The sequence below is a fragment of the Condylostylus longicornis genome, unplaced genomic scaffold (genome assembly GCF_029603195.1).
Source record: "Condylostylus longicornis isolate FDR11 unplaced genomic scaffold, ASM2960319v2 ptg000057l, whole genome shotgun sequence".
Taxonomy (NCBI): Eukaryota; Metazoa; Arthropoda; class Insecta; order Diptera; family Dolichopodidae; genus Condylostylus; species Condylostylus longicornis.
This window is the reverse complement of record NW_026578026.1, coordinates 5,578-77,666: the sequence shown is the minus strand read 5'-3', so window position 1 is coordinate 77,666 and position 72,089 is coordinate 5,578. Positions and strand designations below refer to the sequence as shown.

General features: G+C 29.1%; 1 protein-coding gene across 1 annotated transcript; it reads right to left on the bottom strand.

The window, feature by feature from the left end:
• Positions 1-29,099: 29,099 nt before the first annotated feature.
• On the bottom strand, positions 29,100-71,192 carry LOC129612136 (uncharacterized; the record flags this gene model as incomplete). Its single annotated transcript, XM_055525651.1, is given in 17 exon segments — positions 29,100-29,649; positions 30,906-31,664; positions 31,776-31,950; positions 32,012-32,097; positions 32,172-32,462; positions 32,520-33,954; positions 43,444-43,543; positions 43,755-44,233; positions 44,462-47,617; positions 55,200-55,262; positions 55,504-55,635; positions 55,799-58,630; positions 58,729-62,827; positions 63,163-63,335; positions 63,432-67,161; positions 68,827-68,962; positions 71,185-71,192. Coding segments are annotated over 17 exon segments (18,031 nt in total), but the record flags the coding sequence as incomplete, so codon positions are not given.
• Between the last annotated feature and the right edge of the window lie 897 nt (positions 71,193-72,089).

Sequence of the window (72,089 nt, the reverse complement as noted above, 5' to 3'; positions counted from 1 at the left end):
GCACAAACTAACTGTATATATACAGAGTGATTAACCAATAAGTTAGGAGCAGTATACAACCGGATAGAGGGTCTAAAATGAGTAAAACTTTTGTTCAGAAAATAGTGTTAAATCGGGACGGTTTACAGACCGAGCGTCAGGGATTTTAAGAAATTTTGGCGAAATTTTAACATACTTAAGTTTTTTTGCTCATAACTTCTGTTCCAAAAAGAAGTTTGATAGAAGTTTCAAACAACTAGTTTTTGAACGAACTTTAAGAGAGCTTCAAATAAAGAATTGGGTTTTACATGTTTTTTCGGAAATAGAAGCATTCGAACTATAGAAAAATTCTAATTTTACTCATTTTTTATTTTTTTATTTTTTTTGTCCCGATAATTTTTTACTTGAATTGAAGAGATCTTTTGTGATACAACAGAAAACCATTTCTATATTCCGTTTTTGAATGTGTAAATTCAAAAAATTACGACTATTTTTCATTTTTGAAACTTTTGGAACGGAAGTTATAAGCAAAAAAACTTAAGTATGTTAAAATTTCGTCAAATTTTCTTAAAATTCTCGTAGCTCGGAAACGGTTCCGATTTAATAGTATGTTAGGAAAAAAATTTTCACTCATTTTCCATCCTCTACCCTGTGGTATGGCTCCTAACTTGTTGGTGACACATCCTGTATATATAAGAATCAAGGCAAGTAAATACGTAAAAATAACGACATTTCCATTAATTTTAATTAAATAAAAATCTTATCTACGGAGATGGAAAATTTCTTTTGTAAAGGAATATATGTATATTTATATACAATATGTATACCTTCATATACGAGTATGTACCTAAAATTTTCATTTAAAAAGGGTCCCTGTATATATGTGTATGTGAATATCTTGTAACCTGACAACATTAAATATTTCTCATATAATAAATCAAAAAATATTGAATTAAGGCTCAATATGCTAAATTTTATATATTCAAATTTTAATCCTCGTTTATGTGATTTGAAAGCAATTGAAACTTGGTAAAGGTATATTTAACAATGTGCGATATAAGAAAATACCATATGATTCTATGGTATGATATGTATAATTGCATAGATACAAAATGCGTTTGTACGTATAGCCACTTTTCATATATTAAAAGCATAATACTCTAAAATTATTTATGAAAATCATATTAAGTATATCGCATAGTATATGGACACATATATTATAATGAATGATTTTTTGGGATTTTAGAAGTGAAGAAAAACGAAAAAATAAATAAATTAAACATGGTTTTTTATTCGAATGTGCGCTAGTATTTCTAATGCGGGAATTTCTTCGAGGCAATTACCTACAATGAGCAATCGAATAACCTTTACGAAAAAAAAATTGAGCCGAATTCCTTGGATGATCGGATATGTCTAGATGAGGTTGAGGGATCTAGTTGCATATTGTATATTAAAGCATACAACACGTCATGGCTTTAAAAATTGTTTTGTTCGCTTATAAAGTAGGATTTTTAGTTCAAGTAAATTTCCATAGATTTGAAAAATTACTGAACTGAGAGCACTTCCTAAGTAAGTCTGAGATAATAATTATTTCCTTAATATCATAATATTTTGCATCTGTTCGGGTAAGGGAAATTTTACATATTTAGATCAATTAATCGATCATTTTGTTTTATTAACTGATAATTTTTTACTGTTATTTCTTTGCTATTACAGAACCCATTTTTTTCTATAATATTTTTAAATTAATCCGAAACCAAAAATTTCTTATACTTTGCTAAGCTGTTGATCATTTGAAGAGGCAATATTTATAATTGGCGAGTGGTTGAACAAACAAAAAAAGAGGAGGGAGGGCGCAATACGAACTTCTAAAAGCAACTAAAACAGATTTGGCAACAGATGCGTACAAACATATTTTTATATTTTTATTGAGAATACGAATGATAAAAAAATATTTTAAAGAAAAGTGAATGGAATTTAATTTTTTTGTTTTACAAGAAACAAAAAAAAAAAACAAAAAGAAACAAAATTTCCTGTTCAGATTTGGAACCGAACAACGAATGAGATTTGGAATAATTTTTTTGTACAATATAATTTTGTGTACTTATTTGCTTGCAGTTTTTAAAATCAATTCTCAAATTATTAAATTTTTTTTTGAATCCAGATCATGATTGTGTTTGTTTGAAGAGCATTCGCAACGTTCATACTCGTATATTAGTAAATATGTTATGCGCTTCCTTTTGTCTCTTTCATAATATTTATTAATAATAGAATATTTATTAATAATATTATATTATTATATCATCGTTTTTTATTTTTTATTCTTTAATTAAAAAATATTATAAAATGGTTAACTTAATATATATTATATATGTATGTGTGTGCTTACATATTACTAATATTACCAATAGCAATTGCACAAAACGTATAATATTGGGAAGGTATTGATGATATCAAATTTTTTGCATGCGAAATTTTCAGCATAAGTTCATTAGAAATATTATACATAAATAATACATAAAAGTAGTGCAGTGATATATACCAGTGCAGTGACATACAGTGGTGCATTGACATATACCGACATATAGATCTTGATGGGTAAGGGAATCTAACGGTGAATTTCGTGATATTAAAATATATAATTATTTTTCTTAAATCACACAATTAACCCTTAAAATCGAACATTATGTTAACCCCTCTTTATATTAATTTTTGCTTTATTTCAAATCGTTCATCTCAAATATATGCAATCCTGGAAATAGTTACGTATATGAATGAAAATAATTTTAATAGTGTGGTAGGTATACATAGAGTGTATTTTAAGCAGTATTTTTACTTGTTGAAGGGAAAAGTGTTACAATACAAACTATTGGTTTGGCTCAACTCAAAAGAAATATATTATTCTAATATGTAATTTTACTATTTTCGATTTCATACTTTTGTATTTGAAAATATCTTCAAGAACCGTTGACCCATGTGCCTTGATAAATTACAAATTGGTAAGAAAAAGGGTGTATGGGTCGTTTAAGAAATGGTTTTTGTAAAAACAAATCTTAATAACTTCTAAATTAGAAGAGATATTTGTTTGATATTTTGAAGTAAAAAAGGCTAAATATAAAATATGTAAGTCAATTATAAAATTTACAGCAAATCCTATCGCGCAGCTTTTTTTTTAAAACTGATCTGAACTTAAAATTGCATTTTCTTGATTTTGGGTTTTGGCGTATGGCTCCTTTCAGACTCAGCCATAATTGTCATTGTGGTAACAATAAATTTTTTTTCTTGCAATATGTGCTTCATTTATTTTTGATTTGAAACACGTCATAAAAAAAAAATAACTAAACAAATATTTTAGATGTTACTTTCACACGTTATTTTTTAGATGTTACTTTGACATGGTAACTGTAAATCTTATATCTTAAAATATGTACTACATTCGATTTGTAATTCAAACACTTTTACTACATTCGTTTTTTATTTCAAAACTGAACTTTGTTGAAATCATTTTTTAGGTTGAACGAAAAAAAATAGAGTTAACCGTGTCAACTCTGTGATAGCAGTACGAATTTGTTACCCTATGTCCGAATAAATTCGCGATAGCTGATTATGAGACAAACTATAACCTTAAGTTTCCGTTACGATATTAATTTATGCAAAATTTCAGTACTGCGTTTCAATTATTATTTAAGATATGGCCAAACTACTATTGAAGTTGTATGGCTGCTACCAGAAAGAGCCAAGCAATTTTAATAACTTTTATCAAACAAATTGGCCTTACTAATATACTCGTTCATGTGAAATTTCAATATCACAGTTTTTAGAGTTTCTAAGATATAGCCAAATAAATTTTGAAGTTGTATAGCAGCTACCCGAACCAGTACCCCGATCATGTTCAATTCAAACAAACCCTTAAACGAGCATTATGTTAACCCCTCTTTAAATGAATTTTTGCTTTATTTTAAAAACTGCATAAACTGTTCATCCTAAATATCTGCAATCCCAGAAATAGTTTCGTATATGAATGAAAATAATTTTAATAGTGTGATAGGTATACATCGAGTGTTTTGCAAAACAGTATTTTTCCTTGTTGAAGGGAAAAGTGCTACAATACAAACCATTGGTTTGAACCAACTTTATTTAATTATCTTTCATTCAAAAAAAAATTGGTTCAACAAACTTCATAACTTTTTTCAAAATTTATTTTAAATTCATTTGTCTCGAAATCACTAAAACAAACTTAAGTCGTTTGTGCTTGAAGCCACTGAATTCTTCACTGAATCAATTATTCAGTGAAATATCACAATTAATTTAGCATTGCATATATATAGGAGGTATTTTAAATTAATGTTTTAATTTTTTTTATAATGCAATTTAAATAAAGCTATTTTATAGTAGGAATATGAATTGAGGACATTAGATGTAATGCCTTAATTAGAACTTAAAAATTATATGATTATGTGGCGGAATGAGTTCATAAGAGAATGATTATATGAAAAAATGTTTGATGGAATTATAATATACCGTTTATAAGCGAAACAAATTTCTCCTATATATTATAAAAAATTTGATTCTAAAACAACTGACCTGTTCCTTTCTATATGCGAATAATCTATATATAACCAATTGAGCTATAAAGCGAGACATTTGAAGTGAAATTATCCAGGCGTTTTGATTTCTTTCAATTGCAGTCATTAGATAATTACTAATATCCCTATTTCTTATATTCTAGCCTAAAGTTATATTATATGAGATTCTAAATTTTCAAATTGTATAAAAATTAAATGATTTTCATTTTCATTCTAAAATTAAAATTAGTACCAAATTCTTACCTATTATAAATTTTGTTGTTAAATAAGTTATTTTACAAAACCATGGATGCAGGGGGGTCTATAAATAATACGATCTATAAATAAAAATCATTTATTTTCGCGCTGTTTTGGCAAAGTCGTTTTGCGGTTTTTTAAGGGTATTTTTTTTTGTTAATTTTCATATGTATACATAATTATGTGTATTTTATGGTTTATTGCTACCTATACTATTGTAGATACGAAGATATTCAACACATACATACTCACCAAATATAATACATACATTAATAAATTATTTGCAACAAAAAAGGGTGTTGTGAAGTTGAGAAATTTTTGGGTGACGGGCGATGAAAAATTTGTACAATTATACTAAATGGAGTATAGAATATAACAGATTTGAAAATATATCTATCATATATAATAATATATTGAAATAGCTACCATATATACATATATATGTAGTAATAATGACATTAAAATATCAAAAGTTAAAAAGGGGAATCAATGAGTCTGTTATAATAAAATGTTTTATATGTTTATGATGCTAATAACAAAGAAAAACCCATATCTACTATATGTGAAATTCCGATATATATGAGTACTTCGAGTGTATTTAAAATATAACAATGAATTATTGTATAATTATTGCCTTATATAGCGGTTTTAAGATACTAAATATAATAATTATAATATTAAGATATTTTAAATATTGTCAACCAGTCGAGCTTATTTTAAATGTTTGCTAAAAGTAATAACAACCGCGAAGTCACCGAAGTCCTACAGTAGCGGCACTCCGATGTTAAATTTAAAATTTATCCACTGGAATTTTTGTCAAAAATTATGCTTCATTTTATAATGAATATTGATCGAGACTTACTGTTATCTAAAGGGATTCAGCAACAAGTAATAAGTTAGGAGCAATATGCCATCGATTATTTGAATATAGTGTCAAATCGGATTTGTTTCCGACCTACAAGGATTATAACAAAATTTAGCAATCCAAAGTTTCTAACGTTTTTGTTCCAAAAACGATAGAATTTAACTAACGGTTTTTATATGGGCTATTAAAGAACCTAAATTAAAGAATAGCTCTTTATTTTGTATAACAAGTTTTTTGTTCATTTTGGTACAAGCATTTGATCTTTGTTAAAATTCTAATTTTTCTCATTTTTAATTTTTTTATTTTTTTTTTTGTTCCGACAATTTTTCATAAAATTTTTGAAACTTTCATAATACTGTTTACAGAATTTTGTTCAACTACTCAAGCTCTAAGTCACTAAACTAAGCCACTAAACAATAAAAAATCTTTTTTATTGTTTAGTATAAATCTCTGGACATATAGCAAAAAGCACTGTAGTTTCAAAATTTTAAAGGCTTTAATAAAAAGTATAAACTAAAACAATAACCATTATTTTTCGTCTTGCATACACATAATAATTTTGAAATTTTTATTAAAAATTAAGCCGCCGTCTACCCTGTAAATGCAGAGCTACTATGTAAACGTAACTTATATTCGGCAATATTAAACTTTTATATTATGCTGATATGCAATCAAGCTATATTGCTCCATATTATAAAAGAACTTTCATATATATTGTATATTGTGGAAGTTTTCCATTTACATTGCTCCATAAGTGATCCCAAAACATTAGAAGTTATATACTGCAACTGGTATATACATATGTATATATGCTGTATATGTTCAATTTTTTTTTCAAAAATTCGACTTAAGAAATTTGAAAATCGAAACCTTTGAAAATCGTCTATATAGCAATTCATTATATACAATTATACAAGAATAGAGCAAAAAAATTATTATTCTAATTAGACAGGTTACATTATGTCAAAAAGTATCAAAAATATTAAAATTTGAGGGTATAAATTAACCGTAAACCCCCCTCTCCCATCATATATTTTTTAAAATATCATTAACATATGAATGAAGATTCATAATACGAGTAAATAAAATTAAATAACCCTTCGATATGCGGATTGGATTTAATTCATTATCTTACTCAATCACAAACAAAATAAATAATTGTAAAAAATCATAGTATAATTATAATGTTGAATATAACTGATGATTGAAGAATTTATATATATTGATATATAAGAAATCCAATCAAATTGTATTTCCCATAAAACCCATTGGAACAGAATCGTAAAAAAGGGAGATGAACTACCTTAAAATTTTTTGTAGAAGGAGTAAAATTAATTATATTTATATAACGAGAAAAAAAATAGAGTTGACCTTGTCAACTGTGTGATACCCGTACGAATTTGTTATCCTATGTGCGAATAACTAATGTGCCATAACTAACTATGGGGCAGAGTATGACTTTAAGTTGCCGTATTACCATATTAATTTATGCAAAATTTCAGTACTATGTGTTTTTCAAAATACTGGTTGTCCCAAACTACTATTGAAGTTGTATGGCAGCTACCAGAAAGAGCCAAGAAATTTTAGCGAATTTTATCAAGCACATCGGCCCTACTAATATATTCACTTGTGTGAAATCTCAATATCACAGCTTTTATAGTTTCTGAGACAGGCAAATAAATTTTGAAGTTGTATGGTAGCTACCCGAACCGGTATCCCGATCATGTCCAATTTAAATAGGGTTCTGGCACTTACTACAATAAATCATTTGTGAAAATTTGGTGTTATAACATCATTTGTGTTATTTGGTGTTTTGGTAACATAAGTTATCGTTCGGACGGACGGACGGACAGACAAAGCTAAATCAACTCAGAATTTGACGCTGATCAGAAACATACACTTGAGTCTATATCTAACACCGTTATTTCTTAGCGTTACAAACGGTAAGGCAAATTTAGTATACCCTTCGAACATACGTTCTTACGGGTATAATGAATAAGATAATGACATTCATGCGAAAATTTTGAATAATTAATGGGCTATATGACAAAAAAAAGTATTATGCCATCTCTAACTTGATAATGTTTTTTCTGAAATTACAATTACAACATACGTTAAATATTAAATATTACACAATTCACCTATTTAAGGGTTGTTATAAATACTGAATTGTGTATATAGCATTCCAACACCATATTCAAATATTATTTTGGAAGTAGATAACGCTTTTGCTCAACAATTTATATATTTGACCTCTATATGTTTACAATTTTTGAATGATCAGAAAAAAAACTAAGGTTTAAATTATGCCTCAGAAATACAATCAGTTGTTTATGAGATGTAATTTTCTGAATTGTGTATAGCATCGCGATTTATTTGGCAAAACATTTTGTTCCAAAAATTTGAACTAAATGTTTTTACTGTGTAAAATTAGGATTTATTGTGCGACATCATTCAATAAGAAATAAAATGTTATAAATTGCAATATTTTTTAATAATCGAGTAGATATTACAAATTACAGATTGAGGCGTTGATAAATGGGCTGATCTAAATGTCTATAGCACCACACTCATTTAGAAGACGTGTTGGGGTCTCCTCCTACCCACAATACCAATTAGAGAATTTAATGATTTATAGAATTGATGTGGTGGTTATTGTACTAGTCCATTAACAAAAGGGTCCAAAGCCCAGTCACGCCACTATAAAAATTATATTCAATATTATATAGCTTTATACACATTACATATAAAACAAAAATTAAAAATTAATATTATCTAATTGCCATATTTCAATAATATCCAATATTAAAAATACCAGCAAAATAAAATAGTAAATAACAATAACCTTAAATATTTAATATAAAAACTACAGTAGGCTCGTCCCCTTCCTAGTAAACTCAATGACATAAGAAACTGGTTCGTGGTTATCTACAATATCGTGTTCCAGCTCTTCCCCGGAGCTAAGCAGGAATAAAAAAAAAATCTGATGTGGTCAGCACATAACCTACCGCAATGTGTATTGTCTAGTGAAGTGAAGGTTTTACAGAATACTACAAAAATGGCGGTTAAATACTTATTTCCAATTTTTAGGGCATTAGTAAGATTTTAGTTAACATACCTAGAAAAATAAAAATTTGGTTCTTAGTAGAGTTTTAAAAATGTATATTTCACCTGTAGTAAACCTCATGTTGCTGACACCTGATTTCTTCCAAAAATTAAAAGATTCCGCGTACAGTCGAATGAAGCTTCAAGTAAATCTTCATGAAATTTCAAGTAAATCTGTTGAATATTTTCTTTATAATGATCAAAAATGTAAAACATGCCCACTAAAAAGTGTAGTTCCCGAGGCCTGATATATCCCAAAAGTTGATCAATCCATGCTATAGTTGAAATAAACTTACATATAAAATTTCATCAAAATCGGTTCAGCCTAACTTGAGATACATGCGTGCACACGCAGGCAGAAAGACCGACAGGTTGCTAAAAATAGTTTATTTACACTTCCCTACCATGGAGAAGTGCGTTCCCACCAAACACTCGATATGCAAAATTTGTTGCCATCACATAACCTACATTATTGTATACACAATTCGGTCGATAAAAAATAGAATTGATGTTGAAAATTGACTCACAAGTATATTATGAAGAACGTACACGCGCACATTTCAAGATAATTCAAATCATAATGTTCAAATTTGTACCGACGATAACCCTCTTACACCAAAGAAAATTGTAATTAATGAAAATAAAAGAATTTTAATGAATCTATATTGTATAAGAAGTAAAATTAAATTGTTTCATTCATGAATCAAAAAAAAAATCTGTCAATTGAAGCGAATATTTTATAATATGGTACCACATATTTAACCCTTTTGTTTTTACCGATCGAATTGTGTATACGATAATGTAGGTTATGTGATGGCAACAAATTTTGCATATCGAGTGTTTGGTGGGAACGCACTTCTCCGTGGTAGGGAAGCGTAAATAAACAATTTTTAGCAACCTGTCCGTCTGTCGGTCTGTGTGTGCACGCGTGTGTCTTAATTTCGGCTGAACCGATTTTGATGAAATTTTATATGTGAATTTACTTCGACTGTGGCACGGATTGATCAACTTTTGGGGTATATCAGGCCTTGGGAACTTGGGACTTTTTTCCCGACCTGTTTTACAGTTTTGATAATTTTGAAGAAACTATTCAATAGATTTACTTGAAATTTAATGTATAAGTTTCATTCTGAACTTCCTAACTTTTGGAAAAAATCAGGCAACTGGAAGTTTACTACGGTCCAAATATACATTTTTGCGTATATAAAGAGAAATAATCAACAAATTTCATTGAAATTTAACATTCAAAATTTTGGTTGTCAAAACAATGAACATGTAAATTTTTTGGAATGATTAGGGCTTGGAAACTGATCTGAGGTTCGATTTTACACTTTTCACCACATCTGCGGAACGAATTGATGGAATCTCTTGAAATTTAATATTTGAGTTTTAGTTGGAACCGAAACTAACTGGCCAGCATTTCATAGAATTCGGATGGCATAAAGTGAAACTCTAGTAAGAACCAAATTTACATTTTTCTGGGTATTTTACCTAAAAGATTACCAAAGCCTTAAAAATTGAAAAGAAGTATTTAACAGTATTTAACATTAATGAAGTATTAATTTTTTTTATAATATTATAGCACTTTCACTTAACTAGACAATGCAAATTGTGGTCGGTTATGTACTGTCCACATCAGATTTTTTTTCTTGAAATATGAAACACCTTCGGCATTTTTGTAATTATAATTTTTTTCCTTTTAAAAATCCTATGCATAATATATAATATAATAACTTATTGCTGTAATATTGTATGTATACAATATTATGCATATATTAAATTGGTATTATAAAATTAAGTATCGTATTCTGTAAAATAGTGTTCTGTATCGTAACAATATTCTGTATCGTCAAGAATGGGGATGAAAAATGAGAGACTTACTTTTCATTATGGGGTCACACAACAGCTATAGACCGTCCCGATCACAAAATATATGACTTGAATTATATGTCTTGCGATATTACTATTTGACAAAGACAGGAGCAGGGACTGAGACCGAGACAGAAGCAAAGAGAGAGACACAGACAAAGACAGAGACAGAGACACAAACAGAGACAGAGATAGTATATGTAATAATTTTATAACTGACATTTAAGTGAAATTTTTGCAAGGAAACTATTTGAAACAAAATTAAATTTGTATTTTCGTAAGCATTTTGTTTGAATCCTATGATTTTGTGTTTATATTCGTAATTTGAGCAATATATATATATATATATATATATATATATATTCAAATTTATATATAGATAAATATATATATAAATTTGTGTATATATATATATATTTGTGTATGTTATATAGATATTTTGTATTGGATATATAAAATGTCAAGAGTCATTATATATGAATAGATGAAAAAACATTTTGCCGTTGGTGAATGGCGCGATTGTTTGTTAATTTATTTTGAAATTTAATTCTTATTATTTAGGCATTTATGATGAGAATTTTATTATTTAAATATAAGATATACTTGTTATATGAAGTACAAGGAGTAACACAGCTTACTAGAAAATACATATATCTCCATAAAACAAATTACAATAAAAACAACGGCAGTCTGATGTGATCAGCTCATAATTGACCTCGAAATGTATGAGTGTTTCAAAATATATGGTTAACCGAAAATATCGTACTAGATTATAAAAATAGCCTTTAAACACATTTTGGGGTCATTATATAGGAATAAACTTATAAAAAAATTTAAATTTGATTCTTAATAGTATTTCGACTTTTTATGATCCGATTTCAAATTCAAATTAAATGTGGCCTTCTTCTTTACCTTGATCAAACCATATAGGTAAAGCTAAATTCCGGAGACCTAATATTCTCAAAGAAATGTTTTTAGTTCATTGTTTTATACCTATCAAAGTTCAAAATATTGCAGTTTAAAAATTGCAGTGTGGCTGATGCGGAACTTGATTTTTTTTAAAATATCCAGCTGGTTTGTCGTATAGTATAGAATTTATATATGAATAAAAATTCCAGTTGCAAAACTGTGGATATGACCCTCACAATTTAATCAAGCTTGCTACCTTATGAATAATGGTCGTAATGAATTTTCCTATCAAAACAGAATCATGTTGCAAAATATGCAATACTAAACTAAGTATGGGTAACTACCGCGATATTAAAACTAATGGTGGTAATGAACTTTGCATATCAAAACAAAGTCATGAACCAAAATAAGAAAACATCTAACATACAATATACATATATAAATGAACCACATACAAAGTATGGTATGTAGTCCATTTATATTAATGAAATTAAATGTTATCACAATACCTCCCTTATTGTTTTTAATGTAGTCAATTAAAAAAGGGTGTAATACTAATAATTTCTTTTCTTTCTCTTTTCCGCTTAAATAATTTTCTTGATTAACAATATCTGGGGAATAGTGTGTGTGTGGTGTGGTGTATATAATATAGTTGATTTTTTATTAACATCAATTTATTTGCATATAATATTTTTTGAATTAAATAACCCAATTTATATAATATGTATTATAAAATTTGATGTAATATTCTTTGTGCTCTCATACACAGGATGTTTCGCATAATGCGGTAAATAATTTTTCGGGATGATTCTTCGATCAATTTCCAGGAAAAAATTGTATGGGTGGACGGGGGTGCTGACATACTCATTTTTGAACTACAGCCTGTTGAAAAAAAACTACCGAACTTTTCCTGCACATAAATAAATGCTTATAATTTCGGAACCTTACACAGGATATTAAGTGTGAATTTATCTAGAGCGGAATCAAATGCGTGAATGCTATGAAATTAAAAAAATAAGAGAAAATTACGTAAACATTATTAAAAAGTTGCCTTTTTTTATGTTGTCCTTCGATTACACCAAAGACATAAACAAAATATATAAAATGGAATATCTTCAGCACATGAGATAAAAAGCCTCTTAGAAGTAATGGGTCCATCCAACAATACAAAAAATCCTAGAGGTTTGGTTATACACAAAGATTTTTCCAAGGATAGCTAAATGCGTTAAATGTGCTGGTAATCATATGACAGCAGAATATAATGTGAAAGATATATTTCAGGCCAGGTGTGCAAACTGCAATGAGGAACACCCTACTAGTTATCCAGGTTGTTTAGTGGTTAAGGAATTACAAAATGGAGAATGGTGTTACATACTCACAATTGGCTTCCAAAATTGCAAAGATTTATATTGATAAACTACCTAAGAAAGACATGAAAAATAAAGAAATTGACAATAATACAATGCAAATAATACAATTCCTAAAGAAATTTACGGTAGCATAATGCAAATGATGTAAGACGTGCTATAAATAATTGACGAGATCTCAATAAGGCCAACTAATATAGAGAATAGATATATTAACGTATATCTAACAACCCCGAAGCGATTTCCGTAAAACGTCAGTAAATAAAATACGAATTGGTAAGTGGGACGCTAACAGCATTCCAAGCAGAAAAATAAGTTTGAGGTTTTTCTTGAGATAAAATTATCGACGTATGTCTGTTATCAGAAACACTGTTATCAGAAAAGGATCTGAATGTAGTTGGTTATAGATGCTATAGGACAACTCACCCTGGTAAGTATTCAAGAGGAAGAAGTGCGATTTTAAATAGGGAAATCAATAGGATCCAAAATAAAGGCGGAGAAGGTTCCACTTGTTATCATTCAATGAAGATTTTGATATGGATGAAATCACTATAGCTTTATTTAATGAAAAAGAAATTCGCCAATTGACAAAGTCGCTTCAACTGAATAAGGCGCCAGGTTTCGATTTCATTATTGCTGAAGTATTAAGAGAAGTGCCGAAAAAGACTATGATGTTTTTGAAAAAATTGATAAATGCGGCAGTTAACCTGAGATATGTTGCTAGTGCTTGGAAGTTATTATGATAGCAAAACCGAGGAAACCCTTGAATGAGGTAAAGTCGTATACACCGATTTCTCTGCCAATAATGATGTCAAAACTTTTTTAAAAATTGTTGTTAACAAAGTTGATGCCGATAATAGAAAATGAAAAATTGATTCCAAACCATCAGTTTGGTTTTAGAACAAAGCATACAGCAATTTGAAAAAGAAAGTTTGAACCTTAATTAAAAAAAATATGTTGGAACTATTGTATTTAAATTTGCAGCTTGGTTCATTAAATATTTATGTACAACGAAATAAAATTTCATCTTTCCAAGTCTAGATTTTTCGGAAAATTCAATTTTTTTTAAGTTGGTGCTTTTTGCCATTGCTCTATATAAAATAAGATTGTTAATACTTTTTGACCTCTTTGCAAATGGAGCACATTAGAAGTGAAATTTAATTTCAGCAAAATTATATTGGAATCCTGTAACAGTGGAGAAAATTATTTAAAAAATCTGAAGGAAAACTACGCATTTCATCATTTGGGGAAGAATAAGCTAAAAAAATGAATACAAGAAATATAATTATCCAAAGCGGTGAATTTTAGATATGCAGCTGAGTTTTAAAACGGTTAACATAATGAATCAGATAAAAAAAATATAAGAAGAAATTTTTATCATACATAAATTTTGAATGCACTTAGAGGAAATAAAAATTTAATCTTTAAATTTTAAGTCTTACTCCATTTTCATAAAAAGATAAGAAAAAACGATTTACTTAGAAAATTAATACCTTTACAATTCATGTAGTTGCTTGAGTTGTATTTATCTGACAGGCTTGTCCGAATCAAACAGGATGAGGAATATTCTACGCTTAGGGAAATTAAAAAAGAGCTTTAAAAAATTCGTTCAACTGCAATTGGGGAGAGTGAGCGGAATATATTCACAAAATAAACGAAGTTTTGTTGATAGAAGATCTTATCAAAATAAAATTAACTCTTCACATTCATGATTTGTGTAATTCTTCTACAGTGCTGGCAAATTCATCTAATGAACACTAGAACCAAAATTTACTGGATATAAACAAAAAGAATACTTCTAAGTTTGGTACAGCAACGTCTTTCCATCGTGCACAGAATTTATATAATAGACTAGATTACTAGAACATAATTAAAAACTGTTGGATGCCATATCACCTAAAGAAAGAGTTGTTTAGTAAAAGTAAACAGTAGTTAGAGTAAAGAGTTGTTTAGTAAAGAGTTGCAGAGTTACTGTTCAATGTTTTTATTATAATGAGGTCAAAGCAATATTGGTTTAGTTTATTTCGGTTTTGTTTATTTCTTTTTTATTTTACTACTTTCTTTTATCTTCATATTGTCATTGTTGATGTTAAAAAACAAGAAAAAGGGTAGAATTTTGTATAAATTTTTATAAAGTTTGACATGCATACAAATTTTACGTTATCTTTGTTACATTTACAAAATCTAATTTTATTTTATACCTACCTGCTATATTCCTAAATTTTTAAATTTTAAATTTTATATTTCTAACAATTTTTTATTGCTTTTTTTATTTTAATAAAAAGCAATTTTTTCTTTTATTATTTCTTATTTTTCTTTTTTCTTTTTGTTTTTATTACATTTATTGTACTTCTATATATTAAAAATTATGAAACAGTCTTGGATGAGAATTTATATATATAATTTCCCTTTGAGGGCTGGTGCACCTCAATGTTGTGTTCTGCGTCTTACGTTATACGAGCTTTATATAATCGATTTGCTAGATCTAGAGGGTGTAACTTTGGTTACATTTCCCGACGATACAGCAATATTGACAGTGGAATCTAATGTTGAGGAATCGACAAAAAAATTACAGGAAAACTTTAACAACAAAAGTAAATTGACAAATACGTGAAAAATAGGGCTAAATGGACGTCAATCTGTACATGTAAATTTCGAAAACAAAAATTTAGTAAAGCCACTACAATTGAATTTGAATGGTGCTAAAATATCAATTCAAAACACAGTGAAATATCTAGACAGACTTTGAATGTCAAGGTCAGATGGAAAGAATAACATGTACAGAAGAAAGGAATAAAATTATAAAACAAATGTAGAGGAAACTATTTGCTCCTAGGTCGTAGGTCTGGATTGTCAACATACAATAAGTTCTTGATACAAAAGAGCAAAGAGATAGAGCAAAACTAATGGTTAGTCGGTTTGACTAGTTTCAGAAGTTTATGACCATTCAGGTGCGTTTTAGGTTGAGTTTAAGTCCCTCACTATTGATAGGTCTGATGACAGTTTGGGACCACGTATCTTTGCCTTTCGATGACTTTTAACACCATAATAACAAAATAAAAACAAAATGTCACCATATGTCACAACCAAGGTCAACCGACCATATTACGAGGGACTTTGTTCTGCAAAGTTTGTATTTGTTTGACATGTGTTCACTTGACAAAAACCCGATAGCTGATGTGAGCAGCACATAACCGACCGCAATGTGTGTTGTCTATTTAATGAAAGTATTACAGAATATTACAAAAATGCCTGTTAAATACTTCTTTCCAATTTTTAGGGCACTAGTAAGCTTTTAATTAACATACCTAGAAAAATGTAAATTTGGCTCTTAGTGGAGTTTCACCTTGTGTTACCAGAATTCATTCATTATAAAATTTCATTAAGATCGGTTCAGCCGAACTTGAGATACACGCGTGCACCCATAGATAGGAAGACCGACGGACCGACAGGTTGCTAAAAATAGTTTATTTACACTTCTCTACCACGGAGAAGTGTGTTGTCACTGAAAACTCGATATGCAAAATTTATTGACATCGCATAACCTGCCTATTGTATGCACAATATGGTCGGTAAATATTGTATATTACATCTTACAAAAATATTGCATATGATATAAAAGCCTCTGGAGCACGAGGAAGAGGAGGAGTAGAAGGAAAAGGAGGAGAAGGACCTTATTCTAGCATCATTATTTTTTTACATTAATTTTTATTTTGTGTTGAAAATTGTGATTTAGTTATTTAATTACAAAGGATAATCACGTATTTAATTTCCTTTATAGCATCATTTATTTTGAACATAAATCTTGTAAATGAAATACATATATGTATACATATAATAATAGATTTGTAAGGGTTATAAAGAAAAATTAAAAATATATGTACATATTATTGTATACGTATAAGAAAAGCTTAATAAGTTTAAGGACGAAATAACATTATTTATGGTTTATATATAGTTTTGGCATTACTTTTCGAGAAGAGATGTACTGTACAAACATATTATCCACATAGCTATACATATATTTTTAACACCCCCATTTTATTTTTACTTTTCCAAAATAAATATTACTTTACTACGATGTATTACACATTTCAAAAGCTAAAAATATAGATGAATCTTTGTACGGTAAGGAAAAAAATCTGATGTGGTTAATGCATAACTGACCGCATTGTGTATTTTTTAGTTAAGTAAAAGTGTTACATAATATTGCAAAAATGCCTGTTAAATGCTCCTTTCCAATTTTTAGGGTATTAGTAAGCTTTTAGTTAACATACCTAGAAAAATGTAAATTTGGCTCTTAGTACAGTTTTGCTTTGTGCTACCAATATTCCCTGGAATATTCGCCAGTTAGTTTCAAATATCAAATTTCAAGAAAATCCATAAATTCGTTTCGTAGAAATGGCAAAAAATGTAATATCGGCCCTCAGATCAGTTTCCAAGCCCTGATCTTTCAAAAAAAATTATCTGTTCATTGTTTTAATACGAAGAATTTAAATATACACAGAAATATATATTTTTCATTACCATGCAGAAGTGTGTTCCCACCGTAAACTCGATATGCAAAATTTGCTGCCATCACTTAACCTACCTATTGTATACACAATGCGATCGGTAAAAAGAAAAAATTTTTGAGAGAAACAATGTTACAACTGCTTATATTAAGACTAACCATAATTACTGCTTACAATGTTTTTTTTTCATCGAAGAGAGATGTGGGCAAAAGAATTTGCTCTCTCCGACCACCGCAGGCGCCCATGTCTTGATGTAGCCCTCCTTTCTATCGCATTCACACTACTCCGATTTCAAGCAAATACCCAGAAATATCCCTCAAGGGTTGCGAGCTCCGCAACACTGAGAAAGCCCCGCACAAGCCACCTGCGTTTCCTGGCGGCCAGAGCAGTAGAGTCATACAAAATGTGCATCACAGTCTCCTTATCCCCTCCACAGAACCTAGGCAAAAAGGAGTTTGATTTTCCCAGTTTGCGCAAGTGATATATAAACGGATAATGCCCAGTGAAGCAACCAGTAATAGAGCGAACCCGATTTCAATCCATTGCAAGCTCTGAGGAGTCCATTCGAGAACGGGGTTGCTCTCGAGATAAGCCCCCTGATTGCCGTGGGCCAATTTCCTACCTGATGCATCATCACAAGTAAACAGCCGGTAAATTGTTAGACGAACTTCGCGCACTATGTGGGGGTGCAACGGTGGCAGCTAAACTAATGGCTCTAGAGCAGCCACGGGAGCTGTTCGCATTGCTCCAGTAATTTCCAGACAACCCAGCCTCTGAAGTCTCCTCAAATTAGCCTGCACACTCGCCTGTTCCTTCTTGGACCACTACGCCACGAACGCATAGGTGACGGTAGATCTAGCAAAGGTCGTATATAGCCACAGTGCTACCCTAGGACTAATGCCCTAAGACCTGCCAACAACACTCCTCACGTTCACAACGTCGTCTTTGCTCTTTCGATGACTTTGCCTTTACGAGAATTCCAAGAAAGACGATCATCTAGAGTTACCCCCAAATACTTAGTAGCGTGGGACTCATTAATCGTTCTCCTTCGTTTTGTGAAGACAAATAAGGTCATCTTGCTGCGATTTATATTTTTCCCACGCCTTTGCACCATCACTCTACAACCCTCAGATTTTGTTGTAGAAGAACGTAGATCATGCTCATAATTTGCCCCTTACGACAAAAGTCACATATCTACGTAGCCCAACGCCCCTGCTCCCGAAGCCGTAAGGGTAACGATCAAGTCATTCACCATAATAAACCACAGGAGAGCGAAACAACCCCGTCCTGTGGGCACCCTTTTGCAAGGGAGATGTATAAATCGTATCATCAGCTATCGTGGACTAAATAATCTTAAAATTATCAATTGTACTGCAATAATTGCAATAGGAAAAAATGTAAATGAGTCAACCATAAATTACGGAGAGCCAGTAATGAAATCACTAGATGAACTAAAAAATGGAACATAAAACTTAACGAGGTAAAATTGATCAACGTAGACTCCACCAATAGGAAAATTGATAATTCTCTTTCAGTCTCAATCAATGATGTCATAATCCCACTCATAGAAGAAAAAGTCCCATCTAGAAGAAAAATATATAGAATGCAAATGGCTTCTGGGAAGGAGTTCATCAGGAAGGCTTACGGTATTCAAATGTGCACAAACTCACATTCAATGTATTCAAACATTTTAAAATAAGATATTATATCGTCAACGCTCCCTGGTATGTCCATAATGATAATATACACAGGGATCTCAGGATCCCTAGTGTCAAAGACGAAGTTAAGAAGCAAGCAGCCAATCATTAGATTCGTTTATACGAACATTTCAACGTCGTGGCGGCTCGTCTGGTTGACAATCAAAACTTTGTTAGGAAACTTGAACGTACGAGACATCTCGAGTTAGCTAATGTTTTTATGTGAACAACAAGTACCTAGTACGACAGATTGTGGCAGATCAAAAACGAATGAAATTTTAAAAAAAAGTTAGACCAAAATTAACGGTTGGTCGTTTTCGACTAGTTTTAATGATTAAATGTAGTGTTTCGAGATTTTCACCTTCCGCACGGCAAAAAAAAAAATCTGATTTCACTTTTCATTTTTTGACTGGTAGTTCTTTTTTGTCCGAGGATATTGCATCTTTCAAAAACACTTTCGGTTTATCCCTTTTTGGGGACATCATGACATGGAGAATGCAATAAGCACATGTGTTTTCAGATGGAGACTATCGTTGCACTTAATTTTTTATTATAACAATAAAAAACTAAGCTGTAAAAAAAATTTTTATCTTACATTTTTTATAATTTACAAATTTCTTATTGTTTTTCTTATCCTTTTTCACTTGAATATGTATATACGTCCGAACAGTATAAAAGTCAGCACAAGAGTGATTGACTACTATTAGTCATAGTAGCCTACTTTAGCGTACTTTTAGGGGCTTTGTATAAAACATCCAAGTAAAAGGAGAGTGTTAATATGAAAAGAGATGGGTTGGGAGGATGAAGTGGAGTGGAGAGATGGGGAGGCCGGAAATATTGACATTCATGCTTTAGCTATGGCGGTCAATTAACAGAACTCCTTCCAATAGTTACCTTTTTTCAACTTCTTTCTTATTATTGAAATCAATAGTTATCATATATAGGGTAATTTTAACAATATATATATAATGTGGCCCCTTTTCTTGTTACATATCGAATATTCGGAATAACAAGGTCACACAACTACATAAAAAAGCCTGTCAGCACTTTAACTTTCAGCATATTTTATACCCGTACGAACGTACGTTCTCGTTATTTCCAGTATTTTTCACTTCCGTAGCATTTTATTGTATGTGTTTAAAGTTTAGTATATGAAACATACATCTACACATGTATTATTTAAGACGAGTAGTCTTAGCATTTGTGGCTGTTCTATAATTTTTGATTTTATTCGCCAGTATTCTATTACAAGTATGCTGATTTTGTTATCCAAAGATGTCATGAATTAGCACTAAATTAACATACGTAGTTAATTATCTTTGCGAATAATCGTGCAAGGATATAACAATTTATCTATATTAATAACATTCTTTATATATGTTGGCATGTATGTATATAGATTAGAATAACATACAATATTATCTTTTTACAGAAATTAAATTGTCTTAATTGCCCATTTTAATGTCAACTACTGTTATACTTAAGTGAAATTTATTTTATTATTATTCGCACGTATTTTTTCTTCCTCTTTTCTTTTTTTGTTTTTCTACTACCGTATCATAATAAGATATTTTTGATTTATTGATTATTATTAACCAATTCTTTTATTTTCAATAATTTTTTTTGTATCTTAATGTGGGTGTGCTTATGATACTTTTGCACTATGCAGCATTATCTATAATACAATAATTCAAGAATATATAAATTTCTGAAGCCCTATTTCAAAACTATAATATAGTCAGCGCCGGATCTATCATGTATACAGAGTAAGTATATGCAATGAGAGTCGGACAACATAATGTTTATTGCATATTGTCCATTGCTTTGGAAGCAGGGAGCAGGCACTATGTGGAAACTGCATAAGGTGCCGAACAGGTCAGAAACGGGCCTGAATATAGTACATTGTCCCATATATACTGTTATAATAATGTGATAACAGTAATTATAATTGAATATATAATTGTAATTAGTAATATATTATTATATATTAAAATATAAGTAATACATAAGTTCTCACTTTTTCTACTTACCGAATGAAATAAAAGTAGTGATCAAATATAAGTTAATTTTTAATTCTTTCAAATAAATTTTAAAAGAATTGCTTACTTTTTAAAAATTAATTGTCATTTATGCGGTGCTGTCAACAGATTTTAAAAGTAGAGCTGTTTTCTTCGGCTGACAGAATTAGAATTAAGCTTTCAGATCTGCTAACATGAACTCAACTATACTGAAATCGCTATGTTTAAAATTAAAATTATTTTCTGTTATATTCTATATGTACCTGACAAATTGTGCAGTGGTTATTGTACTGGTCCTTTCTACGGTAAGTTCGTCACCTACCTAGTAAACTCAATGACGTAAGAAACTGGTTCATGTATGTCTACAATATCGTGCACAAGCCCTATGCTCCTCCAAGGAGCGAAGTGGGGCAAAAAAACATATTATATATGTACATATGTAGAAAATTAATTCGTAAAAATATTTGATTAATCTATATAGTTTAATATTATCATTTACATATTACAAAACTTTCGAACAGCTGAACAACCATAGACGGGAAATTCGTTTATACACAAGATTTTAGCAAAATTGTATGTCAAAAATTTTTTTCCTGGCACAAACTTAAAGGACACGAATATGTAATTTCGTATAACTAATTATAAACACGAATTTAGACATGCCATTATTATTACTATAATTTTTATTGATTAATTGCGATTTATAATACTAGACATATAGACTTGTCGACCTTCGATGAAAAAGACTTCTTTGACTTCCAAGGATATAGAACATCCAACTACATATAAAGCTGAGGCTTAATGAGAAGAGAAGATGGGAGAATGCGAAGTCAGAAGGATCAGAGAATTCCAAAGGAGAGGTCAAGAGTATGTCCAGAAATATTGACAATTTGCAAACCTCTATGCAGCCACTCATATTATCTGCGGCAATCAATTAACACTGCCTTCCAAACTCGTTATTTTTTTTATACGAAGAAGTATATCGACGATTTTTTCTTTACAAATTATAAAAGAGAAATAAATACATATAAAATGTTTGCCTAAAATTTTATATATTTTACCTTTATGCCAATCAAGGCGACAAAAACTTTTACGTAGAAATCAAAATTTCATAATTTACAATTTTGCTTTAAAAATCAGTTAGACATTTAAATGCCTACTTTGTTTAAAAATGTTAACCATTTTGTTACAGTTACAATGCCATCTATGATATAAAAGGGAAAACTAAAATATTTAAAAATTGTAAACCTTTTATACATTGAAATATGTATGTATGTTTGTATATATATAGGTATATGAAATCAAATAAAAAACTATACGAAATTAAATATAGCAAAACATATTATGCATATTGGATACCTTACTTCACATTATTCTAACCAGTAACTCATTTTAACGATGTGGGAGCATGTTTAATCGATTTGAAGGAAGATTTTAATTCTATGTAAAAGACGGGTTACAACAAGGAACTGTTTATAGTAAATTATGACATTGATTTTTGGAAGTTGAAAATTAATTATAGCAAATGTGAACTTATTCTATTCAGACCAGCGGTTAATAAAACGAATAATAATATTAAGAAAAAATGGAAAAGCTATAATATTAAAGCGGAAGGTAATACGATAATAAATATTTTAAGACCTGTAAAACATTTGGGTATTATACTGGGAAATAACTTAAATTATAAAAATCACATAATTGAACAAATAAATCAAGCTCGTAAGGAATTCTCTATAGGCACAACATGAATTCATATGGAATTATTGAGAATATATGGAAGATACTGTTAAGGCAAATTTAGAAAATCGGAAACATATAATCGACATTATTATTCAAATTCACTAATATATGAAATATATGAAGAAAAAAATTGATAATTCTATAATTAAGTTGACTAGGTCATATTATCGCCAATTGACAGAAATTCAGAAAGATTTGACCCGATTGTATCGGGTTTGGTTCGCACAGATGCGGATTTATGTAAAGCGTGATATGCATTCGAGACTCATACCCTCGGAGGCCTTTGTATATTAGGATAAAAATAAGTATATGAAATGAATGATGATAAAATTCCAATTATATATTCTGTAATTAGAAAAAATTCGACAGACAATAAAGTTTTGTATGATCCAAATTTAAACTTTAATAAAAACAAATAGAGATATGAAAGAAAAAACCAAGGCTTAATTGAATAGCAATAGTTTAATGAGACAATTAGTTCATAATAAAGCATAGTTTTAGTCTTTTTTAGCATTAGTTTTATAGTTAAGTTTTTTAGTTTTATTAAAAAAATGCAAAGTAAAATTTAGTTTTTTTTTAAGATTTTTCCATATGAAGGAATATTAAAACAAAAACTTATTTCAAAAGTAATAAATTTGTAAAATGATTGACAAAAAAACGTATAAAAGAATAATGCTTAGAGATTTCCATAGGCGACAGGAAGAATATGTGTTACAATTTATATGTGTTTTTTTAAATCGCAGTGGCTATTTTTTGAGAAGAAATAATAAGATAAATTCATATTTAAGTAAGTAAGTAAGATTCTAAAAATATATTTAAAAAATAAATTAAATATAATAATATTGTCATTTACAATTATTTTAAAACTCTTAAAATACATGCAAAAAAGCCGAAAAACTACAAGCACAACCTTCACCTTCAACATGTTATGGTACTGAAGCATTTCATTATTTTTAAGTAAAGAGCTTTTTACCGACCGTATTGTGTATACAATAGGTAGGTAATGTGATGGTCACAAATTTTGCATATTGAGCATTCGGTGGGATTGCACTTCTCCATAGTAGGGAAGTGTAAATAAACTACTTTTAGCAACCTGTCAGTCTGTGTGTACGTGTGGATCTCAAGTTCGGCTGAAGCGATTTTTATGAAATTTTTTATGTAAGTTTTTAAGTAAGTGCACTTTTTAGCGGGCCTGTTTTGTATATTTGAACATTTTGAAGAAAATACTCAACCGATTTACTTGAAATTTCATATACAACACTGAACATAACATGTTTGAACTAGTTTTGAAATAATTATGAACAAAAAAATTGTTTGGAAGTGGGTACACACATATGTATCTATTTTAATCACTTAAAAACTGATTGAAATTATTTGAAATAATTCTATAATAAATATTTCAATATTCTATCTTTTAAATAACAGAATAGAGATAATAGCTCAAATTGTTGAAATCCTATAACATGGTACTTATACTACTTTCATTAACATTTTTGTGAGCCGACACTACTCGCACTACTTATCTTATTGAAAAACACAAAATGTACGTGGAAAATCATACATCCTTCCTCATTAACATTTGAAACCATAATGAAATTAGAGATGGAGAATTATCGATGGCACTATCGATAGTTCTCAACTTTAGAAATTATCGATGGTTTTAAATTCGATATGATACTATCGTCAAATCCAAATCAATTCTTGTCAAGTATCAATAAATTTTGAATTTTATGAATTCCATAGCATTATTTTCGTATGTACATAAACACATTAATTTGAAAAGTGAAATTTGATAATTTTTTCTTTTTATTTCTGTCCTTTTTTTAATTCCAAATATTTTCTGAAAACGTGAAATGAAACTGTTATTGAGTTTTATTATATGCTTAATATTCCTTCTTTGGAATGAACAAGCGAAAAAACTTGTTACTAGCCACAGTTGAAGTTTGACACACAACATGTGATTTAAATGCCGAATTTAACCGAACTAAACGTTCGGGTCAATAACCGAGATATTGGAATAACTGTTTCAATGTATACAATAACTTTACTAATATTCTAAAATATTTCAACTTGCCAGTTTATTGGAAATCGACAAAAAAAAATTTTCGCTTAAGCATATGACAAAAATTCGAAAAATTCAAAGCAACAAACTATTTTTCATCGACAAAAAAAAGAATGAAGAGTTAACAAAATAAAAATATTTAAAGTTAATAAACAATGCCTGTGTGAGCCGCTGATAAGTCTAATTACAGTTGATATTTTTTAAATAGTATTATTAATATACTGTTTTTCAATAGAATTTAAATTAGAAGCTTTTTAAAAAATGTGTATAATATCCTGTCCTGAGATGATATTTTAAACTTTTACGTAAAAAAAGAAAAAAATAAGAAATAACATACGATCAATGGAATTGAAAAAAAAACAAGAACGAATGCGGCAAATCAAAATACTTCGTAGAAAAATTGAGTATTGGGCTCAGTGATCCCACTTAGATACAATTGTATCCATTTGGATACATTTTTGCTTTAAATTAAGCGTACATACAAAGATACTCAAATTTGTTAGAATGCCGAAATTGGCTACATTTCATTAAAAATTTTGAGGAAATGGGAATACATTTCTTTCGCAAACACTAAATAAATATTTCAAAACTTTTAAAGTGCTGCTAATATTAAATCGGGAAATTGCTTTATCTTCAAAAAAATGTTATTTGCTGGATTTACTAAGCACTAATTCTAGCATAACTAAGCAGATTTCTAAATTTGTTAGAAAAAAGTAGATACTTCACTAAATGAATACCGCCTCTTCCTGCATTCAAATCTCGAACATTTAGACTAGAACGTATACCAGAGATATTTTGGTGTAAGCTAGTTGTAATCGAAAATGTATCGGCTCTACATATTTTTTTCCGTTAAGTTATAATAAATTAAGTTAATAATTTCCACCATAAGTGGTCCGCTTCCATGGTGAATCATTCTTACCGCATAGTTCAACAGCTGCATATATTTTCTGATCTTACTTTTACATTTAAAATGCAATAGAAGTTGCGTGTGATTTCTTAAGGAATTTGCTAACAAATAACAAAACTCAAATTGTTGAAAAAAGCAAATTGATATTAATTATGAGTTTATTTGTACAAAATAAGACAACTTACTACAATAATTCTACTTTTAGAGTTTGTATGCCTTTTGGATACATTTTTGTTTTTAAAATTGGATACATTTTGTTTTTAACGAGTGGAAACACTGATTGAGACTTGATAGATATAAAGACATTATTCAAACAACTGTGGAAAGAGTTTTGAATTTTTTAACAAACTTTTTTTGCAGTTGAGACAGTTATTAATAAACAAACAAACTTCAAACTAGAACTAAGTTAGCTGAATATTCAAAAAAGCCAACGAATTAAAAATACTAAAGGAACTCCTTAAAAAAACATAGTGAAGCCAAAAACTTTAGGTAAGTCTCTTTCTTTGCTCCTAACATTGTCAAACTGAATTTTACATTAAATGCCAAATGTTGTTGTTTCTTTTCTTATTGAAATATGGCGCGCATAATTGTTGAAAATAATGCGCGCCATACCAGTGTTAAATTAAAAAAACAATATTATTTAATAAAAACTTATAAAAAAATTATAACAAGTGAAAAAAAGAAAAAAATCTGTTTAAAAAGAAAAAGGTGTATAGTTTGAAATTGTTATTCCCATTTGCAAAAACAAATAGTTTTTTTACACCATATACAAGTGAATAGTTTTTTTACACCATATACAAGTAAATATTCATTTCAATAATTAAAAGAAATATTAATTCAACAGTGCTTTGAATAATTCATAATTTCTAATTTTATTAAGTTTTTAATTTTGCAAAGAAAACATATGTTTTTGTTTTGTTTTAAATTAAATTACTTGGGATGCCATAATTTTACCAGGACCGGGTTTTTTTTAAGCAAAATGAGTTTGTGTTTGATAAAATGTAGCATACAAACAAATATTTTAAATGATACTTTTGGATAATTACAGTTCTCCTAGAAATGATGAAATGAGATATATTTTGCTTTATAGAGTGAAGGTTTCGTTACCAAAAAATACATGAAGACGTCTCCCAATGGCGCTGAATTCAGTAAGTAAAATAAAATGTTAGCGTAAATTATGTATATTCTGAAATATTTTGTTTTAAAATGAATTAGTATGTAAAACTCAATTGAAATGAATAAGGACGAATACGACAAGATGCCATCTACTTCAGCGAGTAATAAGTATCATATTAAAATTTTATTAAAAATTATACTGTTTTAGAATCATTAAAATTTATATGTATTTTTATTTATTATTATTTATATTTTTAATATATTGTTATTAATAAAAAAACAAATTTTGCTTATATTTGTTTTTTTTCACGTAAATCCAAAAAGGAAAAAATATTTTGAAATTTTCTTTAGTAAAATAAAAAAAAATTTTAACTCATCTTAAAAATTACACATATTTTATGGTAGAGGCCAGAGAAGAAAATAAAATAAATACGCTCCAGTTACGACTTTGATAATGCTCGGAGCAAAAAAAGAGAGAATTACAAAAAATTTGGCTACATTGTCTTTTCAAGATGCTCCTTCCTTTGGTGTTTCTAATTTCTTAGAAAAAAGGCCATTGCTATTAAAAACAGCTTTGAAAAAGCTATATTATGTTCTACTTTCACGTTGGCTAAGAAAAAACGTTCAGTCGGAACCAAATAGAAATTTATATAGAAAATTAATTGAAATGGCAGTTTTTTTTGGATTTGCTGTCGGCTTATTAGGACAAGCTGTCACTCCTACTCTTACATAGAGTAAGAGTACGTTTTTCTTTACTATCTTACATACGGTAAAGTATGTTTTTGGCAAATCAAAAGTGAAAATGTAATACATTCAAAAAATTATAACTGCAGTGAAAGAAAATTTTGAAAATTGAAGCTACTCTTAAAATCATTAAGGATTTTAATAGAAAATCGTACTGCAAAAAAATAAGTCGTAACAAATAAAATTCTAGAATAGAAAATTTAGATTTCAAATATAAATTTTCAGATGATTTCAAATTTTCAGATGAAAATGAAATAGCTAAAAAGTCAATGTAGTGATTTTTAGACTTTTTATGAGATCACTAATTAACTAAATATTCCAATATTTATTTATATTTTTTATTTTAATTTTTTAATAATTATTTATTTTAATATTTTATATATTTAATAAATTTTTTTTTCATTTTTTCTTCTTTTTTTTTGTATTTCTGTTTTTCATCAATACAATGTTTCAAATTTTTTTTTATTCATAATATGTAATACATAATTTACAATTCAAATTTTTTTTATTCATAATATGTAATACATAATTTACAATTCAAATTTTTTTATTCATAATATGTAATACATAATTTACAATTCAAATTTTTTTTATTCATAATATGTAATACATAATTTACAATTCAAATTTTTTTAATAATATAATTAATTATTTACTAATAATATATACACAAATTTATTTAAACATATATATAAACATGTAATATAAAAACAAAAAAAAAATTTCTTTTCCTTTCGAATCCATAAATAAATTAAAAATCATTATGATTTTTGTATATTTTTTTTGTTTTTGTTTTTAGATATATTCATAAATTTTATATACATACATGTGTAAGCGTATATATATATATATATATATATATGCATATGCATATATATATATATATGTATATTTATATATATATATATCCCTGTATATATATATAGGGTGATTCAGTAAAGGGTTTTACAAAGAAAATATTATATATCATTGTTTAGGGCATCAAAAATGACTAAAATTTTTGTTTGGAACTAGTTGTCAAAACTCAACAATTTCCGAGATACAGGGATTTTACTGAAATTTTTACTTGCCCAAGCTTTTTTGCTTATTACTTCCCTTCTGAAAAAGATAAAGACTTCAAATTAATAGTTTCTGAAAGGGTTAGTAAAAGGACTTGAAAGCAACATATATCTTGATTTTTTATTTTATGTACTTTCGGAACACAAGGCATTCGAACATTTTTGATGCCCTGAAGAATGATATATAATTTTGTACTCTTTACTGAATCACCCTATATATAATATATATATATATATATATATATATATATATATATGTGTATATATATATATATATATATATATATATATATATATATATATATATATATATATATATATGTGTATATATATATATATATATATACAAATGTTATGTGCACATATGCATACATTTTATATACGTATATAAAATAAATATACATGTATATTCATATATAAAATGTTATCTATATATTTATATAACTATTAGTTCTTAAATTACATTTTTTAATTCAAATTTTTAATTTTTTAATTTAATCTAAAAAAAAGTGGAACGATCTATTGTCATGCTACCAGCTGTGGTTGATGATGAAGATGAAGTTGATGATGGTGGCGCTATTGTGTTTACATTTGCTGATGGTATTTCCCCAGCATCAACTACACTAGTTGTTGTTTTTGAGGTAATAGGATTTGATGATATAGTAAATAATAATGACTGTGGGAATAATGTTGAATGCTGCTGTTCATTGTGATTCGATAATAATTCTGTATTATTATCGTGTTGTTGCTCTTGAATGTGTTGTTGTTGCTGTTGTTGCTTGTGTTGCTGCTGTTGCTGATACTGTAATTGAGAATTTTCCAATTGTTCTTTTTCTTGTTGCTTATAGTCATCATATGACTTAGGTAATACTTCAGCTAAAAAACATTTGAAAAAAAAAAAAATTCAAAATAAATTTTATTGTATTCTTTAAAAATAAGCATATCATGAATTTTGTTTGTAGCCCTGAAATTCGGGAAATAACGAAATATTGTCAATCCCGAATTACTAAAATTTATATTCAAATTCTCCGATTATAACAGAATAGTCATAAATTACGTTCGTAGTAAAAATACGTGTCAAAAGCCTACGAAAGAAATAATCACACGTAACAAACAATTTAAAAGGAATTTAGAGAATATCGTCGTATTAAATTTTCAAGTTTTGAATTTTTCAGTTTGAGTTTGAGTTTCTCTAACACAGCTACCATTAAGGGAAATAAATTCATGTTTGCTAAAAAATTTTTTCTTCCACTTTTCGAAAATATTTCAAAATTAAAAAAACTGCAAAGCTCTAATAGGGAAATATTTGTTCACTCAAATAGCGACAAAAAAATACAAATAACATTGAAAGTTGAAATAACTGCCTTTTCGATAATTCAGTTCTAACTTAGTACTAAATATGTCCTGTACTGCACGTGCTGTTAAAAAAATGTTTTATAACGCAGTACTATTTTTGCAGTTTGTTCTATAATTGCGATTGCATGCTAAAATTCTTAAGATATATGCGCAACAACTCAGCTTTAATTTTACTGCTACGGAAACTATTTCGTACTTAGAGAAAAATACTACCGAATTTACAAGATTTATTAGAAAAAATTTCGTTAAAATTTCGTTATTACTTTAATTAAAAAATAATTTTTTTTTATGCTACTGTCAAATTTGTAGGTTTTTACAGCTGAGTCATTATGTTGTCTAAGTTATTTAAGTTCTAAGTTAGAAATGCGAAAACATATTTATTGTATTATCAAAACCATCCTTGAATACTGATTTTAATACTCCGAAAAATTGTATACAATGTGTTTAATATAAAAAATGTTAAGTGAAAAAAAAAATTTTGTTTGAATACGAGTATTTTTATACAGTCAATAAAAAAATTTTTTTTGAGTTTATTTGTTATTTTTTTTCACCTAAAATTTTTAATATTAAACGCAAGCAATATTTATTGCAAGCAAGCAATGTTTATTTAACTGACCAATTAAAATATTGACCTTATTTCGTAAGATAGGTGTTATATTCATTGCATTGCTAATTTTTGGAAACAATAGTAATGCTTTAATGTAATTAAAAACAAGTTTAGTGATCGCATATAATATGATGCAGGTGGCTTAATTTCTAGGAGCACCACTGTATACCTTGAAAATTGGTATGCGTTTGTCCAACAGCAAGTTGTTGACTCTGCTGTTTTATATTTATAGTACACGGTACAGTTATTGTTGAGGTTGAAATTGGGGTATTCAATTGCGATGAAATTGAAGATGTAGATAATAATAATGTTTGAATATTCAATTGTTGTTGCTGTTGTTGTTGTGGTTGTACTTGAAGAATTTGTTGTTGCGGTGTTGCTGGTTGATGATAAATAAAAGGATAATTAGCTCCTAATTGATTTACACCACCAGGAGATACAATTGTGTTTTTATCACTTGGTGCAATTAAATGTTGTTGTCATTGTTGCATAGACTGGTTTTGCTGTTGTTGTTGTTGATTTCCAATTATTGAAGGTGTTGTTGAGGAATATTGTATACCGATGGAATCAATATTTTGATCATTTTCTAACACCTGTTGTGACTGTTGTTGGAGGTGATGAGATTGTTGTTGAGCTTGATGGATAAATGACTGAGTTGACTTTTGTGTTTGTTGTGTTTGTGGTTGTTGTTGCTGCTGCAATTGTTGCTGTTGAGATAAAGAAGACAATACACTTGTCGTTAAAGCAAAACCTTGCTTTTCAGCAGATGGTTGAGATTGCTGCTGAATTGCAGCTAAGCACTGCTGCTGATAAAATTGATTCGTTGATTGATCAGGGCTTTGCGCCGCTTGGGATTGAGTATTCGTAAGCACTGATGATGTCAAATTATGTGGGTTATGTATAATGGAACTATCAACAATAAAACTGGCTAAAAAGAAAAATAATTAAAATTAATTATTTTTCTATTCATAATTTTTAAAATTCCAAGGTAAAGTTTATGATTGAACTGGAATGATTTTAGAAGTTCATTTGTATATACCTGGCTTCGGTAGATTCTTTTTGAATTTTTCTAATTCAACATAATGTTTTAAGCGTAATTCCTCTTCTTCAATGTACTGTCTCTGTAACAATAGTAAAAGGGTCTGTCTAAGATTAGTCTCCAATCTGATATTGCACAAATGATTTCGCACAGTATCAAGATTATGTTTGATATCCTATAAAAAGAAACTTTATTCAATAAAAGTTATTAATAGAAATATTTTGATAATCATTTACAGATTGAACCATTGTAGGAAGCATAGCCGGATTTGTGGCAGCGAGAGATAAAAGTTCTTCTTTTGTTTGTTTAATCACTTCGAAATCTAATAAAAATTGATATTATGACATTATATTAAATTTTGTAGTTAGCGATTTTTTTTTTGTTATTTTAACTCACTATTTCCATCGCCAGCTTGTGCTAACTGCGGTAATTCTGATGTTGATGTTGCAGCTGATATACTGGTACCACCTTCTTCGCCAGAAAAATATTGTGTTGACTGTTCTTCAGTTGGGGTAATAACAGTGTTACTACCTTTTTCATTTAACTCATGTGCTGGTACAATATTAGTTGGCAATTTCCCATCAACTGTATGTTTACAACTGATAATCTGGTTTGTATCAGTAGCATTATTGACTGTTAGTGCACTAGATGTTTGACATTGTGACGGTATATTGTTGGCATCTGTAACTGAATTTAATTGATTATTATTAATATTATTAATTGATAAATATAATTTTAGTATACTTTTTGGTTGCTGTTCACTAACAAGACTAACACTAAATCTTGAAACACGTCTTGCTGCGTCTTGATTCGATGGAGCTAAGTTCATTTCGGAAGATTGCAATATAGATGGCGTTCCAGATGTAACTGTTGCAGTTGATATTAACATTATTGGAGATGAAGTGCTAACTACTGATGTGACATTGTCACTTAATGTCCCAGAAACAGAAATTCCTTGTTGTAAATTATCTGATGTTGAGGATTTTGTGTCATCAGGTTGAGATTGTTGTGAAATATGTGATGACTCATGCTGTAATTGCTGCTGCTGTAATGGCTGTTGATTTTTTGAAATATTATTTCTTGAATTAATTTTTGCTAATTCATTTTGAAAATCACATATTTGAGTTATTTTAGCTACAGAAGCTGATCTTGAAGCTAGAAGTTTAGGAGACGCAACATGTGGGATTTGATGATGAATTCCATGAACTAAATTACATTTAGCTAGTGTTAAATTACTGTTAAAATCTGGTAATGTAGATGAGGAATAAGTTATTGGGGGTATGACTGATTGTGACTGAGGTAAATTATTATAAGAATTTATGTTTAGTATATTCTTATTGCTAATATCATTTTTATTATCAAAATCGTTGTTATTATTATTATTTTTATTATTTTTATTATTTTTATTATTATTATCATTATTATTATTTTTATTATTATTACTATTATTATTATTATTATTATTATTATTATCATTATTGTTATTATTATCATTATTGTTATTATTATCATTATTATTGAAATATAATTGAGTTTGATCAAGTGTGTGTCTTCTGTTTGAATTTTGAAAAATGCCAACTCGAATTGATTTCTGCATTTCTTGTTGCTGCTCCTCTTGGTGCTGTTGCTGATTTTGATGTTGCAACTGTTTCAGCTGTTGTTGCTCCTGCTCTAGATGTTGTTGTTGTTGCTGTTTTTGATTTTCGAGTTGAAACAATTGCTGCTTCATTTGGTGATGCTGTTGTTGTAACTGGAATTGATATTGATGCTGTATTTGGTGCTGTTCCTGTGATTGCTGTTGAAGTTGTTGTTGTTTTTGTAATTGTTTTTGTAATTGATGTTGTTGTAATATTTTCTTTTGTTGCTCTAATTGATGCCTTTGATGTTGTTTCTGTTGCATTTGTTGATGTTGCTGTTGTATTTGTTGTTGTAATTGTAAATTTTGTTGCAATGGAGTTTGTAATTGTTGAAATTGTTGCTGTAATGGAATATTATGAGCTTGAGATTGTTGCTGATGTTGCTGCAATTGTTCCTGAACTGATTGGGTAGACAACGAATTTTGAATTTGTTGATGTTGTTGTTGAGATTGTTGTGATAAATGTTGTGGCAAAACTTGAATGACTGAAGAACCAAGATTCATATTAAATGTAGGAATAACTTGAATTGGCGACAATTGTCCCTGCAATGTAGGAGTTGCGTAATTCAAAAAACATTTAAATTAAAAAAAGAAATGAAAATAAAATAAATCAAAATAATAAAAAAATAAATAGGTGTATATCTTGTGCACATCGATTGTGTTGTTCGTTGAAAATACATGCTCTTTTAAGATCTGCTGGAATTTCAAACATGTTATTATCTCGCTCTTGATATTTTTAATTTAAGTAGAATTAAAAACACCATCTTTATTTTCAAAGAAAATTCTTATTGAAAATGATTTCAATTTCAATATAACCATATAGTACATATACAGGGTGTTTCCTATTTAAGTGCATTGTTATACACCGTATAGGCCCTCATGAGTAGACAAAACTTTTGTATGGAGGCGATGCTCACACAGCTCAACACGTTCCGAGTTACATCGACTTAAAATCAATCTCGACTGATTTTTTTACATTTTGAAATTTTAAGTATAACTTTGTACTTTTGTTTGACAGGCGAAATATTAAATATGATTTGAAAACATCAGAATAAAGGCTTTCTCATGAAAATCTACATTATTTATAATTTGCTTATATTTCGGAATAGTACAACTTTAAAATTCGAAAACTTCAAAATTTTAACTTTTCATTTTTAAAAACTGTTAATTTTTTAAGCTGACGTAACATTGCAGCGTTCACGTTTAGGAGATTTTGAGAAAAATAAAGTACTGCAAATGTTATTTTGTGCCAAATTTTTGCTTCAATGACTTAAAAAAATATGCTAAAATTAAAGAAAGCTTCAATGTTACGTCAACTTGATAATTAAGGTTTTTTAAAAATAAAAAGTTTAAATTTCAAATTTTTCAAACTTTAAAATCATATTATTTCGAAACTTAAACAGATTATAACTAGCATATATATTCATAACGTAGACCTTGTTCTGAGGTTTTAGAATCATATTTGAAAATCGTAAATCATGCGTATTCATGATTTCAAATTCAAAATGAAAAAATCAGTCGAGATTGACTCTAAACCCCTAAGTCGTAAACTCGGAATCTGTTGGGCTGTGAACATTATCTATATACAAAAGTTTTGGATACTCATAAAGGCCAATACAATGGTATATAGGTGTGCACTTAGATATATAGAGACACCCTGTAATAAAACAAGTACTTATGTTTGTTTATTAAAAGTACTTATGTAATTATTATAAGAATTGCATTTAAATCAATGATTGAGTAACGATTTTCTTAAAATAAACTCTAAATTTTTAGTTACAAAAAAGAGATTTGGTAAAGAAAATATAAAATATTTATATGATTTAAAAATGTATTATTTGACTCCCATCTCTAAACTGGACTATACATGTATATAGTAAATGTATAATAATGTTATAGTATAAATAATTATTATTTTTTGTAAATTTAATATTTCTATAATAAATTTTGATTTCGTTAAATATTGTGAGCATAATCAATCGAAAATAAAAATAAAATATGGAATAAAGTGTAAACCCTTAGACGTCAAATTTTTCGCTTTTACCTCTGAGCAGTTTAATTTTCATTTTGTAAGTATTATATTTTTATATTTTAACATGTTTCTACTTTCGAATTCGCTAATAGCTCTACTGTGCAGTATCTAAGAAGTATTTATGAGTTAGCATACTCAAAGTACATATGAGTTAGCAAGACTTGATAAAACTTGAGTTAGCAATTATCTATCTACACGATTAAAATCATCTCAATTAGAAGTAATCTCCAGAAACTCATATGTACTTTGAGCAATTTGACCTTCAAGAATTTTCACACAAAATCTTTTACACAACAGAAAAAAAAATCATAAATAATTAAAAACAAAATTTTCTTTTGTCGCCGTCAAAATATCGAAGTTTTTTTTTTTGCATTTGCAGTTAATTTTGTTGTCTTTTCTCAAAATGTTGATCAAAAATCTTCTTAATATTGAGCGGAAATCTGTATGTTCATTGTTGAATTACATATGCGAGGAAAAGAATCGAAAATTTTTTTATAACTTTTACAAATCTCCAGAGTATCTCCTATATATAGCGTTGTCTCCTATTCACGTACATTATCCTTTTAAAACTTCAGTTTCGTTTTTTTAATTGTGAATTTTTTTTTTTATTTTTCAGCAGCAATTCGCGATTTCTGCACAACAAGCAATTTTATATTTATTTTTCTTTAGAAGAATTTTTTTTTATTTTAACACCAACATGTACTTATAATATACAAGTATAATTATAATTCGCACATATATAAAAATTAAAAAATTGTATACATATACACTCTTTCCTTTAGGAAAATTTATTAGATTAATAATTATTTATATAATTAATAATGTAATTTTTAACAAAAAAAAATTGATTTAATTAGCACAATATTTTTGATATAAATTTTAAATCGCTAACCTATTATAACACTGTTAATACTGTTATACCATTATAAACACTATTAATATACTGTTATTATAAATAATAAAAACTAATATTATTATAATTAACATTCGCATATTAATATAGTAAATTGTATTAATTGTATATTAGAGTGTAAAATTGTAAGGGAAGGTTGTCCTTTTTTATATATGCATATAAATGATATTCATATGATGTGACGCTCTTCCTTATTTCTTTCAAATGCTCTGAATACGAGTATTATGCTCTCAAATTTTCATATTTTTTTTATTACTTTTTTACCGATCGCATTGTGTATACAATAATGTGATGGCACATTACAGGAAATTTTGCATATCAAGTTATTAGTGGGAACGCACTTCTACATGGTAGTGAAGTGTAAATAAACTATTTTTAGAAACCTGTCGGTGCGTCAGTCCGTCGGTCTGTCGGCCTGTCGTTCTGTGTGTGCCGGCGTGTATCTTAAGTTCGAATGAACCGATTTTGATGAAATTTTATATGTAAGTTTATTTTGACCATGGCACGGATTGATCAACTTTTGGGATATATCAGGGCTTGGGAACTGGACTTTTTCCGGGCCCGTTTTACATTTTTGAACATTTTGAAGAAAATATTCAACCGATTTACTTGAAATTTTGTATATAAGCTCAGCTTAACCGTCCGTGAAACCTCCTAACTTTTGGAAAAAATCAGGTGTCAGCAACTGGACGTTTACTACGGGCCAAATATACATTTTTGCGTATATAAAGAGAAATAATCAATCGATTTCATTGAAATTTAATATTTAAATTTTTCGTATTAAAACAGTGAGCATATAAATTTTTTGGAAAAATCACGGCTTGGAAACTGATCTGAGGGCCAATTTTACATTTTTTACCATATCTACGGAACGGATTGATGGAATTTCTTCAAATTTGATATTTGAGTTCCGGTTGTTACCGATTATGTCAATTCTTCAACCGCTTGCTTCATAATGTTATTTCAATGCTATATAATGGTAAAGAACATATAAAAAAGTAATTTTCAAAAGGAAAATATTAAAATTTCTCTATTTCTCTTTAACTAAGAAAACTTTGTTAAAGAATTTCAAACTTTGAATTTTAAACGAAAAATTAATCAAGGTGATCGGGTTTGAAAGAAGCAAACAATGATTTTTAACAACAATATGTTAAAAATTAACATACTATGTTAAATGTGAATAAATCACAATTGAAATAGCAGCAAACAAATAACATTATTTAATATGTAGTTGCAAAAGTTTATATCCATAATTAAACTGATTTATAAAATAATAATATTTTTGAAAAAAACATAGGCTTAAACTTCTTTGAATTCCCACCAAAGAATTATAATATACTTATTGCATATCTTTAAGATAAAAATAAAAATTTTTTTACTAAACTTAAATAAAAAAACTCAAGGAATTAAATTACACAATTTTTGGGTCATGTGTAATATATTTAATAAAAATTTTTCCAAGCGATGAAAAGTAGTTATGTAGATATTTAAAAGAAAATTTCTCCCCAAATGAATTCAATTATTTATTAAATTCTTAAAGGAAAAAATAAATATATATTATTATATATCTAATTAAATATTATTAAATATAAATTTAATTTCATTAAAAATTAAATATTATTAAATAACAAATTTTCTTCATATTCATGGAATTTAAAAAAATATTTTACCATATAACAAAGTTTACTTTTCGTAGATATCAAATAAATATCAGCCTCTCAGAAATAACTAAAAAATTGTATTCTATATTACAGAAAAATATAATTCCCCGTAGCATAAGTTTTAAGCGAACAAAACGCAAACGTAACGGAATGAGACGTTTAGTGTAAGACTTATTCAATTATATTTTTTTTTCGATAGCATTCCCAATTTTATTTGGCCATATGGCATAATATATATATATATATATATATATATATATAAATTTTTTTTATATATTTAAATGTAGATATTTATAATAAAAACATAATTCGAAATTTAATACACTCTGTACGTTAAAATATTTTTTTCATAATTAAATTTCAATTCTAATGAATTATTATAGCTATAAAGCATAATTATAAAAAAATAAAAATTTTATTTTTAAAGAAAATTGGTATTAAAATTAAAAATGATTACTCTTTTTCATATAATTTTCCATTAATTATTTTATATTTTAAAATTGTATATTGTAAAATGTAGTCATATAAAGCGCAAGTGACTTATAAAATACGCACATTTCTCAGTAAGAGAAAATATATAATTGTAACCCGGCGGCGATTCTTGAAAATTGTGAAATTTAATTCTTATAATTTTGTTACAAATATTGTTTAGATTGGTAAAAAAAGTTTTGAAACCAGAGTGAAGGTACTGCGGGGATTTGTCACGCATCCAAAATCCAAACTTATGCATATGCAAAAAATACACAACTGTATACAATATGTATAGCCGAAAACGAATTTTCACGTTAGTTTATTTCGAGAGCGACTGTTCTATAAATCAAATACTTATATATTTGAACTAATTTAATTTTCTTACATTTGTAGGCGGTAGACCAGTGAAATAAATTCGAAATTTTCCGATCATTCTACTATTAGAATAAATTATTAAAAACCGAATTTGAAAGAAGATTTCAAGATTTTAATAATTAAGGTCAAAATGAATTTAACCTATCTGCTTTTCCATTTTCTGATATTGAAACACTTGATGCAAATTTAAAATTGAAATTGAAATGCTATGCGATTCTGTATTAAAACAAAAATTTAGAGAAGTGAAAATTACTAAATTTTATAATTATTTACCTACGAGTATAAATCAATTAAGCCTGTTTTAGCCATTTTCGGAAGCACACATTTGTGTGAATTGTTTTCGATATTAAAAAATAATGAAACAGCTGAAAGAACAAGATTAACAGATCAACATGTTCAATTAATATTAAAAATGTTAAAAATTACAACAGCTAATTAAATTCAACCAAATTTCGAAGATTTAGTAACAGAAAAACGTTGCTTTTTAGCAAAAAATGATTTTATATTTATTTGTATGACTGTAGTATTTGTTTGTTTTATATATTTTTATGTTTATAAAAGATTTGAGTATAATTTAGTAATTTAAGTTTTTTTATTGTGCGGCCCGAAGCAATTTGCGGAAACCCTAAAACGGCCCGTGATGATAAATGAGTTTGACATGGCTGATTTAAATTGTTTGTCCATTTTTATTATTGGAAATGAAAATTATATAAGTTATTTAAAAAAAAAGACAAAAATACAAATGGGTACAAAAATGGATTCAAAAAATTCAAAATTTTGTTTTCTATTTGTGCATGTATTTTTATTTTTATTTTGTTTTTTTTATTTAATTTAAAAATTTGAATCCCACATATTTATAATCTTTTATTTAATAATAATTGCTTACTATTAAATTATTCATTTGTATAGAATTTTAGAACTTCTAGCTACAAAACATTTCGTTAATCTTCGCTTTAAAATAAAAATATTTATAATAAATATAAATTTTGGTTTATATTAAATTAACCCATTCCACACACACTGCACACACACAAACAAAAGCCAAACCAAAATAATAACAATAAATTAAAATTATTAAAATTTATAATATAATATCGCTTATTTACTGCAACAATATAACTTCAAAATAAATAAGTCAGAATATATTAGTATATATGTTTAAATATGTCACTGTTGCAACAAATGAGCTATATATATATTGCTGTTGTTTATATAGAAATTAAAAAAAATAATAATTAATATGAAATAAAAGTAATTATGATATTTAAAATGAAAAGATTCTACCGAAAATTTTCTAACCTTATATATATATATATATATATAAGGTTACAAAATCATTTTACACGCATTCCAATATATATATATATATGTTGGAACGCTAGTAAAATGATTTTACGTAAATTCAGAACTACATTGGCAGTATATGAATACATAGTTCTTGCTCTTGCTATATACACATTTATATTGATATTCAAGCTACTATTTATTATAATTGATTATAATTTCAAAAGTGGCAGAACATCACTTTTTTTTTGTCAGTAATATAACTTTTTTTTAGTTACGAATCATTTTGACTAGATTTGTGCTATATAGTTCTATCTGTCCAAAAAATAGTTACACTTCATTAATACAATAATTGTTAGGATTGAGTAATGATAAATATGTATAGCTAATAATGATATTTATTTTTCTAAAAAAACAAGGTCCCCCGGCCGATGTAGTTTTGAATTTAAACACGAATAGTCGTAAACTGCCTTTTTTAATAAAATAATATGTTTACAAAATTAACATAGTAAATTAACAATTTAAAAAAAAAAAAAAACGAACAAAAAATTAACAATGAAAAATAAAATAGGAAGCCATTTTGTTTTTCGATTGCAAACTGTTTATTTTAGAAGTGTCTGTTATATTTTGGAAGCGAATTTACATTAAAAAATATTACTATTGTAATATAAAATATACAATGGAGAAAAATATAAAATACAGTTAAGGCCAAGTCAATAGTTTTATAAAGTAACGCTTTTCCTTCAACAAGTAAAATTACTGTTTTTAAAAGAAATCTACATAATTTAAAATAGTTTCATTGATATTAATAAAATTGGGTCAAACCAATGGTTTGTATTGTAGCACTTTTCGCTTTAAGAAGTTAAAATACTGCTTTTAAATACAGTCTATGTATAACTACCACACTATTAAAATTATTTTCATTCATATACGAAACTATTTCTAGGATTGCATATATTTAGGATCAACGATTTATGCAGTCTTTGAAATAAAGCAAAAATTAATATAAAGATGGGTTAACTTAATGCTCGTTTTTAAGGATTAATTGCGTGAGTTAAGAAAAGTAATTATATTTTTTAATGCCATGGAATTTACCGTTAGCTTTTTGCGTTTATAGAAATTTGAAAAAAACTTGCTGTTTCGGAAATATAAGGCGTCAAAAATTCAAATTTTACAATGGAGATGAAAAAAAATTTTCTTCTAATAAAATAAACTATTTATCAGTATCTAAAAGCTGCCAAAATTTCCGGGTTCTACAACTTCGAATCTAGAAGAAAAACGAGAAAAAAAAATTGGAAAAAACGGATTTTAGATAACAGTAATTTGAACCGCCATTTTATTTTTTTAAAGTTTAGCTTTGGTATGCCCCGATAGAAGAAACAAGCTACCGTCTTTCTGCGTTGGCAAAATTTGAAAACTGCTTATGGTATCACTGCAACAAATTAGCACTTTGGAAAAGTGCTAAAAATTATATATAAAACTATTGCATACATTTAGGATGAACAAAAACAAAAATTGAAAGAAACAATAACATAATAGTTAAATTGGACGGTGTTATGAGCAAAAGAATTTAGGAAAATAATTCTATTTTTCATTACATTTACCGTTAACGTTGCGCATTCATAGAAATTTGGAATATCTCACAGCTTCTGAAATTTAAGGTGCTTTTTCAAATTTTGAGGGATGATAACTTAAGAGAGGATGGAGTAGCAATTTTCTTCTAGTAAAATAAATTGTTTATTAGAATCCAAAAGCTATATTTGTACTCGCATATTGATTGAAAGTTTGAAAAATGGGCAATCCATTTAATGAGAAATTTCGAAAAGTTGCAATATTAAATCACCCTAAAATATTAATTGTAAAAAAGGAATTCATTTTTAAACAGTTGTGGCATCTGAAAATGAAAATGCTACGAAGTCATTGTATGCTTGTTAAATATTATATTGCATCAGTTTTGCCAGGAGAGTAATTCAATGGCACGCTCGCCAACATTGGCACGTTTCAAATTTTCTATGGTACACAAGAAATTTTTAACTATTTTAAATGATTTCTTACTTCATTTATAAATTAACAAAATTAAGGAAAAACGTTTTTTTTATATCGAAACAAAATTTTTCTTTTCTTACAAGCTGTAGTCAACAAAAGTTTAAAAATTAAGTTTTTTCTTTACCTCTAAGTACATTTTTAATTAGGGAACGCCAAACAGTATTTATATTTTAATTAATATAGCTTCTAAACAGAGAGCTAAATATACTCGTATTATGATTGCTTCAATATTTGAAAGTAATGAAATTTGGTAATAACGAAATAATTTTTGTTTCTGTAGACCTGTTGATTCTGTCAAGATCTAATTAGAAATAAAATCAAAGAGAAAATAATGAGATAAGATACGAAATCATCTTTATTTCCAAAAAGAATTTACTAATTTTAAAAATATTGAAATAAATTCGAATAAGGCTTAAATTGGTAAATTAATCTAAAATATTACAGAACAAGGAAGTTATTTTTGTAATATAATGCCGAAATTGAAATTCGATTTTATTTCCACATATCATAAAAGTCAGTTTCGGATTCTATTTTAGTATTTTTTTCGTGACATATGAAGTCGTTACGAAAAAAACACTCTGTATATTGAAATTTCAAGCTTTAGCTCGAATTCCAATTTAAGCTTTAGCTCGAAAACGAGCGTGTCTGCCAATATAATTTTTTGCTGAAAACTGATCAAAGAATCATTCCTGAAATTATTTGTCACTTTATGGGAAACATCCTGTATAGAATATGAAAACTCGCATATATGTGAAAGCTCACAATTTCAAGTTATAGAAGTAACCATCTTGAATCTCGTGCACCTGCATGGGAATTACATCAGATAAAATCGATTTTTATTCGCTTTTATAAAAATTTTAATAAAACCTATATAGAGTATTTAAAAAGAAATGAATTCATTATGAAAAATGCAATGATGTAAATTGGTTCGGGTAAATAAAATACAAGTAAATGGTTAAAGAACAAGAACAAAATTTTTAGGTTCTCACAAATACAAAAACTTAATACTTTATGCGTCCCAAATATAGTTCGAGAATACAAAGGAAAATTATTTATTATATCACATTGGATAGGCTTACCCTTACGAGAACATTATTTGTTCTCTTCACACATCATAAATAAATAAAATAAATAAATTAAATACAAAACAAAGAATAATGTAGCACAAAAAAAAGAGCATAAAAAACACCAATCATAAATTGAAAAGAAAAAAAAAACAAATAAAACAAAAATAAAATCACAAATTTTACCTCATTCAATGCTTGATTTATTGCTGTTGTCGTCGTTCCAGATGCAGTTAAAAGAGCCAGCTTGTGTTGTAAATCTGCCAAAGAGCTTTGTATGGCGTTCCTATGTTAATATAAAAAAAAAATGTCAACACACAAAAATCGATATGAAAATTTTTAATCAAAAAACAAAAACAAATAAATATATGAGGAATTTTAAAATAGAATTATTTAGGAATACCACCGTTTATATGCCTGTTTTAAGCTAAATTATTATATGAAATGCATTTCATACATCCAAGAAATAAGGTTCTAATAAGGATACGAATACTTACATGTCATGTTTACCCTCTAAGCTACCCTGTTTCGGTAGCTTTTTTATTAATGGATCATGATCGCTTGGTGTTTGAGCTGTGGTACTATTACCAGTTGTTTGTTGTCCACTACCAAGATTTACACTGAAACTACTACTAGGACCCTCACTACCACAAATACCACCTTCACTAATATAATAATGAGCTTGTTCCTGTGTAGGAACAATATATGTTGATTCAACGCCTTCAATAATATTTGTTGGAATTTGAGGTATATCAGTACTTCCGCTATTGTCTAACGACGTTCTTCTTGAATTATATACGGATGAACCTCTTGTTGATACCGAAGTAGCTGGTGTACCATGGCCTGCAGGTGTTGTCGATGATTGTTGTTGTTGCTGTAACTGACATGGTGTATTATTTTCTAATGGTATGATTCCTTCAGTAACGTCTCCGGTGACAGTGTCATCGCCGCTGGCGTAGTTTATTTCACTAGCTACCTATGTTTTAAACACAAATAAGAAACATAAAGAAAATTAAATGTTAAATTAGTTAATTTTTGAGCAAAAAATAAGAAAGAAAAACCAAAATAAACTAGAAGAAAAAAAATTAAAAAAAAATCTAAAAATTTTTGGGTTTAAGTTACTATTTTTGTTTTTTCTTTTCTTCTTATATAATAAAGTAAAAAGGCCATCAAAAGGGTATAATTTTGTTCTTTTGGTTCTAACCTCTTTTATGTCATTGTTTAATGATAACGCATTTGTAGTCATTTTTAAATTTTGCTCAGAATTTGATTGATTAATATTATTTGCGCTTGCAGGACCTCCAGTAATTATTCCTCCTGTTGCTGCTTCAACTGCGGGTACTGCTGCTAAAGCATCATCTGCCTCTATGCCAACTGCGCTAATACCGCTCAATCTAGTTACACTGTTATTACTTGGAGTACCACCACCAACCATTTCTACGCCAAAATTATTACAACAACTAGCATCTTCTGAAACAGACGCATTATCAATGCTACTTCCTTCAGATAAAACGTTCATAGCACTTAAGCTAGCTACAATTTCTTGTTGTGTAGCTGTACTTGGAGCTGACATTGATTCTGTACCAGTATTGACCTGAGGTGCAGCTTGGCCTGGTATACCGCTGACACTACCACTTTTGCTAATTACTGCCGGCACATGAGCATGTGTTATATTTTCTAACCCAATTTTTAATTGCTCCAATGTATTTATGTGTTCTGGTCCAACTAATTTGTTTGCTGCTGTTGCATTAGCGTCACTTATTGCGGAAGTAGTAACAGTAGTTGTTTCTGTTGTTGATGATGATATTACAGATTCTGATGACGTCATTAAATTATGAGCAATATTTTCGATTTCCTGATTCTGTCGATCTGGATGTTCTTGCTGTTCTGGTTGTTGTTTGTCTCGTTCTTGCTGTTCTTGTTGTTGTACCCGCTCATTTTGTTCTTGCTTCAAACTTTCTTGTTGTGACTGTGGTTCTTGTGGAACCTGTTCTTCTCGTTGTGCTCGTGATTCTTGTCGTTCTTGTTGGTCATGCTGTTCTTGTTTTCTGTGCTGCAGTTTTAGCTTTTGTTCTTCTCTTTGTTGTTGTTCTTCATGTTGTTTTTCTTCATATTCTCGTTCTTGGTTCTCTATTTGTTCCTTTTCTTGAAATTGTTGAAACTGTGGTCTTTGGTTCTGTTTTTGCTGCTGTAATTGTAATTGATCCTGTTGTTCTTCTTGGTTTTCTTTTGGTTTCGTTGCTTGTTGCTGCTCTTGCACGCAATCATTATGCTCTAATTTTTCTCGTTCTTGTTCCCTTTGTTGATATCGTTGACATTGTTCTTGCTCTTGGATCTCTTTTGGTTTCATTTCCAATTGCTGAGCTTGTTCTTGTTCACATCCTCGACCTTTTTGTTCCGATTTTTCTTGTTCGTATTCTTCTTCTCTATTTATTTGAGGAATTTGTTTTTCACTTTGTTGATTGTATTGTTGTTCTTGACGTTCTTGGTTTTGTTGCTGTGTTTGTAATTGCGATTCCCTTTGATTTTGCTGTTGTTTTTGTTCTTCTTCTGGCACTTGTTGATGTTCTTCTTCTTGCTTGAGTTCTTGGTTTTGTTTTTGTTTAATTTCCTGTTGCAGCTCCTGGTCTGGTTCTTGATCTTTTTGCACTAGTCTTGATAATTTTTGCTCTTTTTCACGGTGTTGTCGGTATTGTTGCTGTATAACTGAATTAGAATCACAAATATCTGAACTACTTACATTAGCAATTTGGTTTGACAATTTGGCAGCTATAACGTTTGTTGATTGATCAATATTTTGGTTACAGTCTTGATATTGTTGCATTTGTTGAAGCGAATGTAATTTTTGATATTGTGTATTTAATTTTTCTTGTTGATGTTGTTCCATAACAATTGTAGATAAATTTATATTTTCCTCATTCAACTGCCCTAATGTACCACTAATACTATTATTAGTTTGATTTCGTACGCCGTCTATAGTCTGCTGTTGAAATTCAGTTTGAAAATTTGATGAAAATAAATTGTGTGAAGCTTTGTTTTGCTGCGAAATATCTGTAACAGCAGATGAGGAGGGGAAGTTTGGTTGCTGTAACTGCTGTGGTGAATATGTTAAATTTTCTGTTTGAGAAATTGGAGGAGGTTCCGCTTCAACAATTACTGTACCACCAGTTGATGTTTTCCTAACCACGGGGCTTACTAAAAAACGTGAAACCTTTCTAACTGCCTTGGGCTTGACATCATTATAAATAGGTGTTCCCATTGCCATCTCTCCACTTAAATTATCAGTTGGCATTGTTTTAGATTCTGTTGATACCGAATTATTAATATCATTAAATAACTCTTGAGTTGGTGTTATTTGTGTTGCATTTAAATTAAATGAATTACTATCACTTGTAATATTTTTTGAATCTTGGACAGAAAATGGAGGAACTATTGTTTCTAAGTGATTTATTTGACTACCGATACTAATGCTTGTTGTGGTAGTAGTGTTAGTAGGTGTTGTTGTAGCTGTTATAGATGTAAAAGCAACAACATAATTATTGTTTGTTGCTGTTGGAGTTATTATTTGGGCTGATGCAGTTTCCAATAAAACATCATTTCCTATTGATGATGCATTCAAATGTATATCTTTTGGTAATGTTAAATCCAAATTATCCAAAGTATCACTTTCAGAAATCTTTTGATTTTGTTCAATTGTTGACGGTGATGATGACGATGTTATTGTACTATCTGGTGTATAATCAGATGAAAATGAAGTATATTCTGAGGCAGTACTAGTTTTACGTGATACTGAACATAATCCAATATTATCAATATTTTGATCAATAGATGCAGCACCAGTACTACTATTACAGCCTCCAATAACACTATTACTTATATAATTTGCTTCTCCAATACAAATACCACTACCAACACCTTGAGATATTGTACCGACATTAAAACTGTTGGTAATCATTGATGATACGGAAATTCCTGATGCTCTTACAAGTTCTGTTCCATTATTTGTTATATTATTATTGCACCATATACTATGTATATTATTTCCAAATATTTTTGTTGAATCATTTATTATTTCACAATCTTCTCCTGATTGAGCTGGTAGTGTATCATCAAAAGTTGTTGTAGTTTTAATTGTATCATCACTATCAGCTTTTCTTAATGGTTGTTGATTTAATAATTGTGGTAATGATTCATTATAAATATTGCTATTATCATTATTTCTTTTTTCGTTGCCACTGTTACTAAAAATAAAATTACCACTTTCACCTACTGATGATGGCATAACTAAAGATTCCATACTGTAAACATTACCAGTATCAAACATTTGGGAAAAAATTGTGTTTGTTGATGTTTCATCTCTCTATAAATTCAGGATAAGGGTTGTTTTTTCGAATTATTAAATTATATATTACATATATTAATTTTACAAATTTTTTTTTTATAAATTTTTTTATCATTAAATTAATGTATTAAACAATTCTTTCAAAGATTTAACTTAAACATATAAAAATATATTAAAAACCATTATGTAAAATAAATTACAATATTGCTAATATTTTGATTTATTTGAAGCCGCATCTAGGATAATGGTCTTAAAAACAAAAAAAAAATAGCAAAAAAAAAACAAAACAAAATAAAAAAATGTTTCTGCAAATACAGTAATTATAATTATAATGATAAATAACATCAAACACAACAATGTTGGGTCAAACCAATGATTTGTAATGGAGCACTTTTCCCTTCAATAAGTGAAAATACTGCTTTTAAAAACCGTCTATATATACCTACTACACTATTAAAATTTTCATTCATATACAAAACTGTTTCAAAAAATGCATGTACTCGTATTTAGGGTGAACGGTTTTTTATGCAGTCTTTGGAATAAAGCAAAAATAAATTTAAAAAAATATTAATATAATGCTCGATTTTAAGGGTAAATGGCATGAGTTAAGAAAAATAATTGAAAACACGAGCGAATGAAGTTGTCAACTACAGTTTTTGAAATTTGGAGTAAATTAACCTTCTCTCAAAGCAAGATAATTCAAAAGTGTGGCATAACACCTTTTAAAGACAAGCTATGTCTTAAACTGAGTCGTTTTGAGTTTAAGAGTTAACCCGTGTTGAAAAATGGGTTTTTGCATATAAAAGATAAACATATGCAACTTCTATTTGTGCAATAAACCTATTTCGTAAAAATTGTAAATGACACCTTCATTCACCAGTGTGTTTAATTATATTTTTCAAAGGAATGAAGTTTAGCGTTGGCTTTCTGCGTTTATAGAAATTTTAAAAAGCTAGCGGTTTCAAAAATATAAGGTACCAAAAATTCAAATTCTAGAAATTTTTTTTAAAGTCTAAAAGCTGTTAAAATTTTAGACTTTTACAAACTGGGGTCTAGAAGAAAAACAACATCAAAAATTTGGAACAAATGGATTCAAGATAACGGTAAATTTTAACGGCCGTTTTGTCTTTTTAAAATTCTAGTACAGTATGACGCGGTATATTTCTGCGTTTGCGGAATTTAAAAAATGCTTATAGTTTCACTGCAATAAATAGTTAAAGAATGCCATTTTTAGGGTTTTAAGTAAAAATTTTCTTCTAAGGAAATAAGTTTCTCGTAAAGGTCTATATACACATAAAATTTCGGCTTTCTACCTTCAGGGGTGTAGAAGTTTTATAAACATGTCTACGGACGAACGGACGAGCAGAGTGAAACTAATTAGCACTTTTTTTTTCAAAAATTTTTTAGAAAAGTTCTAAAAAAGTACATAATTAAACAAATAATTAGTTCCTTTGAGATCTAATATCTTTCAAGTAATTTATTTCAGAACCTCAATTTGTGTTATGTCGCATAAAATCGTAAATAACCTTTAAAAATTAGCACTTTAAGCGATCAATTACTGCATTCGCTACTAAAATCTATGCACGTATGTATTTGAATTTTATAATACATGCGAATAAACCGCGTGAATGTATAATTCGTTAGTATTAATACTTATACTATATAATTACTAGTACTAATACTAAATAGGGTAACGCGTATAGCACACGATTTCGATGCAAAAAGTCTCAGGTTCGCACCCTGAAAAATGCGATTTGTCAGATGAACTTTTTTTATCATCTGCGGTATGCAAATATATATATATTCTTGCTCATCGTAAAATTCTGCGTTGATTTAGCCATGTCCACCCGTCCGTCAAACACGAATAACGCAATTTACACCAAACTTTCACAAGTTTTTTCTTTTATGCCAAGGATGATTCCTATTGTATTTGGTCGAATTCGGACAACGGGTTCGGATGGCTGCCATACAACTCCAAAATCAAATTTTAAATAACTAGAAAAATAATAAAGTCGGATTCATAAAACTTGACAGTCGTGTGTCCATTTATAGGTCAGATGTATTCTTGAAATTTGGGTTAAATTGCTTGACATGTTCAGGTACCTGCCATACAACTCCAATAGCAAATTTTAAGTATTTGGAAAAATAACAAATCTAGAAACTTGGCAGTCGTGTGTCCAATTATAGGTCTGATATATTTCCAAAGTTTTAGTGGAATTGCTTGACAGGTTGGAATAGCTGCCATACAGGAACAAAAGCTAATTTAAATTATTTGGAAAAATATTAAAGTCTTATTCATGAAACTTGGCAATCGTCTGTCCATTTATAGGTCAGATATATTCTTGAAGTTTTGGTTGAAGTGCTTGACAGGTTCGGGTAGCTGCCATACAAGTCCAAAAGCTAATTTAAATTATTTGGAAAAATATTAAAGCCAAATTCATTAAACTTGACAGTTGTGTGTCCAATTAAAGGTCAGACATATTCGAAGTTTCTGTATAATGGTTTCGCAGTTTCGAACAATTGCTACACAACAATGAAAGGTGCAGGGTATAATTCAATCGGTTTATACCGACTGAAACGTTTTTACCAAGGCCTGAATATCCCAAAAGTTAATCAATCTGTGACATTGCCAAAACAAAGTCACATAGAAAATTTCATGAAAATCGGTTCTACCGAAATTGAGATACACGCGTACACACAGACAGACCGACACCTCTCTAAAAATAGTTTATTTACGCTTCCCTACTATGGAGAAGTGCGTTCCCAGCGAAAACTCTATATGCAAAATTTGTTGCCATATGCCATCACATAAGCTCCCTGATTGTATGCAATGCGGTCGGTAATAAAATTATCAATAAAACATAATCTTTTAGCAGGATCTTTTAATAAAAACAGGATCTTTTAGCGGACCAATTTTAGATTTTTGCCCATATAAAGAGAATTAATCAACCTTCTTCCTTGAAGTTTAATATTTAAAGTGTTTAAAAGACATTTTTATAATCTTCTGTAACACTTTTACTTAACTAGACAACATACATTCGGTTATGTGCTGACTGCATCAGATATTTTTTGTTCTTATTTAAAATACAAACCAATATATCAGCAAACCAATATATCAGCGAGTTTCCGTTCTAAATATTTTTTTTTAAATTACCCTATTTGTAAAAGTTTAATGCAATAGAATAACATTTTCTTATTAAATTTTATCCTAAAAATACATATTGTCAAGGAAAATAATGTTCACTTATGTTTTGCTTACTAATACATTTTGCAGCAGATCGCGAAAGAATATATAACTAAATGCGAACTTTTTCATAAAAGTTCGCATTTAAAAAGTGTTCACTTTTTGTTATAATTCACACTTCCAAAAATTAATTAATACACAATATTTATACCACCAAAAGTAAATAAAAATTACTCTAAAGGATATAGTACAATTTTGTAAAAGGCAGTCACAAAGCACAATGGAAGGAGATGTAGGGGGAGGGTGGGTGGGATTCTGGCTTTTTTTGGGACCGTAGACGCAATACCCTATCTAATGCCTTTTGTGCCATGTCTCTACCCCTTCTAGAAATTACTTTTTGACACCCGAGAAGTCTCTATATATATTATGTAAGTACATAAGCATGTATGTACATTTTTTTTAAAGCTTCCTAACGAATTTTTTTTTAAGGTTCCTATATGAATTGAATAATATTCAAAACTGTACTTGGCAGAATATGCCAAGTACATTTCTATATTATAAAATAGAAATAAATTTTAAACACATAATTATTAAATCATGGGGGTAAACATACAAAAATAAATTTTTCAAATAAAGAAAAGATTTGGGCATAAATAAAATAATATTTTTATTCAAATATATGCATGTACATATGAATGTATTAGAATTGAACATTTTAAAATTTTTCGTTCGAATAAGTAGAAATAAAATTTTAAGTACAAACATACATAATTATGAATGTATACCTATATTTTAAAACTGTGGGTGAACATACAGAATTAAATTTTTCAAATAAAGAAAAGGTTTAGGCATAAACAAAATAATAATTGTATTCAAATACATGTATGTACATATGAATGTATTACAATTTAGCATTTTGGAGTTTTTCGCTCGAATAATTAAAATGAAATTTTAAGTACATACGTACATAAATTGTGTATGCATATATTTCTAAAGCTGGCTCACGAAACATAATATTCAAAACAATAACAAATGAAGCATTAATATTCAGATGCCACAAAACATCTGATGCCTTTGATAGAAGCTGACATTTATTTAACCTTATTTCGATTTTTCAAACTAAAAATATGTAAAGTCATTATATTTTCGAATATTATTTATTTCTCGTTCTCGGTTTGTGGTTCTAATAATATAAACTATAAAAGAAAAACGTGCTTTTGTTATACAAAAATTTTTCCAAAAAACCTTAGAATAGGACTATTTCGTGGCTAAAAAGTTTCAATGTCAGATTTTTCTGGGACCCTAAAGGCAAAACCCTATCTAATGCCTTTTGTACCACGTCTCTAGCCCTTCTGGAAGTACCCGTACTTTTTGACATCTTAAAAGTATCTATGTATAATGTATCTTATACGTTTAAATATTAAACAGGGTGATTCTGTAAAAAAAAATGCAACAATGGGGCACATTCTCTAATTGTCGAATCCCTGAATTATAGTTATGAACTTGTTTGTGTTTACCATAATAATTTAGTATAATCAACAATTTTTTATGATAATTATCACAATAATTTAGTAGTCCGATAATTAAGGGACTACTAAATGATTGTGCGAATACTGAAAGGAACAGTATATTTGTTTTCCCTTTTTTTAAGCGACATCTACTGAGCTTAAGTGAAACATGTATTAAGCAATTATTGTTATACTATTTATTCTTAAAGATTCTTTAAAGAAAGGAAAATGAAATGAAATATAAACAAAGGAAATAAAAAAAATTATGAAATTGTCAAAAAAATTTTTTCTAGGAATCTGGTTTTTGTATGACTCATTTTATGTTATAGTATTTGTCTATATATTATTAGAATAAAAATTAATTTAAACATAGAAATAATCAACAATGTGTTTTTAAGTTTTGAACAAGTATTGATTCTATTTCTTAATCTTCAATGTTCTGATTTCAACTTTGCTCAAAAAATTACTTTTTTAAAAACTTGAAAAAAAAAATATGTTAATTCTTCAACCGCTTGGTTCATAATTTTGTTGCAACATTATTATTTAATAATTCAATACTCTGGATTATACCCACACACAAGAAAATTTTTACTTTATCTTCTTCTCTCCTTATACCCTTCTCCTTTTACCGTCACTTAAAATCATAATCAACCGCAAAATTTAAAAAAAAATATCGTCTAATTATTTATAAACGATTCTATTATATTACGAGTATAACGAATGTTATTTATAAATATTCTAAACGATTATAATATAATATCGTTATACTTTTTTACAAAGTCACCTTTTATATATATATACATGTTTTATTTTTTATATTATTATACAAGGTATGCAAAAGTCTATGGAACTATATGTTATAGCCCAGAGGTGGGGAACCTGTTTCCTCATGGACAGCGTTCCCACTTGGATACAATTGTATCCATTTGGATACATTTTTGCTTTAAATTTGAGCTTGGATACAAAGATACTCAAATCTGCTAAAATGCCGAAATTGGCTACATTTTAAAATTTTACTGAAATATGGATACATTTTTTTTCAAACACTAAATAAATATTACAAAACAGTTAAAATGCTGCTAATATTAAATCGCGAAGTTGCTTTATCATCAATAAATGTTATTTGCTGGCTATTCTAAGCAGGTTTCCGAATTTTTTACAAGAAAGTAAAAAAGATACTTTATTAACTGCCTCTTCCTGTATTCAAATTTAGAAAATTCATACAAGAACGTACCAAAAATATTTTAGTGTTAGCTAGATGTAATAGAAAATGCATTGGATGTACATATTTTTTAAAATTTGTCCGTTTTCATGGTCAATCGTCTTTACCGCATAGTTCAACAACTACAGAAGGCATATATGCATATGTTTTTTCTGACCTTAACTTTCACATTTAAAATATGATAGAAGTTGTATGTAATTTCTTAAAGAATTTAGTATAAATAACAAAACTCATATTGTGGAATAAAGCAAATTAATATTAATTATGGGTTAATTTGTACAAAATAAGACGACTTATTATAATAATGCTATTTTACGAGGTTGGATACATTTTGGATACATTTTTTTCTCGAAATTGGATACATTTTGTTTTTTCTGAGTGGGAACACTGCTCATGGAGGCCAAATTTAAAGTAACAATAGCTAAGGAGGCCGCATAAGTTTTAATACCAATAACTGTAGCTTTTGTACAATTATTGCTGTGCAAATTAAATTTTTTATACCCGTACGAACGTATATTCGAAGGGTCCATCCGTACTAACGATAACTCAAAAATTAATTGAGATAAAATCACCAAATTTTCACAAATTATTCATTATAGTAAATGCCAGAACCCTATTTAAATTGAATATGATCGGGTTACTAGTTCGGGTAGCTGCCATACAACTTCAAAATTTATTTGACTATATCTCAGAAACTATAAAAGCTGTGGTATTGAAATTTCACACAAGCGAATATATTAGTAGGGTCAATGTGTTTGATGAAAGTCGTTGAAATTGCTAGACTCTTTCTGGTACCAGGCATACAACTTCAATAATATCTTAGAAAATATTGAAAATACATAGGATAACAAATTTGTACGGGTATCGCAGAGTTGACACGGTCAACTCCATTTTTTCTCGTTTTTGTTTTGAAGTCAATATTTTTTTATGCATACATACAAAAATACATATAAAAATTAATAAAATTATATTAACAAAATATAAAATCCATTGAATGAAAAGTAAATAATTAGCATATATAACAAAAAAAAACTTCAAATTCATTGTTTGATAAATTTAATTCAACCTAGATAATATTTAGTGAGATATTTGCATTTGTTTTTTACTTGAAAGCAGTTGAATATTTAAAGGCATACAAATACAACAGGCGGCGGGGCGGGGCCTTAGAAACTGTAGGTGCCCCACCTCTGGTATAGTCAGTCAAAATCAAACTTATATAAAACATTTTTGTTTCTTTGGCTCCTTCCCGAGTTTCTAGAACTTTAAAACTGAATTACCATAATGTAATTAAGAATAAATCATTTTATTGTATTTAAAATAACATTAACCCAAATTTTCTCTACATTATACTTACTTAAAAAACAATTTTTCAATAAAACAAGAGTAACTCAGGAAGCACGCAGTAACTCGTAAAGTCGAAAAAAAAAACAATTTCTTGTTCTTCAACATCTGTTTGTTCTACAGATGTGTAATTTCGACAATACCATCTAGTTCAGCGGTACATAAATATATAATAGGTATGATATAATAAACATATGCTGTATAAAACATATGTAATAATTAATTAACATATGTAATAATTAATAACATATGTACATATGTAATAATTGTCAACATACATATGAAACATATTGATAATAATAAAATATATGAATTTTATTTCTTTTATCTTTTTTTTTAACTTACTGATCGATGTCTTTGGTGAGTTTTGAATACTGATCGCTGTCTTGTTAACGACGCATGTCGAACCTAAAGCAAACGGAATTTTTAAGATTAGAAAATACTTTAACAAAAATATAGAATAAAATTGCTATAACAAAAACAAAATTCAAAATAGCTAAAGTTCATGTATAATATACAATGATACATAAGATATGTATATAAATTACTAGGACCAATTTCAAGATTTCGTGAGAAGGGTAATAATACATACGGCTTTTATATTAGTAAGAATAATAATATAATAACTATGTATAAAAAAGTTGCTTACCTTTTCAATGTTGCGTCGAAATACTGTTGGCACTGGAATTTGTGTTGGATCCAATTTAACCTGTCTAACAATATCTTTGATCATGTCCACAAACAAGGTACTTTGGCTTTCAGATAAAAGTTCTTGGGATATCTATTTTCATTTAGATTTAAAACAAAAAAAAGTATATACATATATTTATATATATATATACATGTTTATGTGGATTTTATAATCCAGTACTGAATACAGTGGTAAATAATAAAGTATAAAGAACAACTATTTAAATTTAAAAATAAAATAAAAAAAAATTTACCAAATTATTTGCCACGTCAGATGGATTAACATCAGTAACATCAAATTTAAATGTTATCGTCTTTGGTTTATTTTCCATATGACAATCAACAATAGTACCATTTTCTATTTTTGTAACACTTAATTTTGGTATATTTGCATTACCCTTTGTTGATCTGCGACTTTTACTTGTGCGAAGTTTTTGTTGTTGGTATTGTTGATGTTGTTGCTGCTGTTGTTGATCCTGCTCCTGTTCCTGCTCCTGCCCCTGCCCCTGCCCCTGCCCCTGCCCCTGCCCCTGCTCCTGTTCTTGTTCCTGTTCCTGCTCCTGTTCCTGTTCCAATTCCTGCTGTTGCTGCTGCTGCTGTTGCTGTTGTTGTTGCTGATGCTGTTGCTGTTGCTGTTGTGGTTGTTGTTGCAGTTGCTGTTGCTGTTGTTGTTGCTGTTGATGTTGCTGTTGCTGTTGCTGTTGCTGTTGCTGTTGCAGTTGCTGTTGCTGTTGCTGTTGCTGTTGCTGTTGCTGTTGCTGTTTCTGTTGCTGTTGCTGTTGCTGCTGCTGTTGCTGTTGCTGTTGCTGTTGCTGTTGCTCTTGCTCTTGCTCTTGCTCTTGCTCTTGCTCTTGCTCTTGCTCTTGCTCTTGCTCTTGCTCTTGCTCTTGCTCTTGCTCTTGCTCTTGCTCTTGCTCTTGTTCTTGCTCTTGCTCTTGCTCTTGCTCTTGCTCTTGCTCTTGCTCTTGCTCTTGCTCTTGCTCTTGCTCTTGCTGTTGCTCTTGCTTTTTCTGTTGCTGTTCCCGTTGCTGTTGCTGCTGCTGTGGAAATTGTTGTATTTGTTGTCCAACTAATTGCGTTACATCAGTTTCATTCAATGACATTGATCTTGAATTTAATGTAAACAAATTGGTCATTTTATCTAACACATTACTTGTGATATTTGCTAAATTCAATCGCTGCTGCTGCTTTCGTTTCTCAGGTTGCATTCGTTTATAATGCTGTTGTTGCTTCCGTTTTCCTTTCTCATGTAGTTGTTCCTGTTGCAGGTGGTCTTCTTCATAATTACGTTCTTTTTTTGGTTTTGGCACTATTTCTTGGTCTTTTTCTTGTTTCATTTCCAATTCCTGCTGCAATTGGTGATTAAGTATATCTTGGGCTTGTTGCCCCTGTAATGTTTGATTTTCTTGTTCTTCTTGTTGTTTTTGTTGTGATTGTTCTTGCTCTTTTCGTTGCTTTTGGTGTTTAAGTTGATCTTGTTGGTCCCGTTTATCTTGTTGGTTTTGCTCTGGTTGTTTCTGTTGTATTTCTTGTTCTTGGTTTGCCAGTTGATTGTGTTCTTGTTCTTGCTCTTCTTCTTTTTTTATTTCTCCCATTTTGTTCTGTTTTTGTTCTTTTTCCTTCTCTTGAACTTGTTTTTCCTGCTGCACAGATTGTTCTTGTTTCATTTGCTGTTCTTGTTGTTGTGCTTGTTGCCCCTTATGATATGTTTGCTCTTTTTGGTTTTGTTTGTATTCTAGTTCTTGAAATTGTTTTTTAAGTTTGTCTTGTTGTTCTTGTATTTCATTAAACGCGTGTTCTTCTTGATGTTTTTGGTGATTTTCTTGTATTTGCTTTTGATGTCCTTTTTGTGCTTGTTGTTCTAGTTGTTCCGAATGTTTCAATTTTCCTTGTCGTTCTTGTTGTTTTTCTTTCTGTTGTTGCATTTGCTGTTTTTGATAGCGTTCTTGTTTTTCATGCTGCCCATGTCGCTCTTGTTTTTCTTGTTGTTCCCTTTGCCATATGTCTTCTTCCTTTTTCAGTAGCTGCTGTTGATGCAACATCTTTGTTAAGCTTTGCGTATCAAACATATTGCGCCCGATTTGTACCTGTTGTTTTTCTTGGTATGGTTTTTCTTGTAACATTCGTTGTTCTTCCTGTTTCTCCTGTTCTTGTTGACCTTCCCATTGCAGCTTTTGGTTGTTTTGATATCCTTGTAATTCATGTTCTTCCAGATTTTTTTTTTCTTGTTGTTCTTGTTCTTGTTCTTGTTCTTGTTCTTGTTCTTGTTCTTGTTCTTGTTCTTGTTCTTGTTCTTGTTCTTGTTCTTGTTCTTGTTCTTGTTCTTGTTCTTGTTCTTGTTCTTGTTCTTGTTCTTGTTCTTGTTCTTGTTCTTGTTCTTGTTCTTGTTCTTGTTCTTGTTCTTGTTCTTGTTCTTGTTCTTGTTCTTGTTCTTGTTCTTGGTCTTGTTCTTGTTCTTGTTCTTGTTCTTGTTCTTGTTCTTGTTCTTGTTCTTGTTCTTGTTCTTGTTCTTGTTCTTGTTCTTGTTCTTGTTCTTGTTCTTGTTCTTGTTCTTGTTCTTGTTCTTGTTCTTGTTCTTGTTCTTGTTCTTGTTCTTGTTCTTGTTCTTGTTCTTGTTCTTGTTCTTGTTCTTGTTCTTGTTCTTGTTCTTGTTCTTGTTCTTGTTCTTGTTCTTGTTCTTGTTCTTGTTCTTGTTCTTGTTCTTGTTCTTGTTCTTGTTCTTGTTCTTGTTCTTGTTCTTGTTCTTGTTCTTGTTCTTGTTCTTGTTCTTGTTCTTTTTCTTTTTCTTGTTCTTGTTCTTGTTTTTGTTCTTGTTGCTGTTGTTGTTTTAGTTGCTGTGTTTGTTGTTGTGTGTGGTGTTGTTGTTGTTGCTGTTGTTGTTGTTGTAGTTGTTGTTTTTGTTGCTGTTGTTGTTTTTGTTGTGGTTGTTGTTGTTGTTGTTGTTGTTGTTCTTGTAGTTGTTGTTGTTGTTCTTGTTGTTTTTGTTGTTGTTGTTGTTGTCGCTGTTGTTGTTGTTGTTGTTTTTGCTGCTCATTTTGAAAGGTCGCAGAAGCAACAGCTTTTTGAGATGGGGAATACTGCTGAGACTATTTCGAAATTTAAAAAGAAACAAAAATTTTTTTTTTTTAATATGAAGATAATGCTAACTAATTATGAAGATAATTCTAACGTTAACTAAACTTACAGCTTTATTTAAATTCGATAGCATCATCTGTTGCAATTGCCACGCCATTCCGTTACTTTGACTGTCTTGATTTCCAATATTAGGCGCTTGAACTAATTGTTTTTGATTTTCCTGGTTATGTGACTCTTGCTCTTGCTCTAGCTTTTGCTCTTGGTCTTGCTCTTGCTTTTGCTCTTGGTCTTGGTCTTGCTTTTGCCCTTGCTCTTGCTCTTTTTTCTGCTCCTGCTCTTGCTCTTGCTCTTGCTCTTGCTCTTGCTCTTGCTCCTGCTCTTGCTCTTGCCCTTGCTCTTGCCCTTGCTTTTGCTCTTGCTCCTGCTCTTGCTCTTGCTCTTGCCCTTGCTCTTGCTCTTGCTCATGCTTTTGCTCTTGCTCTTGCTCTTGCTCTTGCTCTTGCTCTTGCTCTTGCTCTTGCTCTTGTTCTTGCCCTTGCTCATGCTCATGCTCTTGCTCTTGCTCTTGCTCTTGCTCTTGCTCTTGCTCTTGCTCTTGCTCATACTCTTGCTCTTGCTCTTGCCTTTGCTCTTGCTCTTGTTCTTGGCCTTGGTCTTGCTCTTGCTCTTGCTCTCTCTCTTGCTCTTGCTCTTGCTCGTGCTCTTGCTTTTGCTCTTGCTCTTGCTCTTGCTCTTGCTTATGCTCTTGCTCTTGCTCTTGCTCTTGCTCTTGCTCTTGCTCTTGCTCTTGCTCTTGCTTTCGCTCTTGCTCTTGCTCTTGCTCTTGCTCTTGTTCTTGCTCTTGCTCTTGCTCTTGCTCTTGCTCTTGCTCTTGCTCTTGCTCTTGCTCTTGCTCTTGCTCTTGCTCTTGCTCTTGCTTTTGCTCTTGCTCTTGCTCTTGCTCTTGCTCTTGCTCTTGCTCTTGCTCTTGCTCTTGCTCTTGCTCTTGCTCTTGCTCTTGCTCTTGCTCTTGCTCTTGCTCTTGCTCTTGCTCTTGCTCTTGCTCTTGCTCTTGCTCTTGCTCTTGCTCTTGCTCTTGCTCTTGCTCTTGCTCTTGCTCTTGCTCTTGCTCTTGCTCTTGCTCTTGCTCTTGCTCTTGCTCTTGCTCTTGCTCTTGCTCTTGCTCTTGCTCTTGCTCTTGCTCTAGCCCTTGTCCTTGTCCTTCCTCTTGCTCTTGTCCTTGCTCTTGTTGTTGTTGTTCTTCTTCCTCTTCTTGTTTTTCTTCTTTTTCTTTTTCGTCTTGTTCTTGTTGTTCTGGTTGTTGTTGTGGTTGTTGTTTTTGCTGCTGTTGCTCTTGTTGCTGTTTTTGTTGTCCTTGTTGTTGTTGCTGTTGTTGTTCATGTTGTTCTTGTTGATGTTGTTTTTGTTCTCGCTGTTGTTGTTGCTGTTGTTCTTGATGTTGTTGTTGTAGGTGTTGTTCTGGTTGTTGATGTAGTTGTTTTTGTTGGTGTTGTAGTTGTTGTTGTAGTTGTTGTTGCTGTTGTTGTTGCTGTTGTTGTTGTAGTTGTTGTTGCTGTTGTTGTTCTTGATGTTGCTCCTGTTTTGTTTGTTCCTGTTGTTTTTGTTCTTGTTGTTGCTCTTGTTCTTGTTCCTGTTGTTTTTGTTGTGTTTGTTGTTGTTGTTTTTGTATTTGTTGTTGTTGTTGCAGTTGCGGTTGCTGTTGTTGTTGCAGTTGCGGTTGCTGTTGTTGTTGAGGTTGTTGTTGTGGTTGTTGTGGTTGTTGTAGTTGTTGTTGTTGCTGTTGTTGCGGTTGTTTTTGTATTTGTTGTTGTATTTGTTGTTGCAGTTGAGGTTGCTGTTGCTGTTGAGGTTGTTGTTGTTGTGATTGTTGTTGTTGTGGTTGTTGTTGTTGTAGTTGTTCCTCTTTTGTTTGTTCCTGTCGCTGTTGTTGTTGTTCTTGTTGTTGTTCTTGTTCCTGCTGTTTTTGTTGTGTTTGTTGTTGTTGCAGTTGCGGTTGCTGTTGTTGTTGAGGTTGTTTTTGTTGTGGTTGTTGTTGTTGTAGTTGTTGTTGTTGCTGTTGTTGTTGTTGTTGTTGTTGTTGTTGTTGTTGTTGTTGTTGTTGTTGTTGTTGTTGTTGTTGTTGTTGTTGTTGTTGTTGTTGTTGTTGTTGTTGTTGTTGTTGTTGTTGTTGTTGTTGTTGTTGTTGTTGTTGTTGTTGTTGTTGTTGTTGTTGTTGTTGTTGTTGTTGTTCTTGTTTTTGTTGCTGTTGGTGTAGTTGTTTTTGTTGTTGTTCTAGTGTTTGTTGCTCTTGATGTTGTTGCAGTTGTTGTTCTTGTTGTTGTTTTTCATGTTGTTGTTGTTGATCTTGTTCCTGTTTTGTTTGTTTCTGTTGTTGTTGCTGTTTTTGTTGTAGTTGTTGTTCTTGTTGTTTTTGTTGTTGTGTTTGTTGTTGTTGTTCTTTTTGTTGTTCTTGTTCTTGTTCCTGTTGTTTTTGTTGTGTTTGTTGTTGTTGTTGTTTTTGTATTTGTTGTTGTTGTTGTTGCAGTTGCGGTTGCTGTTGTTGTTGAGGTTGTTGTTGTGGTGGTTGTTGTTGTTGTGATTGTTGTTGTTGTGGTTGTTGTTGTTGTTCTTCCTGTTTCGTTTGTTCCTGTTGTTGTTGTTGTTCTTGTTGTTGTTCTTGTTGCTGTTGGGGTAGTTGTTTTTGTTGTTGTTCTAGTGTTTGTTGCTCTTGTTGTTGTTGCTGTTGGTGCTGTTGTTGCAGTTGTTGTTCTTGTTGTTGTTTTTCATGTTGTTGTTGATCTTGTTCCTGTTTTCTTTGTTCCTGTTGTTGTTGCTGTTGTTGTTTTTCATGTTGTTGTTGTTCGTCTTGTTCTTGTTTTGTTTGTTCCTGTTGTTGTTGTTGCTGTTTTTGTTGTTGTTCTTGTTGTTGCTGTTTTTGCGGTTGTTGTTGTTGCTGTTGTTGTTGTTGTTCTTGTTGTTGTTGTTGTTGTTGTTGTTGTTGTTGTTGTTCTTCTTCTTCTTCTTCTTCCTCTTCTTCTTCTTCTTCTTCTTCCTCTTCTTCTTCTTCTTCTTCTTCTTCTTCTTCTTCTTCTTCTTCTTCTTCTTCTTCATCTTGTGGTTGTTGTTGTTCATATTTTTGATGTTGCTTTGTTTGTTGTTGTTCTTGTTTTTCTTGTTGTTCTTGTTCTTCTTGTTGTTCCTGTTGTTCTTGTTGTTCTTGTTGTTCTGGTTGTTCTCGTTGTTCTTGTTGTTCTTGTTGTTTTTGTTGTTCTTGTTCTTCTTGTTCTTCTTGTTCTTCTTGTTCTTCTTGTTCTTGCTGTTGAATTTGTTCATTCAACAACTGTGCCTGTAATTGTTGCTGAAATTCTTTTTTGGCTTGTAATGCCAGTTTTTCTAAGCGAGCTTTTTCATTCATCAATTGCAATTGGGTTTGCCGATCCTTACGCTCTTTTAATAATGATGCTACTTGAACTTTTAATAATTTTGCAACAGCACGAGCATCTTCTTCACTTATAAAATTTGCTTTAACTAATTCAATACCAATTTCATTATAATCATCCATTTTAATATCAAATTCAAATTGTATCGCTTCATTTTCTTTATGTTTAAATGAATGCTTCTTTGGGCTAAGTAAGCGCAAACGAAATTCAATTTTAGTTACATCAAAGTTATTAATAAAATCCTCAGAACTTGTTGGTTCCAATCTTATACCAACATCCTCACCAAAAAATTCTGAATTTAATAAATCTTTGCATGTTGGTCTATCTTCTTTATTTAATTGTATACAACGTTCAATAATCTCGCTTACTTCTGGATTTTCAAGTTTTTCAAACGATGATGGTTTAATTCCAGAAGTTACCTTTTTATAAATTTGTGCTGGACCAGAACATTCATTGTAAGGATATTCAGATGTTGCCATTTCAAGCATACACATACCAAATGCATAAACATCAACAGATTCATTATAATGTTCTTCATACATTTCTGGTGCCATAAACTCTGGGGTACCAATTACAGATTTAGCAAAACTACGATTTTTTAACGTTGCTAAACCAAGATCACCAATTTTAACACTTCCAGTAGTGCCAGTTATAAATATATTATCACATTTTAAATCACGATGAATAATTGGTGGTGAACGTGAATGCAAAAAATGCAAACCTTTCAAAATTTGACGACACCAAGATTTTAAAACCTTTGGATTGATTTTCTTAAATCGTCTTAAATATCTATATTATTTGAAGAAAAAAAAATTGATAATGAAAATAAAAATCTTAATCTGTTAAACTACTTTTAATTCGTATACCTTATAACCTTAAAGTAAATTTAATTTATAAATTTTAAACAAGCAAATAATATAAATAAAAAAATAGAAATCGTTTTCGGAATTGAAGACCCGCGAATCTACAAAATTAAAGCTTGGAGATATTGCAAAATGAAGCTTTAAGCTATCATTTGAGGTATGGAAAAAGCCACAACTTCGATTTGGTTTTTGAATACATGCTAGGCTTTGTCAGTTTCGTGATTTGGTCAGTGTTTGGAGTATATAAAAGTATATACTTACGATTTTAAAGTGCCCGAAAGCATTAATTCTGTGACTAGAACAATATTTTTCTTTTTTCCAAAATTTGCTTCCCAGTAATTGTAAAATCGGACAATATTTGGATGCTGTAATTTTTTTAACATCTCCGCTTCTTCACGGAACCTTAAACGTTCAACTTTATTAACCTTTTTATCCTATAAAATATTTTACAAAATGAAAAATAAAATACAAATAGAAAATAAAAAGCCAAGAAGAAAATTAAATTAAAACTTTATTAAAATAAAATTTACCAATAGTTCGCACCATGCAACCGCAATCCCAGTCTGAGTATCCAATCCCCGATAAACTGTTTTAAAAGAACCACGTCCTACTTCTTTATCATATTTGAAAAATCTTCCACAAGGTGACATTGCAATTGGTTCATCTTCATCATCATCTTTTTTTGTTATTTTATTTCGTTCAGCTTCAACAAATTTACTTAAATCAGGTTCATACACAAGCAATTGTAGTTTATCTTCAGCTGCTCTATGAAATTGCTCCTCTTCAGCTTCCGCTTCACGGGATAATATTTCAATATTATCATCATAATCCCGCGGAAATTCGGTTTCTGTTTCAATATCATAATAATTTTTTAATTTATTTATAGTATCAGCTGATTTTAATATAAAACGTCTTGGTTTTACTACAGCGGTATCATTCGGACCATTACTCAATTGTGCTGTTGATATTGATGAAATTACATTCTCATTTTCATTAACATTAATATTATCACCAGTTTCACTACTATTACTATTATTATTACTGTTGTTACTATTATTATTAATAAAACATGTACCACTAATATTACTACTATTACGTATTGGTGGTTCAATAACAGTATCGTGATTTGATGACACATCTTTCTCTTGTATGTAAATTGTGTTATCGTCATTATCATGATCTTCACAAGCTTTTATATTTGTAGACATATTAGTAGTCGTATTTTTTGTTGTTGTTGACATTGTTGTTGGCATTGTTGAATTTGAAAACATTGAATCATTTTTGTTGTTTCTATCGATATTAATATCTCGAGAAGAACAAAAATAATTATTAATAATATTGTGTTCAATTATTGATTGACTATCATCATTTTGTTTATTATTTAATATATCGTATTGTGGTTCGGATTGTGATTGTTGTTTTTCTGACTGTTGATCCAAATCACCAAAGCTTTCACTCCTATATAACTCTACTAACTCATTCGGTTGCTCTTGTGATTGATCATTTATTTCTTCTTTATCCTGATGTTGCTGCTGTTGTTGTTCTTCTTCTTGTAATTCTGATGACTGATGAAATAATGGAACAGATATGTCAGTATCAACTTCTTCAATACTTTTTCGATTCATATTATCTATATTATTTAAGTTTTTTAATTCAAGTTTTTTATCATTACATAATTCGGGAGAAGCTTTCAAAGATAAAGTTTCTTTTTTAATTTTATAACTATGAGGATTTGGATTTGATTTTATTTTTTTATTATTACTCTCATTGATTTTTGAAGTATATGATGATGATAATGGTATTACATTTGTTGTTGAATTGACTTGGACATGTTGTGTGTCCGTAATATTTGAAAATTTTGCTAATTTTTCTATTGATAATGATGTATTTATATCTTTATTATCAACAGGAATAATATTGGTAGCTGAATTAGTTGATAAGTTAGTTTTTATAGAATCACTTCCTCTTATTGATTTTATTAGCTGTGACTTTATATCAATTAATGACAGATTTTCATTAAATTTTCTATTATTATTATAATTATTATTATTATTATTATTATTATTATTATTATTATTATTATTATTATTATTATTATTATTATTATTATTATTATTATTATTATTATTATTGTTATTATTATCGCTAAAGCTATTATTATTTACGCTACTACTGAGACTTTTTATATTTATTGCGGTTTTTTCTTCTTCTATTGTTGTTTCTGTTGCTGCTTCTGTAATGTCCTTTGCTTCTGCCACAATAATACTTTTTGCTATTGCGGATGCAGTTGACAATATTGCAGAAGTTTGAGTTGCGGCTGATACTGTTTCGTTTATTTTTGGATCGTTTAATGCTTTTGCAATAGCAATTGTTTCTAATTGATTATTTTTGTTTTTATTTGAAAATAGTTGACGCTGTTGGGATGAATTCATCAATTTTTCATTAATTTCTTGCTGTTGTTTAACATTATTATTTTCTTCTATATTTTTATCATTAATTTTTCCAGTTATAGCTGTTGAAGCTAATGATTCAATTACTGATATATTGGTACCTAATGTAGTTACTGTTGTACTTCCTACTGCTTTTTTGAATGGATCATTTATTTCTTTTAATAAATCTATATTAATTTTTTTATTATCAAGAGAGTTTATTTGAATAGTACTTTTATTTTCATTATTATAAACATTCTCAACTAAGCTTTCATAATTGCTATTAGTTCTACTACACATATTACCATAATTGTTATTCCTTTTACTTTTGCTACTACCATTATCATTATTATTATTTTTTTTGCAATTATTATTTTTAATGCAACTAATATTATATTTATTATTTTCATTATTATTGTTTTTATATTTGTTGTTTTCGTTACTAATTGAGGGCTGACTATCACTATTATTGTTAGGGCTTTTAATTAAAACCTTATTAGATGTACAGCCAATACTACTATCATCAATATGAAACTGTTGCTGTTGTAAATATTGAATTTGCGGTTGCTCTTCTTTTTCAAATATTTCAATACCTTCTTTATTTGAACGATTTCTATTATTAATATTATTAGGATTATTTTCATTATTATTATTACTTTTATTATTATTATTATTCTTTCTTCTACCAACTCCTGTATTATCCCTTATTAATTGATCTTTTTGTGTTTTTAGTAGGCTATTAGATATTGAAGTTGATGTTGTTGTTGTTATCGTTTCTGAATTTGATTTTTTTGCTGTTGATATTATATTAATTACAGTTGTTTTTGTTGATGTACTGGATGATGAGAATGACGTTGTAGATAATATTGGGATATTTATAGGAGTAATTTTATTTAATGTTTTATCAATATGTATATTATTATTACTATTATCAATTGTATACACTAATAATGACTTACTACTATTCTCATTGTAGGTACTATTATTGCGATTAATAATGTCACTATTATGGTTTTTATTACTATTATTACTCTTATTACTATTATTATTATTCCTATTATTGTTACTAATATTATTATTATTGTAATTACTATTATTACTATTTTTATTACTATTATTATTGTTTTTAGTTATATTACTTTTTCTTGAATGTAATAATTTAGTTGGCTTAATTTTTGATGTTAATCCAACAGTAGAATATAATGATACTGTTTGTGCTGATGTATTTTTCGTTTTAATTGGGGTCGATATTGTTGGTGTAATTATTTCCGATACTACTGATGATGTTGGCAATTCATTTTTATTTGTAGCTGTTGGTATTGAATTTATTCCTTTCGTAACAGTTGTTGTTCCTCTTGTTGATGTTGTTGTGGTAGTTAGTGTTATTAGAGATGACGTTGTAGTCCCTGAAGTAGACGACGAATATACTGGTAAAGTTGATATAGCCGACTGTGCTGATGATATTGATGACAGTGAAGATATATTAGAAGAACTAAATGATGACTGAGATAATAATTGAGAATGATGATGATAACGACAATGATTTTGTTGTTGTTGTTGCTGCTTTTGTTGTTGATTTATATTAGATTGATGTGAATGAATATAAGGTTGTTGTGAATGTTGTGTTTGATAATGATGTTGTTTTGTTATTGCAGTAGCAGTTGATATACCAGTTGAATTAACTGAAGTAGTTGCTGGTACAGATTCGGTTGATAAATTAATAAGACCGAATTTTCGATGTCGTGTCAGTGCTCGTGGACAAACTGTTGTTGTTGTTGTAACTGCTGATGGCGGTGTCGACGTAATACCACTGTTATAATTTGACGAACCCCTTTGAATTTTAATAGATATATTATATATTTAAAAATACTATATATACTATACATAAAGTAAACAAAAATCACTTTTAAATAAAAAATATTTTTATTTAATTCAATACAAAAAAAATTAATGCATTTTAATATTATTGTACTTAGTGATTCGAAAGTATTTTCACCTATTTGATGAATTCCCAACGAAAAGTATTATAATCTTAGAAGCAACACTTTGATGCTACTTAAGTCACAAATTTCAGTGATAAAATGAAATGAACAATTTTTTTGACCTATAGAATAAAGAATCCTTTTCCAAAGTTTTGCTTAGCACATTTTAAATTCTGAGGCAAATATCGGGACCACTCTAATTATAAAAAAACCAAGACAAATCGGTTAAAAGAAAAAGTACAAATATAAAATATGTTTTTTTTTTTATAAAAAAAATAGACATATAGAGAACAAAGTTAATTTGAACCAATCTTTAAAAATTCAGTACTTGGCAAGGTCTAAGATCTTATGTGATTATCCCAAAAACAAAATAACGTCTCAGTCCAATGGAAATAAAATATGAAAATTAAACAATTAAACTTTTTATTTTGAAACCGATAGATATCGATACACAGCTATACCATTACTATACTGAAATAGGAAACTTAGTTCACTTGATATTTTAATTTTTCAAATAAGAAACTTACTTTTCTTCATATTTTGATTTTGCAGTCAGATACCTGTGTTAGATTTGAGCAAAATTTGAAGGTATAGTATATTAAGTCGGGATATTTTTTTCAGTATTGCAAATCATTTCGATAACGATCCACGATTTTACTAAATTGGAAATACTCATGTTCATCAACAAAATTAGCCTATCATTTTGTATTAGAAGGTATTAAAACGTTTTTGAAAAAAATTGTATACATAAATTGTAAAGCCAGCATTAACAAAACAATAATTTCAATAAAAACTTTCTGAGCATTCATAAAATGAGTAGCCTCATATATTTAATGTATTTAACCTTAACTATAGAAAAGATCAGATATTGTTCAATCAGTTATATACATATATGCATATATGCCTAAGTGGATGTTTATGGAAAATCCAAAAAATAACGCAAATAAATGCAGTTAAGAATATTTCTGAGAGATATATAAAACTTACCCTGAAAAATAAAATTTTTTATATATGAAGAAGATCAAATTTTCAAATATGTTCTGGATGCAGTATGATGCAATAATTATGCAGGTGATAAAGAAGCACCAGAAGATCTATATCTGGCTTTATACTTTTTTTTATGTTGGTGGTGATATTACAATTTAGTTGGGAATCTGGAAAGGCAAAAATCTATTTCATTATATCTAACAAAACAAGTCAAATTACTTATACAAGTTCACAAATTCTTTAAAAAGGGAATTGATTTGAATTAAAAAAAGAATATTTAGACAACTTGATTAGTGAAATTTAATATTATGAATTTTGGGAAATTATTATATTATCTGCTTGGGAAATATTGAGTCTCGAACATCCTCTCTATTTATGTATGTATATGCATATATTCAAGCAATACTTATATTTTTAGATTATATCATTTTATGATATTTTTCTTCTGATAACGAAATAGGAAGGCGAAATTGATCAAGAAACTTTATGAAAATTATGTAATAATAATAAAACAACTTTTAACTCACCGTGTAAAAGGAGTTGCCTTGGATGAAGACTGTTGATTCTTTTGTGACGCATTATTGCTGCGCCCGCTAGCTTCTCCCTGTCGCTGACCCAATTCGCACAGATTTTGACCAATTGTTGCTAACTTTCCTAAAAATTCTAATAAATGTTTGTTCCCTCAATTTTTATTTTATTTTTTTTTATCTAATTATATAGATAAAAATGAAAAATATTCATATATTCATATAATATTATAATTTATTTATATTTGTTTAAAAGAGTCGTGTAATACTAAGGCACAGAAAAATCGCTATCCTACATAATATATAAAACCAAGTCATGTACGAACACTAAAAATTTTCCTAACTTTTATTAGTTGATTTTAGCGCGCATATTATTTCTGCTTGATCTTTTCTAATAATGTTTCGTTTAGTTGAGTTAGACAGGGGAAAATGGCGCCCTCAATATTATTACCCAGCACTAGGTCAATGAAGACCCATCGGCATTCCTCCAAGATAAACTTCTCCCCGCTGCTAAATCCACCCAACAGATCACTCACAGGTGCCTCCGAGAGCTCGTTTAATCCATCAGGGTGATATCCTCCTAAAAGACCGTGTTCTTTATCACATCAGAGTGGTGCATCCGCAGAGCACGTGTTAAATGTCCTCCACTACTATTTTGTAATAATAATCTTTAGTAAAACCGTGAAGAGAAAGAATTGTTTATTGAATTTAATTGAAACTAATTTAAATCGATTCGATTCGAACAGAGTTGTACTAAAACGATTTCCAAAAAAAAATTTTTATTTTGCAGAAGTATCAATGCGTCCATATGAAGATTTCTTTTGAATGCCATTATCTCTTAATATATTTTCACCAAAAAAAACCTGTAATACTACCAATAAATAAGTAAGTGTCCGTATTCTTGATCGGCAATTATCTTTTGATTGTTTAAATGATAGCGCTTTTCATAAAATCAGACTTTTAATATAATCAGTTCTGAGGCAGAATCAGAATGAACCTTATAAATGCTCGAAACAAAATTTTATTTTTACACTTATTTCAGTAAAAATAAATGAAAACAATGTCCATATAGTTAAAGCCTAATAGAAGAGGCATCTACATAACTTGGTCGTCAGAATTACAATAGCCGTTAACCGAATATGTATATATATTTACATATAATATATACTATTGTATAGAACAGGCCTTCTTAAAGTGTGGGTTGCGACTCCCGGGGGTCGCGAGACTACTGAAAGGGGGTCAAAAAATTGTTACAAAAGTTTATTTTTTCTATTGGATATATATAGATATAGTTTTATGTTTTCTTATAAAAAAATTGTTACAAAAGTTTATCTTAATGGAAATTTCTTCATGCAACTGCAGAACAGATGGATGACGTAATCAAAGGAACGAGTTAAAGGCAGAAAAATTCATTAAAAAAATTTTTCTCCTCGAACTGGACTCGAACCAGTGACCTACCGCTTTCTAGGCGGACGCTCTACCAACTGAGCTACAGAGGCATGAAGAAATTGCCGACGAAATGTTCTCTACATTGCTTATACTGTAATTCACATGATTACTAAGTATTAGTTTTGTTTACATTGATTGCTACATACAATCTACTATTGAAACACACAATAACAAGAACATATATATTTATAGGATTGTGCCTATTGCACTAATTAAATTATGAATTTTACTAATACAACATCATAGTTGCGGAATTAATAAGAATGTGCTTATTACACTACTAATTTATCTTAATGGAAATTTCTTCATGCCTCTGTAGCTCAGTTGGTAGAGCGTCCGCCTAGAAAGCGGTAGGTCACTGGTTCGAGTCCAGTTCGAGGAGAAAAATTTTTTTAATGAATTTTTCTGAATTTAACTGGTTCCTTTGATTACGTCATCCATCTGTTCTGCAGTTGCATGAAGAAATTTCCATTAAGATAAATTAGTAGTGTAATAAGCACATTCTTATTAATTCCGCAACTATGATGTTGTATTAGTAAAATTCATAAGTTACAAAAGTTTATTTTTTCTATTGAATAAATATATATATATAGTTTTATGTCATTCTATTTATTGTGTTTTATTACGACCGATATCCCATCAACGTTTCCAATTATATATATGTGAAATGAATGGGTACGTATTCTTTAATCCTTATTTTATTTACATTGTAAAATAGTGCGATATTACATCTACATCTACGGTCAATATATATTTCATTATATGGAGGAGGGGGTCGTTTAAAATTTCTAAACTTGAAGGAGGTCGCTATATAAAAAAGTTTAAGAAGCCCTGGTATAGAAAATAAATAATAATAAGTATATGATATGTTATATTGTATAAATATACATATTTAAATTATATACGTACCAAAAAGAAGATAAATTCCAAAAAGAATTTAATGAAAACCTTAAAAGTTTCCTTGTTTTTTTTATCTTTTTTGCAGATTTCTTATTAGAATTTTGATAAAAAATCTCATTTTTTTAACATTATTTTAGTTCTTTATAGTTTCTGTTTTTCTTATTACTTTTAAGTATTTTTTTTAATTATTTTTTTCATATTAAATAAATATTCTTATATGTTTAAGCAACCAATACCTATAAATTAGTTTCTTCCTTTAATTAAAAGATTTCCTTCCTTACAAGTTTTTACTATAAATAATTTAACTACATATGTACTATTTGCTTTGAAGGAATTGGAGGAGCAGGTTCGGGCAGATAAACATTAATTTACAAAAATAAAAAAAAAATAATTTGTATTTTATTCCTTGTTCTCTACCTCTTTTTTTGTAGATTTTCAAATGTTTAAGCAATTTTGAAATTCACTGCAAAAAAATATACTTAGGTATATAGGTAACATACTTATGTATATAGCTCTATATATAATAAATATACTTGTGTATATATATATAATATATAAACAAAACTTATTATTCATACCATCAATATTACTGCTGTTATTATTATTAAAATTATTATTACTGTCATTATTATTACTACACACTATTTTAAATAATTAACCCACTCACGGCCATAGACGTGATACTTGTTATAATAGAGTCAACGCCTGGGTCATAACGAGTATTAATCGTAAAAATTTGCTTCATACTCAAAAATCGTGACGAGAATAGTTTATTTAATGTCAAATTTTGTAAGACCTTAAATTGTATTTGTGTGTGCAGTTAGCTATTAGAAATTAAAATACGTTTCAAGTGTGTTTTTAGGTATATGTAAATTATTTAAAACATAAAAAATATAAATCTACAATTCGGTAAT